At 36.1% G+C, this 72,089-nt stretch overlaps 1 protein-coding gene and 2 pseudogenes across 4 annotated transcripts; 2 read left to right on the forward strand and 1 right to left on the reverse strand.

Annotated features, from left to right (window-relative positions):
- The first annotated feature begins 16,412 nt into the window (after positions 1-16,412).
- LOC137713563 (DNA-directed RNA polymerase I subunit 1-like) lies at positions 16,413-30,390 on the forward strand (annotated as a pseudogene). Its single transcript, XR_015955785.1, has 16 exons — positions 16,413-16,978; positions 17,204-17,394; positions 17,471-17,734; positions 18,389-18,477; positions 18,594-18,741; positions 18,875-19,093; positions 19,318-19,693; positions 19,787-19,930; positions 20,960-21,171; positions 22,276-22,478; positions 23,334-23,533; positions 23,644-23,906; positions 24,366-24,506; positions 25,924-26,715; positions 26,991-27,548; positions 30,090-30,390. The product of XR_015955785.1 is annotated as a DNA-directed RNA polymerase I subunit 1-like (transcript).
- A 7,352-nt stretch (positions 30,391-37,742) lies between these two features.
- Positions 37,743-42,615, reverse strand: LOC137713080 (target of rapamycin complex subunit LST8). Of its 3 annotated transcripts, none has more exons than XM_088684720.1 (11): positions 42,499-42,615; positions 41,139-41,261; positions 40,706-40,807; positions 40,214-40,326; positions 40,039-40,108; positions 39,769-39,846; positions 39,183-39,299; positions 39,000-39,094; positions 38,704-38,783; positions 38,514-38,573; positions 37,743-38,174 (listed from the first exon to the last, which is right to left on the reverse strand). In XM_088684720.1, the coding sequence occupies exons 2-11, from the start codon at positions 41,247-41,249 to the stop codon at positions 38,047-38,049; spliced, it is 954 nt and encodes a 317-aa protein (XP_088540846.1). In that variant the 5' UTR covers positions 41,250-41,261; positions 42,499-42,615; the 3' UTR covers positions 37,743-38,046. The 3 variants fall into 3 exon arrangements, with proteins under 3 accessions (XP_088540846.1, XP_068308432.2, XP_068308433.2); XM_068452331.2 differs by lacking the exon at positions 42,499-42,615 and adding an exon at positions 41,541-41,684; XM_068452332.2 differs by lacking the exon at positions 42,499-42,615 and adding an exon at positions 41,395-41,622.
- Positions 42,616-65,613: 22,998 nt separating this feature from the next.
- LOC148691373 (secreted RxLR effector protein 161 pseudogene) lies at positions 65,614-66,288 on the forward strand (annotated as a pseudogene).
- Positions 66,289-72,089: the final 5,801 nt, after the last annotated feature.

The raw sequence follows: 72,089 nt of genomic DNA on the forward strand, positions 1-72,089 counted from the left end.
ATAGAGGTGAAGCTTTTAGACTACGTAGCATGTCGGCAGTGGATAAAGCTTCGTATATGCATGCTAACTTGTTTAATCTTTCACAAGAATATGCGATTGTATAAGTCTAGTGCAGTTTTAGTGCTCGAAAGGCAAGCCGTATGCAGTCTTCTGGAAACCGTAAGCTACCTTAGTGCACTCAGTAGCAGCTTTAGGGTTCCAGGGCAGCCTTCCATAGGGCGTACTGTGTAATGTGCCTTATCCGTCTCTAAGGCCCGATTCCCCACAAATTAGGCCAAGAGACCAAAAATCCTTTAGTTAGCCAAGCTTAAAAAAGACCATTGTGGCTACTTCTAGGAATCTCGCCGCAAGCCATCGTGCACCTAATTATACCAGGGCGGCCTAACTCATCCACATCTAGATATTTGGAGTCTAAGTTTATCCTCCCGTCTTCTAAAGCAGACTCATGTGGGTGTTGGGAAGTGGTTTAGCCTCTCGTACTAGAGAGCAATTAGTTTATCCTCTCGCACTGGAGAGCAGACCCTGATGGGTGTCGGGGAATTGGTTTACCCTCTCGTACTAGAGAGCATGGTTGGTTCCTTATGAGGCACAATTCCTGCGATGAGTCCCTAAGAAATACGATCTTCTTTTGAAGTGCAGGAGTGATCAGTTGTTATAAGTATGTAGCTGAGTCAAGTTGTAGATTACTTCTGAATTCCTTATTAAAAAATGAGTGAAACGAACAAGAACTTAGCTGTAAGGTAGAAATTGCATAATAACTAGATAGTTATCGGCTTGTGATGTGGTGCCCGTCGAGCTGCTTGAGTCTTCGGGCTTTGATGTGGCGGGAGCTCACACATGGTACTTCATCGGATTGTAGAAGTTCCACTGCTTTTCGATCACTTTATCATTCATGGTGGCGATGGTGTAACTACCATTGCCGCCTACTTTGCTAATCTTGTACGAGCCTTCCCAGATGGGATCCATCTTTTTGGAGCCTTCTCTGCAGGCAGTGATGAAGGTTTTTCTTAGGACTCGATCTCCAGGTTAGAACTACTGGATCTTGGCTCTTTTGTTGTAACTGGAGAGGAGCTGCTACAGGTAGGCTGCGATGCGAGTGATGGTCTACTCGCATTTCTCCTCTGCCAGATCTAAGCTTGTGGCTATCTTCTTACTATTCTACTCAATGCTTAGCAGTAGAGTCCTGATACTTGGCACGATGACATTTAGGAGGAATGATTGCTTCTGAACCAAATGCCAAAGAGAAAGGAGTTTCACCAGTGGCTCATCATTTGGTTGTGCGATATACCCATAAACATCTGGGGAGTTCGTCTAGCCACTTTCCTTTCTTGTCAGAGAGAGTTGTTGGATACTTTGGCTTGCCCATTACCTTAAGGATATCTCGGTGTGGACATGTGCTGCTTGAAACCATACTTTTGGAAGAACTTCGTCAAATCTTTGCCCACAAATTATGGGCCGTTGTTGGTGACAATGGATTGGGGATGCCAAATCGGTAAATAATGTTCCTCCATATGAAGCGATCTATGTCCGCCTGAGTTGTGGTTGTCATGGGCTTTACTTCTACCCATTTGGTGAAATAATCGGTTGCCACAATCATCATGCATCTGCCCCCAGTAGCGAGCGGCATTGGCCCTACCAAGTCGATTGCCCACTGTATGAACGGCCAATGACTCGTGTATGGGTGTAGCTCGTCGGCAGACAGTGCTGGTACTGATTGTAGCATTGGAAGTGTTCGTACTTTTGCACTAACTCTTTAACGTCTTGATGCATGGTAGGCCAGTAATAGCCTACGTTAAGAGCCATCTGCACGAAGGATTGGTCTCCGAAGTGATTTCCACAAACGCATTCATGGATTGAGCTTATAACCTTTAGGTCGTCGGGAGGCGTGAGGCAGCAGAGATATGGTCTGGTGTAGGACCTTTAGACGAGAATGTCATTCCACATGTAGTATCATGCTGCCTTTATTTGGAGCTTTCTAGACTCCAACCTTTCCATAGGGAGTGTGTAACGACCCATCCCCGATTATTATGATTTTTATAATTTTTAAAAGTGAATTTATAAAAATGCCCTTCGAGATAAAGTGTTGACTTTTGTTTACTGCTGTGTCGTGTCACGTAAGGTTCATTTTCTTGGCGTATCCTCGTAGTACTTATCGCTACGGACGAGTGGGTGCAAACGGATTGTGATTTATAATTATAACGAAAGGGTTATTAACGTTTAAAGTTGGGGGCATTTTAGTAAATTAATTGAGTTCAAGAAAACTACGAATGTTTGAAGGAAAATCTAGAAAGCCACGTGTGTGGCCCAGATTAAAAGGTAAGAGTGTTGGGCATTGGAGATGAAATATAAAAGAGAGAAATGAGGGGGAACTGGACCAATGAGAAAGAAGAGAATGAGAGAATGACCAATGGGAAGAGAGAAAAATGAGGGAAATAAGGGAAGGTGAGAAAGAGGGGAAATCGAGTTCTCCTTGACCCGCGCCATCCAACCCCCTTTTCTTCATATTTCTGATGGTTTTCCATCGGATTTCCAGCAAATTGGACGAAATTATCAAGCCCAATCATCATCCCGCTACTTCCCCTTCCACTTCTACCCACAATTAGGAAAAAATTGGTGGTATTTTTAGGGGGAAACGGACGGTGGTCCGTGTGAGTAAATGGCGGCGATATGTAAATCGTGAAGTTAACTCAGCAAATTACACCAGCAATAAGCTCCCTTTAACCCTAAGAACAAAGCCCAAGCAATGTTTGAGACGTTGGAGTGAGTTTAGTGGTCAAATCAAAACACCCAAACCTAGGGTTCCCGCGGGTTTTCATGAAATTAAGGCTTTTCCCGGCCAAATTGGCCTTAGTCACATGTATGAAACTTATTCTAATCGTTGAGATCTTCATTCTTGTAAAATTTGGTAATTTTAGAAATATTTGAATTTTCCGGCAAGTTACGGCGACCAACCACCATTTGCGGCAACACGTGGGCCGAGACGTCCCCTGACCTTCCTAGGTTAAATTTAAATACACTAATTCCATTAGTGAACTCCGATTGACGAATTTCCGTCATTTAAACGTAGTTCCATGAAAGTCCGTCGCTTAATTATTATAGCAATTGACGATTCGACCGTTGAATCGTCACCAAACTTTGATACGTTATAATACGTAATATTTGAGGATATGAGAAACTTATGGATCGGGAATCCGACATTTGAATCTTCCCAATTAGGACATGTAGGTTATATGTTCAATTGATAAGAATTCTAAGACAAGATTTGATAATTATTCTAGGTGCCGATCGTTCGTAACACCTATGTTGTGCTAGGGAGTTGTAGCGCTAACTCTACGTGAGTGGACTTTTGGTTTTTTTTTTTTAATATATATACGTATGTATACTTTACGTTTTTCCTAGAAATTGTTTTAAATGAAATGTGATTGAAATGCCATGTCATACTTGCGTTATATTTTAGTATATGCGTTAATGTAGTCATGTATAATGTTACATGATGTTGCGGAGCCCAGGTAAGCTACAGGTGAGTACATTATGATGTTAGTGGTTATGATGTATATGGTCATGCCTGGATGCATTTGGTACTCATTATCTTGCACGCCGGTGTTAGTGCTTCGCCTGAGGTCAGGGCCAGCCTTCACGTGATCGTTCACCTCCCGCACCACATACTCACCTTGGATCCAAGGTAGGTGTCAGCCTGTTGTACAGACCACATTAGGTGGTTCCGACTAGTAGGTGACTTGCGATACTTTGCATAGCCTTCACGTGATCGTAGCACTTGAGTGTATCTATTTACACCTAGTCTGTCGTACATACCATAATAGGTGGTTTCGACTCGTGTGCATGAGTTGGTTATGAGTTATAGGCTCAGTCGTACAGGTCACTTAGGTGACTCCGGCTGACATCTCATTTTACATTGATTTATTTCACCTTGCTTACTTATTTCATTGCTGAGATACTTGACATGCCATATACTTGGTTTTCACTACACTCGAGCATGATTTCTATGCACGTATGTATTATTATTTTCTGGGAAATTATACGGGTTTTACGGCTAGAGGTTATAATGTTTTCAAAGAGGTTTTTATTAAAAACTTTATTTTCAGGCCCACTCACCCTTGTTTTTGAGCCCCTGTAGGTTTTAGCTGTTGGATGTTTGTATTGACGATGATTTGTGGCGAATCTTAGTATAGGTGGCTACCTCTGAGGGTATGATCCTTACCCACACTACTATATTTTACTTATACTCTGACGTTGCATGTGAAACGGGCTCGTTCCCGCTCGCAGTGCACTCTGGTCCTTAGGCACTTTTACGTTTAAATTTATTCACATTGTCCACATCATTATACTTTATAGCTTCGTCACATTCCAGGTGTCGGCCATCACAGCTCGATTCAGAATCCTAGTGGACATTCCAGGTCGGGTATGTCAGAGTGTGCCATTGACTAGGTAGTCTATAATAGAACTTTGCAAATTGGGAGTTGTACTAACCTGTGACACCTCGGCTGTCAGCTTTACCTATATGCTTGGCTTATCTAGATACTCCATCGAAATAGAGCGTTTGAGTTGGTGGTCGAGGGCGGAGCCTAGGCCTGCTAGTGTGTCTGTGAGAGCGTTGCTTGAGTAAGGGTGCAAGTCTAAAACGCCTCAAGTAGTCTGGCTAGTGATTAGCTGGGAATCAAAATGAATTGTGAGCTTTTGCACTGTCAAGTTTTTTGCCATTTGAAGGCCTGCCAGTAGGGCTTCGTACTCTGCTTCGTTGTTGGATGTTTTGAAGCCTAGAGTGATCGCTTGCTTGGGTATCGAACCATCTGGGATGACAAGGACCACGCCTGCTCCCAAACCTTTGTAGTTGGATGCACCGTCAACATGCAAATGGTAGAAGTCTTCATGGGGTGGAGCAGGTGCGGTTAGGGCATGCTCAGCTACATTCGGGGTATCGTTGGGCCGCTCTGTTGCATCGTCTAGGCTAGGCATGAAGGCGCGGTAAGGAGCCGTGGAGCTGGGGCCATGTTACACGTGGTAGGAGATGCTCAACGGCCTGTATCGGGCCGCTCTAAAGCTAAATTATGGAGCCAGGGTCATCTGAGGTAGTGTGACGCGCAGTAGGAGGTGGTGCTCAACTTGCCGGTATATGTTACTCCTATGTAGAATCTTTTTGGACGACAAGGACAAAACTTGCTTCTGAGTGTCATTCTAGTGTTCGTTGGCCCTTAACGTGCTTTTTGAGTTGAGTTGTTGCATTCGTAAAAATAAAATAAAAAACTTTGCACCGTTAGTGTCTGCGTCTTTATCATTGCGTGTCTGGATTGGGCAAAATAGTGCTTGATGAAGATGACTGAGTGTGTCTGAAGGTATAACTTGAGCTTTCGGGTTGCAACAACTGTCGCCAAAGTTAGCTTTTGAATTTCTGATAGCTGGTTTCTGCATCGAGGAGAGCTTTTGAACTGTGGAATATCGGTAGTTAGGCTCTTAGCTCTTTTCGTATGAGGGTAGAGCTTATTGCTGCTTCAGATGCGGCAGCTTGTCTAGTCAAACCTTGAATCTCCTTTAGAGTAGTGGGGAACTTTATATTCAAGATTGCTTGGATTTTCCTTGAATGTGCATCGACGAACCTCGTCCCAAAGTGCATGTTTATCTGCCAGAGCGAAAAAGTCTGCCAGAGTTAGATCTTCTTTCATGATCAAATAACGGGTGGTTTGCTGAGAGTCTTTTTTGGAAAGCTGCTCTAGCTATCGAGTTGTTGCAGCCAACTATCTTTGCCTTCTCTACTTTGAACCTCTTCATATAGTTGTGAAACGACTCCTTTGGGTTCTTCTTTACGTTGAACAAATGGTATGACTTTTTCTTGATCAAGCGATGTCATGAATATTCTTTGGTGAAAACCAAAGAAATTTTGTCGAAATTCCGGATGAATTATGGCGGTAGGGTGTAGAACCAATCTTGCGTCTCGCCTTGTAGAGTGGTGGGGAATATCTTGCATATGAGATCGTCGTTGTTTTAAGTGTCTCTCCAGGTCTCTATCTCATTTGAATGATGTGAAATGTGGAATGCTAAACTCATGCAGAAGCTCTGCCTGCTCGATCTCGTCCGTGAAAGGTGACCTGCTCATGTTGGTCATGTTTCGTTGTAGCACTTCGTCGGCCACTTCGTTGCGTTGGAAATCATGCAATCGCTCATTTAATAATCTCTCTACCTCTTTCTGAATTTGCCTTTGTTGGGGGTAGCAGAGCTCTCGGCTGCCCCCGGTCTTGACGTGCTGGTCTAGGTTGTTCTTCTACGTGCTCGGCTCGTCTATACCACGGTAGTAGTGCATGTGGTCCATTCTTGGCAGGCGAGGGACTTCTTCATATGATGGTTGAACTTAAAGCCGGATTGAGTGACTGCTGCTCTCTATCCATTGTGCTGTTTACTCCAATGTGATGTGGAGGATGCTCCTTGCAGGCTTAGTCGCGAATAAATGATTCACCTGGAAGACTGCTTATGTTGACTATCGAAGTGTGGTCCTAACCGTGAATGTATGCTCGTCCATGGGCCTAGTCGAGAGTGCACGTTCCTCCGCACACTAAGACGTTAGTATATGCTATCTTGGAAGCCCAATCGGGAATGTACATTGTCCGAACTCTCGGTTCATGGCTGGTCCAGTGGCTGCTTGCCGGGATGCTACTGGAGAGGTTCTTCGTTTGTCCTTGTCCTACTTTAGGACACTTCGTCTGGGGTACATTTCATCTCAATGCATTGCAAGAGCTGATTCACCAAGGTTGTTTGTTGTGCAATGGCACTCGTCAACTCTATGACTTGTTGAGGCAAGTGTTATTAGCCATTTGGATTGAAAAAGCTTGGAATGAATGCATCTCCTTGAGCAGTGGAAGTGTGGTAGACTTCGAGCTCAAGATTTGAGTTGGGAAATGTCAAATCCGTGGAGAAATGCGGTGAAAATGCCCCTAGTTCAATCGTAGGCCCATAAATTTAAAGCTGGGATGGTTGAACTAATCTTGGACCGATTTGGGCTACTTGGAAGGTCAGAGGAGCAGGCTAGGCCACAGAAGTAGGTTGCTCTGCGTGTGGCGCAAGTGGGTGCGAAACTAGGGCTCAGCTTGCAACGTCTTGGGTTCGTATCAAGCTTGAGTGGCTCAGGCCATCTCACCTTTGGCTTGGGTTTGTGTGGGCTTGAATGTCATGGTTTGGGACATGGTTGTGGCGTCATGGGCCTTGCCGATGGTGGCTGTCATGGTGGTTGCCACGATGGTGCCCCATGGGGGTGGTGCCGCTCTACTCATCATTATGTTGAGCCTCGTAGATCGTCGAGGTCTAATCGTTGAACGTTGGAATTTTCGTTTGTCGAGGTTGCTGAATCTCTTGCCATTGTACTTATCTTTTACGTTTTATCGAAAAAATTTTAAAAATAAAAATTCCAAGAACAAGAATGTATGAAAAATCTACAAGTGAACAAGAAAACAAAAAACCTTGAATGCGAGAGTCTTCTACGAGCGTTTGATCAAGGCTCTCAATGAAAGCACCAATTTGTGGATGCAAATTTCCATCTGTTGCTTCTTAGACAAAATTGCACCTACAAAACAAATAACACCTTAGGTCAAGGCTAAAAGCCTCATGCGCCCATGATGAATTAGGGAGGGGGCTTTGGCCGAAGAACCTCCGATGCCGAAGTTAAAATTTTGAGAGAAAAGTGTTTGGAGAATTTAGAGAATTTTGCAAGAGAGTTGGAACTTAGGTTTTGGAGAAAATGAGGGTCTTTATATAAGGGTGTGGCCGGCCACTTTGGGAGAATAGGGACCGGCCACCTGGATGCTTTTTTGGGTGAGATTCATGATTTGTAGCTAATTAATAAATTAATTGAATAATAAATCAATTAATTAGCTAATTAATATAATTTGAAAGGAAAGATTTGGGGATTACCTTGTGGAGAATAGTTGATAAGGATGGATGAAATAGGTTTTGAATAAATACCTATTTTGGGCACTTTTGACTTGATTGAGAGATGGTTGTCCACTGCTCGCGCGAAGGAGTTCTGATGTTCCTTGAGGGTAATTTTGTCTTTTTTTTACCCTAGAATCTACGTGTCACCTCTATATTCTTCTTGATTATTTTTGGCTCCACAGGTATAATGCCAAAACCAAAAACAAAAACAAACCATTCACCTGGTGGGAATGTTGGAATATTGTCAAAGATTGTCCTAAATTCAAAGTTGTGTCTGTCGGTCCAGAAGTTGTCATGAACAACACCCCTCTACACTTTACGCCTGTTCATGAATCACATGTTCATGAAACTGACACAGAAGAAGTGTCAGAAATGCCCCCTGAACAAGCGTCGGGGTCGACCCATTATCTAATTAGGCCTCAAGGTAAGAAGGCTTCAAAGAGAAAAGGGAGTGCAGCTGTTGAGAGATTATTTCAAGTTAATGAGAGAGAAAGAGAGCTACTTAGGCAAGAAAGGGAAGAGCTTAAAGAAGAAAGAAGGGCTCAACAAGATCATGACATTATGAAGGAGCCTATAGAGGCGATGTCTCGGAATTCTAAATATTTTTGGAATTCGGAGAAAGTGGACGTGGTGCAAAAGAGGCACGCAAGAGAAGCGAGAGCAAGTGGAGATGGTCCTAGCACCACAAATTGGTTAGGTGATGATTTTCCATTCACGAAGGACTAGAGAATTTGTTTTTAATCGGAGCCCATAATTTTCCAATCACTTTGGGTTGTAATCTCTTATTTATTGGATAGAGTACTTTATGTTGTTTCCAATTTATTGAATTTAGTACTTTATTTAAACTAAGAGTATATTTATTTAATTTGGTAATTTATTTAAACTAAGAGAATCTTTATTCAAACGACATAAACACACCAAATAAAATTACATAAACATACCAAATAAAAACAAACACACCAAATGAACTTAAAAAACACACCAAATAAAATTAAATAGTAAGTTGCCCTATGGGGCCTTTGCAATGCTGGAGTTGCTCTAAATGACATGGGTATCGAGAATTGAATTTTATCGCTGATGATTTAACTTGTTTGGGTCTTACAATTTGAGTTCAGTATTTTTAGATCAAGTTCCTCCATTGTGTCGATGTCCTTCTATTTGTTGATGTAGCAGGGGTTGCTTGGCCTAATGACATTTTCTGCCCCTTTGTTAACAAGAAAAAAAAAAGTGTCAATTCGTTAACTGGAAATAGGTATGGAAAGCATTGGTGTATTAGTCTAATTCATGACTATTTTTTTTTGCGTTTACTTATACATAAGCAATGAAAAAATAAAGGTATCACACTCGTATTATGATACCTAAACAACTAGATCACTTTTCCATTCTCAGTAATAATGTAGAGTTTTTTAATACATTCGATATTATTTACAGTATTGATTGTGGGAGTGAACTAAACCTAATAATAGGGTGACCATAATAATTTGGTTTGAATTCTCTTTTGAAGATCAAATATAAAATATTTCACTTACAAGTAATATCAATAAACCGTTATGCTAAGTGGCAAGTAATAATGTAGAGTTACATCCCATGGAAAATGCAATTGAGTAAGCAAGTTCAGGGTTTTGGAGATTTTGAACTTCCTTGTCCACTAAGGATATTTTCTTGCACAAAAAAAAAAGTAAAAGTAAAATTATGATCAACACATACGTAGAATTTCATATTTCCATATTTAGTTTTTTCTTTTTTGGTTCTACAAAAAGAATTTTCTTTTCAAATGATGATATTCTACTATGAGGAATGGAGAATAGGTTAAGTCACATAATAGATAAGCTATAATATTTAAGTTTCGAACTCAACATTCAAGTGAGTCAAACTTGAAATTCTTACTTACAGATGGAAATAAATTAAGAACAAGGACGGATTTGCTACAAAAGATTTTAGGGGCAGACTGATTTTCCCTTCCGCTCGAGGTAGGCTAATTTTATCAAAGAAGCCCAAGATAGTTTCGAATTAGACAACTTAGGCTTACAACACTACATGTTTCTTTTCTTTTCTTTTTTTTTAAATCCAAAAATTGCCTTAGGCTATAGCCCACCAGTCATATTGTGAATCCATGCTTGATTAGGAATATCAATAGATTGGTATAACTAATTAATCAGTTGTACAAAAGGATTAAGCTAGTCCATGTCCAATTTGGACTAGGAACGTAGAGTGATGTAACTCTACATAATAGATCCCCTAACCCTAAACATCCAACGTTCCCACTCTCCATCTGGTTTTTCACATACAGATAATCGAATTCTTAGTCTGTAGCAAAACCATGAATTGTGTTCAAGGTCGAGGAAGTCCCAAAAAGTATTCTTCCGCCAAGAACGATAATCTCCAGTCTATAATTGAATACTTACCCCAAAATATAAGTCGAAAACCAAGGAGTAAAACCATATCGGTACGAAGAAATCGTCCTTCAGGTTTTCTAGTTGAAGGTTTGGCTGGATTCCCGGCCGACAAAAAAAAAAGAAGCAGCACTTCGCAGATTATGACTCAGGTACTTCTTCAAAATCTCGATTTATAATTTTTTTTAATTTTGTATATGAATTCTTTCGCAAGAGGATGGACACACTACTCTGGTTAATTGGTCAAACGTATAATATGCAATATAAATTTTTTTATATAACATATAAGTTCTTTTTACTCACTGGTATGGTCTTCCTAACCCTAGAAATCTTGCCACTAATATCGCCTTGAATGCAAAATTATTCATAAATTTTTTTTCTTGTATAAAAACATTGCTCACAAGTTTCAATTAATTTGTGTGTATCAGGTGATGGACATTAATGCACAAAGTGTGCACTTGAACAGCAAGTCAATGAACTACACAGACAACTCCATCACCAACTATAGCAAAGAACTGGAAATCGAAAAAGAGAACCACAAAACAAGAGAATCTGACATGATGGAATTTGAATCTGATTTCTTCCGAGATGTGCCGGAGGAAGATGAGTTGCCTTTAAATTTTGAAATTCCTGGGCCAATTCCTGACTTGGTGGACTTGTATGCTTTTGGAATCTAAAATTGTAGAGGTAGATGATTTGTATGAGTTCCGAGGGGTGGCTTGGTGTCCAGGATTCGATTAGATTGTACATAACTCATAAAAGAGACGTTATATTAAATGTAGAGATTAATGAATTTTCAATTTGAGAGAATTAGTAGTGGAATCGACATGAATGAAACTTATCTCTTCTAATCCTACCATTTTAACTAAAGTGATTTTTGGATAACTTTCTTTAATGAGTAACTCACCTTCTACCTTTTGCACTGCAAATTTTCATCAATACGTTAACCTAATCACTATAAGCATAAATTTGACTCTTAGATAAAATCATAATCAGCCAATCTAGTGGGTAAAAACATGCATGTACTCCCTACATTAACGTATTGAAGAAAAATCCTTAAGTCCGACGTGAATTTTCCATATCTTCCTTCAATATACCTTGAAATTGTAGTTATTGAGTTATTCAATCCTCAGTCATAGACAGCAAACTATCCTTGAAATAGCAGGGTCAATTCCTAACTTGGTGGACTTTTGTAAAGACCCTCTAGAGACTCATGGTTTGGATATTTTACCAAGGACAACAGGAGTATTAGCACATAAAGGAATTTAAGAAAATAAATTAGGGATGAAATTGTCAAAATTTTAAAGAGATGAACTAGCGCTCTACTACTAATTACCAAATATCAGCCATGCAAAACAGATTGTGGCCACACTTATTCTTCTACACATTTTCTTGTATTAGAATAGTAACTCTAATAGGGTTTGGAGATACTAGGCATGAGGAATTACAATGCTTATCAAAATGTGTTTGGACCTATCATTTCACATTGCCAAGATAACCCTATGATGTTACAAGTGTGAGAGAAAGCATAATGAGATGAATGAGATTGTGTGACATAATGCACACCTTATGGCGCAAACACCGTGTTAGTGATTGCAGCTTATGAGTGTGGTAACAAAGTATGTTAATAGGAGATTTTGATACAAATATTTACATGTAAGTTCATCAAGAATTACATGGACTGGTTTAAATAGTTCTAGACCACATAACACCCTTTCAACTGAAATGAGGTGTTCACGGATGTGGTATACCCATTTAAGTGATTGTTTGATCAATTAGGGATATGTGAATAAATTATGCTGTTTACGTGTTCATTAAGAAGTATTTTGAACTTGTTTAGAGTTGCAATCTATGTCGATGACATAATCTTACTAAGGCCTGGTTTGGTACTGAGGTGATTCTGAAAAAAGCTGGTATAAAAAAAAATTAGGAGCTGTTTTTGTGTTTGGTAAACATTCAGCTTCAGTTTTTTTTCACAGTTTTGGGTGAAAAAAAGCCAAAAACAAGAAGCTGCAAAACCCAACTTTGAAAAACCGGTTTTTTTTTCACATCTGTTTTACATAAAAGTTTACCAAACACTATAATACTGTTTTTTTTTTTTCAAAAGCACTTTTACAAAAAGGTTTACCAAATACTCTGCTGTTTTATTTCACAGCTGCTTATTCTCACAACACAGCAGAAGCAGCTTTTTTTTCAAAGCACAGCAATACCAAACCAGTCCTAAGACTCTCGAAGAGCATGAGAAAACTGCCTTGTACCTGAAGTCGGAATTTGAGAACAAGGATCTTGGAAAAACTCGTTCGTGCCTTGACTTGAAGTTTGAGCATTGTTCTGATTGTTTTCTGGTCCACCTATCAAACCACATCCAAAAGGTGTTGATTTTGAGTACACCCATGATCATCCATATGCACGATGCATATGAGACCCTTAAAGAGGCTTTGGAACCCAAAGTTTCACATCTAAATTCAACTTACACTTCTTTTATACTCAGCTCATTGCATAAGGTAGGACATCTCCTTCATTATTGATTTGTTGGTAAAGATGCAACATTACAATTACACACTGGTAATGGATTGGTATTAGTGATGTTTTTCCATTACTACAAATTTGGGCTTATCCTTATGCATCTCGAGCGGATCCAACCTCTCTGATCCTCGGATGATGTTTGCCTTTTTGTTATGCTGACATCGGCTTCTCATCAAACCCGCACAAGAGACGTTTCCAAATGTTTATGTCTTTACCGTTATAAAGTAAGGCAATATCTTGGAGGTTCACATAATTGACCTTATTTTCAATGTTTTCGAACCATGACTCATTCATTACCCTACACGACGCACACGTGTACATGGGAGTTGTTTGAAGCATTATGCCGCATGTATCCACCCATTGTTGAGTCCTAACAACAATCCATGAAGACCATGCTGCTTATCTCGACTAGACAATTCAATGAAGTCAACACCAAGCTTATTATGTATAACTTATCATCAAAGCATTAGAAGCCTAAGGTCAAGTAGATTCGAATCCAAAACTACCTCGTCGATCTCTTCATGAAGTTATAGCCAATGTCTACCTGTCAAAAGCTTACCAAGGAATTGGATTGCTTACCCTATCTCATTTGCAACGCTTGTAGTTCTCAAGGGAGCATCTTAAAGTATACTCACTTGACCTCAATGTATTTTTCTTTTCCTTAGATTAGGACCATTTTCCCATTGGGTTTTTGCTAACCTGATAAGGTTTTGATAAGGCACCCACATCGGGATGGTCATAACCTAGTGTACATTTTCTACTGCTTAATGTAACTTGAAGATGTCAAGTGTCAACATTGCATTAACTCACCTTTTTATTCTTTAGACTGTTTGTCCCACTGGGTTTACCGTAGCAGGGTTTGGTGAGACTATCTCCTTATATGCACCCTTAATTTGAGACTCACGTATGCATTGTATGTGCCAAATGAGACTGACAACAACATCTCCTAATCATGATGCTTCTTAAGTTGTATAAGTCAAAGGGGACTATTGTGAATCGTAATTTATAACTTACGTGGTTGTGTAAACTAATGGCGCGTTTATGTAATTGTAATCAAAATAGAGGAATTGGTTTGAGGAAGAATTGAATTGAGGAGGAATTGGATTGATGATGAGTTAGAATCGAATTACTGTTGAAGCTGTTTACCTAAATGTTCTAGAATCAGAGTATGAATGAACTTTAATTCATATAAGTTGTTTATTAATTCAGATGAATCAGAATATAAATCAATAAGATTACTGAAATGCCCTTATTGTTTTTTGTTTTATTTTATCCTATATTTATTTTTAATAACATTTTAGTTAGGAGTTAAGATCAAAGAGCAAACATTTAACAAATATTTTTACATTTTAGTACCCTGTAGAAGCACATCTATCTCTATTTGATTTTAAGAATAAAAAATATATTTCATAAAATAATTTATTAAAGAGAAAAATAAATTGCAATAAGTAGTAAGAAGAAAAGAGGTCAGAGCCCTCTTTGGTTCTCAAAACAGGACGGTCTCCATCTTCAAGGAAAAAAAAAAATTTCTCCGTCCTCTTTGGTTCTCAAAATAGAGGTGCGAAGGAACCCATATCTCTCTATTATTCTGGGTTTTGTTAGAAACTTGATTCTCATGATTGTTTTGATTTGTATCATTGTATGTGGTTTTGTATTTGTTTGCACCGCCATCGCCGTTGGAGCTCACCGTGAGTTAATAAAGATGAAATTGCAGGACTCTGTGATGGGTTGGAAAGGTGAAGTTGTTGGGGTACTTTCAGATTAGCCAAAAATCATGAGGGTCGTTTCGGTATAAAAGTTAGAATCCGGATGAAGAGTTTCTAGGAATCCAAATACCGGGTCTCTCCTAAGAATCCAAATCCGAGAATTTCCGTAGTGTGAGTCCGGGTTTTAGATGGGCTCCGTGTGTTTTTGATTTCCTAAAATTTTAGTAAACTATGGAATCCTTTCAATTGGAAATGATTCCTTTTCATTTCATTCCAACCTCGGTTGGTAAACACGCTATTAGAGTAGTAATCCTAATAGGATTTGGAAATTAAATTCTTATAGATTTTGTATTACATGTAAGGCAAGAAAGCCGATCATGATTAATATAAAATTATAAATAAAGATATTAGGCATGAGAAATTATACACACAATTTTTCAAGCCCTTCTCACATTCTCTATTATCTAGTCCACGTATGCTCTATTTTCTCTCTCAATAATTAGTTTCACAACAATATTATCATTAAAAAAGAAGCATGCTTGTTTGATATCTAGCATGTTAGAGAAACTAATATAGCATGTTAGAGATTTACAAATTAGAAAAGACCGTGATTTTATATAGTAAAATGAAATGCAAAAAAATAGAAATTGGTACATGGCCAAACCGGCCAAACCAAACTGCACAATAATATTTTGGTTTGGTTTGATTCACTTAAGGTTTTAGTTATCGAACCGATGCATTTATAAAATAGTTATTGGTTCGCTCACTGTTTAAGCTCGAAGTCCATCTACAGCTCACCCAAACAGCGGTCGGATCTGGCAAAAGAACAGAAGAAAAAAGGAAAATGTCTTCTCTCGATGCCTTTTCATCTAATTTGTAATTTAAATAGACATCTTGTTTGTAATCGTTTGATCAAATTTTAACACTTCAAATTTCGAGTTAGGTGGATTAGGTAGAAGGAAATCCGGAGAGGATTCATTTCCAAAAAAAAATCACAAAGAGCATCTTCCCCATAGATGTTAAATCTTAGGTGGAGATGTCGCTGTGCATATTTTAGATAAAAAAATCTTTCCAACCAAAAAATTATTTATCCTTTACTTATGAGGAAGAGGTTTTATGTTTGATTCTCGTCAAAAGTAAATTTAAACCCCATTATTGCTAACTAAAGCTAAGTCCACTGATTCTCTTAATATACATAATATTGTTTAGGCAAAAAAAAAAAAAAGAACGGGATTTGGCTGTTGAAAAATTAGCAGCAGCCCTTATTGATGACCAATCACAGTTGAACATGTGTCTAAATTGTTAATTTTTTACTTACAATTTAAATATGTATCCAGCTGATTGGTCATCAGCATGTTTTTCAGCTGCGAAGTTCTTTAAAAAAAAAATCAAAAATCAAATGTCAAATTTAATTTTATTTAATTTTAATGGTAGATCTTTAAACCCACTCTCTCTCTCAAATCAAACGTTCCTCTCTTCTCTTCTTCCTTTGCCGCCGGCCTTCTTATTCCTTCACAGTTCGCCGCAGTTGCCATGGCTTACTCAGAGGTACTGTCTCTCTCTCTCTCTCTCAAATACGTGTGTAAACGTATTACATTCGAATTTTGATTCAGTGGGTCGTGGTGTTTCTGCGTTGAGTATAATGGGAAAGCTTAATTCTTGAAGTGTGAAAAGTTCAATGACAAATGATTCAATTCCCCATTCATGAGGAACAAATAGAAATAGTGTGAGGAAAGAGTAAAAGGAAGGCAAAAGAAAAACGAGAAGGAGAAGAAGAGAGAGAGAGAGAGAGAGAGAAAGAAAGAACTGGGAAAGAACTAGAGAAATTCATGGCATTTTAATGCTACTGGAATGATAATTTCAATCATACCAAGATGATATCATATATGGATGCTAAGGGTCAAGTGTGCGATTCACATGGCTCAACAAGGCTATGCGTGACCCCTGATTTTCACACCTTTGATACCCTTTGTTCTTGATTTTTGAGAATGCAGGTCAAGAATTCAATAATCTGTGGGGAAATTAGTGGTCAAGCTGGGTTATGGTGGTAGTTATGAGGTTGTTGTTGAGGTTGATAGTGAGTAGGATTGTTGTTTTAAGTAGGTTAACCTTGTTCATGGAACCCCTGGAGTACTTGTCCATTGTGCTGTTCTATTTCATTTTCTTTAATAGTTGTTCCCTATTAAAAATGAGCAAAGACTTAAGAGCTCATGTATCAGTCAATATATCTTTTATGAATGGCTTGACATGGTGTGTCTTACTGTTGATATCCTATCTAATGAGTCCAGTCCTTATTAGATTACTTCTGAAACATAAGACAACCACCAACCCAAATAGTTAACCGATTAGTCAAGGCTGAGAAATGATCCATGCAAATCTCTCCAATGCAGCCGGAAATTATCAAAAGCCAAAAGACTGGTGAGGGCTGCAAATCCCATGTATTCTCTCACTAACTTTGCCTTTTGGCATTAGTACCAACGGAATTGGGACCCACCATTAAGTTATGCTGGACAATTGAAAATGACAACTTGGTTTTACAAGATGATAGAAAATGCTTTTGTTACACTGGATTAATTAGTGCATAATGTTTCAAATTATTCCGTCTGTAGCAGTTAAGTAGTGACCTTTTCAACTTAAATTTAGGTAAAGGTCAAAGAGATGCAGATCCTGGAATATGTCAGTTGCTTGAGAAGAAGGAAGGCCTGTTCCGGCAGAAAATGATGGGCAAAAGGGTTAATTATGCTTGTCGGTCTGTCATATCCCCAGATCCCTATTTAGCTGTTGATGAGATTGGAATTCCTCTGTATTTTGCAACGAGATTAACATATCGTGAGGTAAGGTTGACTTTGGCTTTGTGGCTTCAGCTGAGCATCAATGCTTTTTCTTAAATTAATGTCGAAATTACTGCAGAGAGTTACACCATGGAATGTTGGCAAGTTGAGGAATGCTATTGTCAGTGGTCCGGACATCCATCCTGGAGCTACACAGTATGTTGATAAGTCCTCTGCGAAGATGTTGAGACAAAACCGTAGAGAATGCATTTCAATGGCAAGAAAATTACCTTCTTCAAAAGGAGTTGCTACACAACATGGAAAAGGCTCTGATAGTAGCTATGAAAACAAAGTTGTTTTTCGTCACTTGCAGGATGGGGACGTTGTGCTTGTCAATCGACAGGTATTGCTTCATTGAATTTCGTATGTATAATGTCCTATGCATATATCGTGACGAGGAGTTTTATATCCAGGCTGATTATGACCATGATGGTATGAAGTAGTTGGTATGGTGCTACCATATTAGTGAATAAATTGCGTACTTTGTTTGTCTTCCTTTTACATATAAAGGAAAGAAGTTTTGTATTGGTCCAAAAGAGCATTATCAAATAGTTGAATGTTTGTTCATTTTCAATAAGTGGTCACATATGGGGCCGTATGTATAAATGTTTGTCTTCCTCCACTAAAGCTAAACGTATATGGTGGACCAGTGGTAGGCTTTATATTGCAATAATGAGATTCTAGTTGGCATTAAATAAAAAATTATGGTATTATATTAGATAATAATATTATTGTACATGTTTGAAAGATGAATTCTGCAATTGCACAACGCAAGCAAGGAGAATAGTTATATAGATTCAAATATTTGTTTGTATTCATAGATTAAACATAATAAATGATGTGGTATAGTTGTTAACTTTTACATCAAAAGTTTATTAGGTTAACTTTTCTTTTCTTCTAAAAAATATTGTTTTTCTAATGTAAATTCTGGATTATAATTTGATTAATCATTGGTTTTGTGGTTGAGTGCTTAGTTGAGTTATGTTTCATATTGCAGCCTACACTTCACAAACCCAGTATAATGGCGCATGTAGTTCGTGTATTGAAGGGGGATAAAACAATTCGCATGCACTATGCAAATTGCAGGTTGATATTTCAAACACATGAATCCATATAAATCTTAATAGTTGTTTACATATTCGCTCCCTGAAGTTTGATTTTGGCTTTCATATGGCAAATTTGATTTAATGTTGTGGTTTCAGTATGTACAATGCTGATTTTGATGGTGACGAAATGAATGTTCATTTTCCACAAGATGAAATTTCTCGAGCGGAAGCTTACAATATTGTAAATGCAAATAACCAATATGTAAAGCCTACCAGCGGTGATCCAATCAGAGCCTTGATTCAGGTATTGAAAAATTATTGTGGTAATTGATATGAAACTTCAATAATTTTTATGTTCTTTACTTGTTATATCTTGATCAATAACACCAATGCTTCTTTAAATATTTACTTATGGTTTATTCTTTTGAAAATTTCAGGACCATGTCATAAGTGCTGTCCTCCTTACAAAGACAGATACCTTTTTGCGCTGGGAGGAATTTAATCAGCTTCTTTATAGTTTGTGTGTTTCAACCCGTCAGTCAGATGCTATGTCTGGCAAACCAGATCAAAAAGATTTGATGTGTAACATTGAAGGCACAATGCAGCCCCTTCTTCCTGCTATTTGGAAACCAGAGCATCTTTGGACGGGAAAACACGTTATTTTAAATTTACTCAGCAAATTTGTAGTAGAAGAGTCAAAATGTGATTTCCACTGAAATCTGGTTGAATTTCTGTTTTTTTAACGCATAACTTTTTGTTATGTCCTTGGATTATTAAATGTATACCTGTCTTCTCCTTTTCTTTCATTTATTGAATGTTAATAGTACTATTGTGATGTTCCTGGACTTTGAATTTTAAACTCAATCTCTCTTCTTTCCAGGTCATCACTGCCTTGCTAAATCATATTACTAGGGGTTCTCCGCCAGTTACTGTAGAAAGGGGTGCAAAAATCCCTCGTGGTTTTTTTAACTGTAATCTTGAAGAAGAAACCAAGCGAAGAAAAACAAGCTGGTGAATGTGGATCACAGAAGGAGAAGAAACCAGGCAAAATAGTAGATACCGATAAATCAAAGGACACTGGGGTTGCAGATGAGAACAGTTTATTAATTTATAAAAACAATTTGGTGTGCGGCGTGATTGACAAGGCGCAGTTTGGTGCTCATGGTTTGGTCCATACAGTGCAGGAGCTCTATGGTTCAAATGCTGCAGGAATATTGCTTTCTGTATTGAGTCATTTATTTACTGTTTATTTGCAGGTTAGTTGGGTTCAATATTTGTTTTGCTGTTATGTTGTTAATTATATTTCCTGTTTAGCCTTAATTTAGATTTCTATTGGTTGGTTGGTTCAGATGCATGGGTTCACATGCAGGGTTGATGATCTTCTGGTAATGCTGAGCAAAGACACCAAAATGAAGGAACAACTGGAAAGTTGTGAAGAGATTGGTGAAAAGTTTTCCGTGATTTCATCGAGGTCGAAGATGATAATGAAAAAGGTATGCCATTGTTCTGAAAAGCTACATAGCGAACATTTTTATGTCCAAAACATATATAGGTTGATGATTGTGAGGTCATTGTACAAAATGAGAGATCTAGGCTTACTTGACAAATGCTTCCATTCTGTGACTTCACAGAATTTTCTGATATTTTTCATTCCTCCAAGTTCATCACTTTTCTAATCCAATTTACCTTTAACGGTCAAAATAGTAGAAGGTTTCTTGTTAATCTCAAGCACGCATAGAATTTGTCTCTCCTAAAAATAACAACCATTTCTGGAGTTCTTAAGATGTCCTAATGTTTTGAGGTAGGATGGTAGAATTTTTCTTGGCCACTAGTGGCAACAAAGTTCTTGTTAATTAAGGGTTAGATTAGAGGGAGGGGACTGCGAACGTCCATCCCACGAAGCACCAGGGAACCATACATTTCTCCCGGAGATCATGAGCGAAGACGTGTCGAAGTGAAAGCCCCTGGGATTATTGAACGTAAATCTGTCCACGAGCCTAAGCAGGTAGCTTTTATTTGGGAATAGGCTGGAAGTAAAGCTGTATGAGTTGAATTCTTTTACACCCAAGTCCAAGCCATCTCATTGTTTGGCAACAGAATCAGCCAAACTGCGCCAGCTTACCCATCTCTATAGCCCCATAGTCAAGACTAAACCCATACCCAAACTGCAGATGCATATGTTATTGTTGTACCTAATGTATATAGTATCTTCACTTTCAGCTTCAGTTAAAACTTAAAACATGGGAGATCAGAGTATTTAATCTGAATTTTCTTATGAAAAATGGTACTAATAGTTACTAGGGTAGCTTCAATTCAAATAATTTAAAATGCCATTCAATATCAATCTATAGTCTGTTCAGACAGAGCATTTCAATCTGAAGAAAAACTTTGTTGAAATGAAGATCTATAATTTCTGATCAGTCTTTCTTTCTTAAGTTGTCACACCTTGTGTTTTCCCCCACTTTTCTCAGTTCATTTGTTTTAAAGAATGCTTGATGTCTTGATGAAATTGAAATTTGCAGATCTTGTGGCACTGCAAATGAACATTGAAAAATTTATACGGAGTAATGGAGAATCTGCCTTGGCAGCCTTGGATATGAGAATGATTAGTCAGCTTAATAACAAGACCTCCAACTCTGACGTCTTCAAACAATTATTTTTGAAAGGGTTATCAAAACCATCAGTTAAGAATTGTATCTATCTTATGACTACATCTGGGGCTAAAGGTAGTGTGGTAAGTTTCTAGTGCTAGCTTTGTACTTTATTCATGTTATGAGTTATGTGCAGCATGATAGTGCAGTATCAGAATACTAAGAGTAAGTTATGTTTTTGGCATTATTATAATCAGATATGTATAGGTGACATAACAGAAATGTATTCCGACATTTATTGGATAAACGTACCTTAATGATTTTTCAAGTTACTAGTATGAAAATGCAAGGGATGTATTCAATGTCATAGGTAATCAATATCTTAATATATCTTTGAAGGATGACATATTGAACTTTAAATTGCTTTTCCCACAAAAAATTTAAATGTTTTCTCCCTCCTTACAAGATATGCTTCCTGTTAAGAAATAGTTATTACATGATAAAGTGGATAATCATTTGTAGCTTATGTGTATTATTTACATATATGCATTAGTTATGAGTAATTATTTTCCTCGTTTCCTTTTTATCGTGTGTATATCCTGATCATGAGTTAGGTTATTATTATCAATTTCATCAATTATTTAATATTTTATTTTCATCATCATGTGCAAAGTAATGTTAGTATATGCTAGATATATATATGATATCTATGAAGCATGAATAAAGAAAGGTCTGATGTACTCAATATTGATAAGCCGATAATTCTCATGGGTATGCATTGGACACTACAAATGCGCATCTCATTGACTTTTTGGAATGTTTGACCTCTGGATGCAACGTCGATTCTTAAGATTTTTATGAAAAAGGGTTCAGCTCAGGGTGCTTTCAAAGAATTTTTTTTAACTTTTTTTCTTTGTTAAGAGAAAAGGAAAAAAGAAAAAATATATTCTCTGTGTTATATATTTTATATTCTATATGTAACATAAATATATATTTATATATTATTCTATTGTTTTGAGCCCTGCGATACTCATATCTTAGTTTGTGGATAATTGTAGTTCCCTGTCACATCATATCATGTAAAGCATATCAGAGCAACACAGTAGAGTAGTTATGTTCAAACGGAGCTACCTCACGTGTACTTATCTGTAAGCTACTTGTTGTTATCTGTTTGGTAGAATTATTCAAGAAACTTTACAAAGAAATTTTGCACGTATGTATTTAATGTTTTTTACCTTTTTGATTAGGCCAATCTCCAACAAATAACTTCGTATTTGGGTCAGCAAGAGTTAGAGGGCAAACGGGTGCCTCAAATGGTTTCTGGAAAGACCTTACCGTGCTTTCACCCATGGGATTGGTCATCTCGATTTGGTGGCTTTATTATTGATCGTTTTCTTATTGGTCTTCACACTTAGGAGTATTATTTCCATTGCATGGCTGGTCGTGAAGGGTAATTTAGATCTCTTTTCTCAACCCTTATCTAGGTTATCTTTTGGAGAAATAATCATCCTTTCTGTTCATTTCCCTTTTACCTTTGTCACACAAAAATATAAGATGCTATTTCTTTGTTAATGGAAGTTAAAAGCTTTATGACACTACAATTGTACCTGACACGCAGTTGTCTTGCCTGAAATATCATAGTGCTGCTGAATGAAAAGGTTTAAACTCTGGTTTTTGGTCATAGTTGAGATCAAGCAAACAGATTGTAATTTATTGGGTTATGACTGATAACTCGGTCTCTTTTTCCATTGGGGAAGTGGGAGAAAAGAAGGAAGCAAGTATTGATTCTCCGTTTTCAAACTTTTCCTTCAGCCACTTCGTGCATGTATAATTGGATTTTTTTTTTTATTTTTTATTTTCAAAAGAAAGGTCAATAATTATTTTGAGAATCTTAGTATCAAATTGTTTGTAGTCCAGACTGTCCAGTCCGGAGAAATTCAAACCCATTATTGCAATTTTTTGTTTATAACTTTCTCTTACAAACCAGACCTCGTTCACGTGTATTGTTGAATTAGGTCATCCTCCATAATAGGATCACTTTGACTTATGCTTGCATGGGGTGTTTCTGCGCACTTATGTGCAGTACATCAGGTAGGATGAGATAGCATCTCTAGAAACATAGGTAGGTCTTAACCTCCTCCTGCTTGAGGTTTAGGAGTACATTAAGTTGTTCGATGGAGAGCAATTTTTTTCCCTTTGTTTACCTGGCCAATCAAATAGAACTCAGGTGTACTGTATGCTTAGTTCACATTTAAATGATTGTTTTTCTTTCCCCTTTTTTTAACTACGATCTTTATACTGCTAGGTTGGTCAATACAGCTGTCAAAACATCTCGCAGTGGGTACCTGCAAAGGTGCCAAATAACAAATCTTGAGTGCCTAAAAAGTTTGTTATGACCATACTGTCTGTGATGCTGATGGTTCCATTGTTCAATTTCATTATGGAGAAGATGGTGTTGATGTCCATTTGACAAATTTCCTTAAAAAATTTGACTCCCTGGCAGCTGCAAGAATTTGTTTTCGTTTTTATAAATCCATAAATTCAATTATGCATTTGCTTCTGTACAAACCGTTTTTTAATTATTTATTTGCTATCTATTGACTTTTTTTTCTCAGAATAAAGAAATGTTCCAGAACAAATTCCATCGTCAAATCAATAAATTTGATCCTTACATTGCAGAGCTGCCTTCAGCTCTCAAAGATAAAGCAGAGAAGTTCGTGCATGATTTGTCATTGAAGGAGGAAAGTCATAACTTATTCAGCCAAGCGGATTTCTTGAAGTTAATGGAGCACAAATAGCTCTGTAGTCTTGCTCAACCTGGAGAACCAGTTGGTGTTCTTGCTGCTCAGTCAGTAGGAGAACCTTCAACTCAGATGACGTAAGTTTCATGTCATTTTGAATTCTGCTCATTGGTTAAGGGTTAATTACTCCAATGCCTACATAGTACTTGTTTCGGTTCTGTATCTAGAGTGAATGTTACATAGGCTTAATAACTATTTCACCCTGAAAGTTGTGGTGACACCCCTAAAAGTCACTTTGGGTCACTTTACCCCTGAGTTCACATTTTGCTTAAAACAATGCTGTTTGGAATCTAATGGTAGGAGCCGCTTTTAGCATTAGCTAGATTTTCCTTTCTACTTTGTTTTTTGTCTCATTGATGTGGCAATCACCTCCTCTTTAATCCTATTTTCTGAGCAATAATCCATTTTTCAAAACAAAAAAAAAAAGAAAAAGAAAAAAAAGTCTGTGTCTATGTTTCTTTTATTGTACAATGAAATGAGTCTAGTTATGTTTCTTTTATTAATGTTGATAATTATCTTTTGCTTATTGTTTTCAGACTGAATACTTTCCATCTTGCCGGAAGAGGTGAAATGAATGTGACCCTTGGAATCCCTCATCTTCAACAGATTTTGATGACTGCTGCAAATGAGATTAAGACTCAGGTTATGACGTGTCCATTGCAAAAAGGGAGATCAAAGTGAGTCCTTAATTCGTTCTGATGAACGACTTTTGTTTTTTATTTAATTTTTAAATTAATTTTTTTATAGTGTCATTGATCTTGAAGTAAACTTTTCCAACATTACAGATTGATTCTTATAAATTTCAAAGGGATTGCCACAAACTATGTAAAAACTTGTTTTTACTAAAAGCTCTTATTCATAGTTAAAGTGAGGGTAGGTTATGGGAAGGCTTCATTCTATCTCAACCAAGGTTCTAAAAGGCACTTGGTGCTAGTCAAACGGCGGGTAGGGGCTTAGCGCCTCGGGTACTAGGCGGGTCTAGGCGGATGATGGCTAGGCAGTTGTTATTGTTATTAGCACTCCAAAAATATCTTTCTACAGTCCTCACAAGTGTATTTTTCTTTCTAATTGTAGAAAGTTTAGAGCGCAAAATGAGATTTTTGGAGTGCCAATAACAATTCTCATAAATTTATTATGTATCATATAGATAAGTGTCTACCTAAGAAAATACATCATTGTATTACAAAACATAAATTGCGAAATAGAATGATATGTAAATTATAAACTACTAGAACATATTGAGATATGGGAACAAACATATAATGAGTGTTCACCCAAGTATCTAACATGTCTCTTACAATTTATCGAAATCATGAAATGCAAATTGGAAGTTATCTATTTTTTGTCTAAGTGAGAATTGTGACCCTAAGCCATTTTCTTAAATAAAAAAAATTAGCAAAAAAGTCAACCACCCAACCCGCCTAGACCCACCTAGGCCCTCCTATCCTGCGGCCTAGGCGGACGCCTAAGCGGGTTTAGGTGGGATCCTAGGCGAGTCTAGGTGCCCTTTTCTTATATTTTAAATGTCTAAGGATTAATTGCGGTTGTGGCTAGGCACCTAGAGCCTAGGAGGCCCTAGGAAGGGACTTTTAGAACTCTGCTCTCAACTCCAATGCAACTTTTATCACAAAGCTATTGTTGGTGATACGTAGTTATACTCATATATGAACCTACTTTATTTTTCTTCAGTTGAATATTAAAATGTGCATCTCATCCTTTGTTCTATAAAAGTTGCTTGCACTTGACAAAGTCAAAATTAACCCTCATTTTATAGACAAAGGATTATTGGAAGAGGGTTTCTGGGAGAAAAATAAAAGAAGGTAGTTGTCCTTGCGGGGAAAAGGATTGCCTATGATTAAGGAGGTGCCAGAAAATGGTGTTTATTGATGGGATTTGTTCTCATTAGAAGAGCTTATGTATTTGAATTTCTCAGTGTTTATTGTTGCTGAACCCCGCTGTGATTGTGTTATCCAATTGTTGAACTTTAATGATTTACATGTCCTCTTGTTTTTTGTCACTTGGAAACGTTTATAGACAGTACGGCGACCATGTGTTGTATTTATGGACTTTGAACCACTGTATTGTTATATGCAGGGAGGAAGCTCAGCATCTAGCTGATAAGCTGAAGAAGATCACTGTGGCAGATTTAATGGAGTATGGAAGTTACTTTGTTGCCATATGTCCTTCAGGGTCTTGAAACTTGCCGTATTTATAAACTTAAAATGAAACTCCATATACCTGAACATCTTCAAAACATCGTTCAAGATATATCAGAAGATTGGGAGGAAATCCTGGAGGTTGTGTTTGTTAGGGTGATGGAAGATGCTATACAAAGTCATGTGCTCTTGCTTTCTAAAATTAGTGGTATAAAAAAATGTCACTGATACACCACAAAAAGGATCAAATGAGACGGATGAAAATATTTCTAAAAGCAGACATCAACATCAGGAAGAAGACGACAACAATGATGGTGCAGATGATGGTGAAGGGGCTGAGGATTTTGGTCTGGATGCACAGAAGCGAAAGCTGCAAGCTTTTGATGAGATGGACTACGAAGATGGATGTGAAGATGAGGTGAGAGATGGGGATCTGACAGATAGGGATGAAGTTGAAAATGATGAGGAGAATGATGTTGAAAATGGTAAGGATGATGCACTTGGGGTTGTAGATGCTATCGATGAAAAGTCTGAAAGTCCTTTAGAAGAAGCTGGGGACCTGCCTAAGCCCAAGTCAAAGGAGATGAACAAATCAGGAGCCACAATTAAAAAGGTCAGAGCACGGTTAGTAAGAAAACAGACTGACATGTCAATATTTGTGTCAGCAAACGGGTTCCACTTTGAGGTCCATTTTAAATTTACGGATGAACCTCGTATTTTGCTGGCTCAGGTATGTTCAGTTTTACTCTTCCTCTTAATTTCATTAGAAAACTTGCCTACATAACACACGCAGCCGTCACCACTTATTGCCATTACCTAACGTTGGATTCTTCCATCAACTTAAACATTGTCATAAGTCATAGAAAGTTTAAAACAGCACCCCCAAAATTGCGTCAACTTATGAGTAAAATTACGATTTGATGTGGTGTTTGGAGTCCCTATTTATTTTATTGTTATACATTCTCTTTCAGCCGTGTTGAAAGCCGTTTGAATTATGTTATGTAGATTGCTCAGCAGGCAGCCCAGAAGGTTTGTATGCAAAGATCTGGCAATGTTGCTGACTGCAAACAAATTACTTGTGACAAAAATCAAGTCCTCTTATATGGAAAGGATCCTGAGAATAAACAAAGCTATTCATCCAAGGAAAAAAAAGGAGATGGCAGCTCTGCAGACCACTGGAGTGGATTTCCGTACATTTTGGAAATTGCAAGATGTTCTTGATGTCAGGTATTTATATTCCAATAACATACATGCTATGCTGAACACTTACGGAGTAGAAGCCGCCAGGGAAACTATCATCAGAGAAATTGTGAATGTTTTCAAGTCTTACGGGATATCCGTCAACATTAGGCACCTTACGCTCATAGCTGAGTCTACATGACTCATACGGGTGGTTATCGTCCAATGAATAGTTTGGAGGCATCGCAGAGTCGATATCTCCGTTTAATAAAATGTCTTTTGGGACGGCTTCTAAGTTCATTGTGGAAGCAGCATACCATGGACAGACGGATGACTTGGAAACCCCGTCCGCTAGGATCTGTCTTGGATTGCCAGTCAAGGTGGGTACTGTTGAATATATCATTGCCAACTCATCTCTGCCAGCTCATCAAAACAGTTGTAAAGGATTGGATGATGTAATAGTTAGTTGAAAGAGTTAGTTAGTCCTCTAGTCAGCTATATATAGCTATTGTAAACAGATAGTAAAGTTAGTTCATTGAGTTTAATACAAAAGCTTCATTCATTTCGTTCTCACATTTCTCTTCTCTCTGTGAACCTTCATTTCTTGATTTGGTAATTGTTCATCTCTGCTTCTTCTCCAATGCAATTAGCATGGTATCAGAGCCATCAGGCTCATGCCATTAATTCTGGTGGTTCCACTTCCGATTATTTTTCGTCTGTTTCTAGCTTCGTTCTTTCCAAATTTTCATTAGATGTTTGGATAAATTTCTAGGTGCTTCCGCGATCGTTGTTTTATTTCCGGGTTGATTTTTCTGGACTGTGATAAGAGATTTCTCTATTGAACGTGATTGATTTTCATCAATCTTTACTTCTCATCGATTTTGGGGATCTATTTTCTTGTTCTGATACAGAGTCGGTAGGTAAGTACCCTGAGTCATGTTCACAAGGTGTTCGAAGGAAAGCCTGAGAGAAGAAGTGTGGTACCTGAATCTGTTTCTTGACGGACCGATTTCAATTAACGGTGTTCTTGGCCCATCATCCACTTTGGATTCGAGCGATGTTAATCAGGGTTGGGATATTATCCTATCGCTAGCCTGTGATTCCAATTCCAACATGGTTTCTGATGTTTCTAATGCCAAGAACATGGTCAAATGGTCCCGGATCATCCTATTGCTAGGCTCGAAAGGGTTTGTTTCTTTCGTTGTCGAGCTGAACTTTGTTCTTGATCGTTGTTCAGGCATTTCTTGTGATGCGATGGCTTCTTGGGCTTACAGGGCACCGTATAAGGCTACAGGTTCTTGAAAGCTTGTGAATTGTGTTCTTATTTTGTTTGTGTAGGACGATTTGTTGTTCTTGGTGAAGGTTCTTGGTGCTCGAATTTGGGTATTTCAACAGGGAAAAGATCTGTGCACTCCATATGTTTGTTTGATTGTCTCAATGAAGAAGGCACGAAATCTTCTCATTTTTGATAATTTTGTCTGGGTTTGAATAATTGTTTCGATCTTCGGGGCTGTTCTTCCGCTGTGATCATTGAGGGTTTCTTTCTGTTCATCGAGGTTTTCTGGTAGCTGGTGGTTTGGTTAAGGTTCTCCGATTGGGTTTTCCGATCACGAGCTCGAGTCTCAGGTTTTGCTACTATATTCTGCACTCTATCTGTTTGCTTAAATGCCGCAGTGAAAATTTGTTTTCTTCGATAAGGTTTCTTGTATGCAAGTTTATCTGTTAAGGCCGATGGCCATTATCTACGAGATTGTTGAAGGAATACAAAGGCCGATAGCCATTCCTTTTTGTTGTGTGATTAGTTCTTGGTTGTTTGTGATTTGTGCACTCCATAAGGCCGATTGCCAAGAGTGTGTTGAATGCAATTTGTTTCCTCCATAAGGCCGATAGCCGGAGCGAAAAGTTCTGTCTCAGAAATTGTGTGTTACTCCTTAAAGGCCGATAGCCGGAGTAACGTTCTTGACAAGTTTTGTTTGTTGTTATTATGTGCAACTCCATTAAGGCCGATTGCCGGAGTGCAGTTCTTGTTCCCTTTCTTCATTGAAGGCCGATTGCCAAAGAAGGTTGTGTTTCTTGATTTCTGTTATTGTAATGCTTGTTGTTGGAATTTGTGAAAATTGAAGGTCTTCTCAGAATGTTGATTGTGAAATATTGGAAACCTTATCGCAAAGAAAACAGTAGCTACAAAGTATGGATTTAAGTTTTGAATACCTGTCAGTTTGAGGAAGGTGCAGATCATGCAGTTGAATGTGATTTGACTGTTACAGAAACCCATTAGAGAGTTGAGAAGAATTGGGTTTTTTGGTGCACTTATGGTGAAGAAATATGAAATTCGGAATTTGATATTGTTGTTGAGAATTTGAGAGGTGCAATGGTGCCACATAAAGACTGTTGAAATTATACCACTCTCCACTCACTTTCTGGATACAAAACCAATGGTCCTGCAAGTGACAGTTAAATGCATTTTCAAGCTCAGGATCAATCTGCAGTGCGTCCATTTGTCCATATTTTAGTGTTTGCTATTTGAGACACCTTTAAACACCAAGAACAGATGGGAGCAGGGCTAGGCGTACATGGACTAGAAGCACTTCATAGTTTTGCATTTGTCAAAGCACTCATTCAATCTCAAACTATGAAACCCAGTTGAGATTGAGGGGGGATGTTGAATATATCATTGCCAACTCATCTCTGCCAGCTCATCAAAACAGTTGTAAAGGATTGGATGATGTAATAGTTAGTTGAAAGAGTTAGTTAGTCCTCTAGTCAGCTATATATAGCTATTGTAAACAGATAGTAAAGTTAGTTCATTGAGTTTAATACAAAAGCTTCATTCATTTCGTTCTCACATTTCTCTTCTCTCTGTGAACCTTCATTTCTTGATTTGGTAATTGTTCATCTCTGTTACTTCTCCAATGTAATTAGCAGGTACTGGATGTTTTGATTTGGTGCAGAAGATAGAGGTTTAGCGTAGCTCTTTTGTTATTTGACGTCTTTCTCCCGAACGTACTTTCCCATTTTTGGTGTAGTGGAAACAACAATCTTGGTTTTGTAGGTTTACTTTGGTTTTGATTTCATCCGTATGGTTTCAATTGTTGAAATAATTGAAATCAAATTGACAACATATCGGTCATAACAATGACACAATGATGATATAACGAGGATGTGCTGAAAATGAATCCGTTCAGCTACCAAATGTTAATAATGGATTAAAGCTTTCATCATTTCTTAACACATTTCTTCAGAGCTTTTGAAAATAATTTTCTTTAAGACTCAAAAACTTGTTTGGTATGAGATTTAAAATTGTTTTAAAACTGAGAACTTAAATTGAACAAAAAGATCCAAAGAGGGGGTTAGAGGAGAGGGAGAAAGAGGAGGAAAGAAAGAAAGAAAGGATCGGAGGTGAGAGAAAGAAGAGAGAGAATCGGAGGAGATAGAGAAAAGGAGGAGAGAGAAACGAGAAAAAAGAGAGGAGGAGAGATAAGAACAGAAAAATTCGAAGTGAGAGGGGAGGAGAGAAAAAAGAAATGAGTGAGCTTTAAGTTTAAAAACTTTAAAATGTTGTAATCCACAGGCCATTCATTGTGGATGGCCACCTATCCCACTACCAATCCACTGTTCATCCCACCACAATTTTTTCTAAAGCCTTGTCTATAAAATGGATGAGAAGAAGGAGAGCAAATATACACAGATAGACATACGGCTTGTAGAGGAAGAAGAGAGGAGATAATAGAAAGAGTTATCTTTGTAATCTTAGTATTCCAGATTATAAAGCACCATTGCTGCCTCGAGGATGTACTCGAGTCACACTGACTGTAGAGGAACTTCGTAAATTTTGTGTCTTATTTATTTATTTCACTGCACACATCGTTAGTTTTACAACACATTATCTGCACGAGAAGCTCTCATGTCAGTGGAAAGCACAAAGCCACAAATCCTGTTCACCTATGTTGCCTGGAATCTCACAAATAAGAAAATCTTTTCATTTCATCATAAAATCTGTGTACTACTGATTTCCCTGAAGCAAATATATATATGTTGTATGATTGTATATCATCCTTTGCAGAAGCAAAAGAGTATAGACTAAAAATTCTTAGAGAATCTGACAACCATGTAAATGGCCTCTCCAACTTGCAGACCTCAGATTGAAATACTTTCCACTTCAAAGTTGTTCGTACGCCCAGTACCTACAACATATCAAATTTCCAGAAAATTTCAACGGTGCGATCATTGCAAATGCCTAAAATGCTAAACCAGTTTTCAATTTCCGTAGAAAGTTGGGCATGCACCTTATGAGTACCAAAACTCCATTTTAGTAGCTCAGATCGAAATTATTTCTTCACAAAAATTGTACGGTATCCTCTTATCCATATCATACTAAAATTTGAGCTAAATCTAACGGTTTGATCTTCTCATATGTTGCAGACACTCTTTACTCCAAAACTTATGGGAACCGTTTTGACTTTTTCAAAATTTACTGGAGGAGGAACAACAATTGGAACTTATTGTTACTATTACTCTAAGTAACTAAAAGGACTTAGAGTTGTGAAATGAAAAATAAAATAAAAAGAATGAAACAAAAGAAGTGGCAGGCCAAGAAAAAGAAAAAGCAAAAGATGAGGACTTAATCATTGCATTTTCTGTTTTGGTATATTTATGTGCATGGTGTTGGTTTAAAGCCCTATCACAAGTTCGATTTATTTATAGTGGGTAGAATTATTACCCTTTGCTTTAAAGCTTTGATATTTATGTGAATGGTGCTGAATCAAAGCCCTTGTCATAAGCTTTATTGACTTAAAAGCAATTTATTTACCATGGCTGGAATTACATCCTATTGCTTTAATTTATTTATTGTACTTCTTTTTTTTGTTACGATGAGTACATACTGGACCAGAAGTTCCTTGATCAGATAAGAACCTGAATTTTCTTGATCCTCATCACATAAAATGATTAGACCCGAAGTTCCATCATGCAAAAAGATCAGGAATGAAGTCCCTAGATCCTCAAGATCGGACATAATGTTTCTTGATAAGTACCTTAAGTTTGAAGAGCCGAAGTGCCATAACTTAATTGTAATAAATGACATAAGAGTCTTAGTCCACAAACTATTTAATAAGGACCAGAAGGTCCTTGATGGATGTAAATGATGATATAATGCATATTTGCTGAAGAGTTTACATCTTAAAGTCTTGATGAGTATTGCATATCACTGGGCATTGATGTTGAACGTCATGTTCCTCATGTCCATACCCAAAAATGGTTTAGCAGAAACATTTATTAAGCAGATGAAATTGATTACCCACACTCTGCTCATGAAAAAGAAATTGCAAGATGGGTACATACCATTTTACATAATTCATTATTAAGTTTGGTTGAGACTAGTTGTCAACCATCAATATTTCTCTGTACAACTCGTGTTTGGGTATCAGCCAAACATTACACATTTATGAGTTTTTGGTTGTGTAATTCATGTGCCTGTTGTATTGCCACAACGTACTAAAATAAGGCATCAATACAAATTGGAAATTTATGTTGAATTTGATTCACCATCTATCATTCAACATTTAGAACCCTTGACTGGGGATATGTTTACCACGCGGCTTGCAGACTAGGATTTTGATAAGATAGTTTTTCCTGCCGTTAGGGGGGAGAAAATAACATCGTTCCAGAATAATGATGGGACAATATCATTCCAGAAGAATAATGAGAAAAGACCGTTCCAGAAGAATGAAGAGAATTTGTCTTATTTTGATTCATGAAGCAATCAATATAAAAACGAAGTGAGAATAATTGAATGATGCAACAATATGCAAATCAAATGCCAAATGCATTTAATGATGCAACGAAAGTAATAAAATCATATATACTTGTTGTAAATGTGCCTACATGAATTGATGTTCCTGTTGGACAAAATAATGTGGTAACAAATCTGTTACATGCATGAAGCGTGGCAGACCCTTAGATTTAAAAAGTTCAGTACTTCAAAAGAAGAAGAATATAACACTACTGAACTATTGCATTCCCAAAGCATAACTGTTGCATGTTGGAAGCATGGCAGTTGCCATATGGATACATGTCCCAAAAAAGACAATCCGCGGACATGGGAATGTTGATGTCTCATGCATGAAGTATGATAGACATATAGGTTCCAATGACTCAACTCCCCGAAGTGGAGATTAAAATCCCAGCTCTATAATGCTCTAGAGGAGGTTATGATCCGCATTCTTTAAATTATGACTATCCTAGAAGAAATAGTGTAATACCCTTGAAGAGACGATGGATATCCAAAAAAATGAAAAGCTTTTATGCATATGCATGCACATGAGAATATGTGATCAATGATTGATGACAACCAATGGTAATTTTTGTTTTTACAAGTAGCTACTAAATTCATCAATGAGCTGTATTGATATTGAGTCACGTTCTTTTGTTCGTCGATGAAAGGAAATATTATTTGCCAAAAATAGAGAAAGGCAATTCCATTCAATCTTGTAAAAACGTGGAAAAATGAACCTATATATATGTGTATATAATACAAATAGCCAAAAGATGTTGAACCAAATGAGGTTACATATGGACATTTGTAATATAGTGAATTACACTCACATGATATGACACAAGGTTACTAATTGAAACCTAAAATTATGCTCTTATAAACAAGTTCATATGAATGAAGAATTATATACGAAGGGTTATGAGTCATGAAAGCAAGTTGCTCTATATAAATTCCAAAGGAAAATGTGTCATGAAGTGTAGAAAATCCCTAAAGGATTCAAATTGCTTGAAGTAAGGCCTGGAAGGGTAAAGCATAAATTATGTACTCAATATCAATGGATGATATAAATTGCCTGAGTACTATCATTATGATATTGTTGTAACATGCTAAAATATCTTGTAAGAGTCGATAATATTAGATTTAGACTCATGAAGAGTCTAGAAAGTTTATAAAGTGTTGAGAGAGATATTGTCTCGAACTACAAAATCGAACAATATGCCAATACGAATCTTATCCATGATGTTTATAAAGAATCATATGGATTGAAGATTATGAGTTGAATACTCAAATTATTTAGACACTAAGAATGATCATTTATCTTCGTGAAGGTCAAGATAAATTGATATTTGTTCTAGAAGTACCACATCTTAGTGAAGTATATGCTTTATTGTATTTGGCACAATACATTGAATGAAATAATGCTTATCTATTAATATCTCCGAAAAATTACATACACATGAGTTTAAACAAACAAACAGGAGGGAGCCTTTCACAAAGGTTGCTCATGTGAAGCCTTAGTACTCGGAAGTACCCCAGAAGGGGAAGGCACCAGAGGTTGATTATTTGGAGCCTCAGTACTTGGTGAAACTCCAGACGGCTGAGACAATGGGTGTCTTTGGAATAAAGATTTGAACCCCTGATTGTCATTTTGAGTTCGACCTTCATATTCCAATAGCTGGTCGAGCTTTCTTTTCATGCTCATCGAGTAATTATTTGCAAGCATGTGTAACACTATTCTCGTGCTTGAGCCCTCTAATTTCTTGTTTAAGACTTGCTATCTCAGCCATCAATGATTCAACTTGGTAAGTTCGAGCAAGTAGGCGTTGGCCCATATTAGAAACAGAGCCTGCACACTGAATACTGAGAGCCAAGGAGTCTTGAACGGCCGACTCATCAGACCGGTTTGAAAGGATTATATTATCCTTGAGAGTGAGAAGATTCCTAGCTACCACTGTAGCGGTTAGGTCATTCTTCATCACATAGTCCCCAACCGTAAGAGGACCATTAGAAGATAAGAAGGATGGGGCGCCATATATTATCCTGATGCGGCTCATCTGTACCACTCTTAAGGTTCAAATCTAAGAAAATGTTAGATGGGCAAGCCATTTTTCAAAAATGAAAGGAAAAAGGAGGTCAGAAAAAATCTCAAAAGTGCAAGAAAGGGAAAATTCTACATGCAGTAGTTTTTCGAGCATAAATTTTGAGCACAATTGATGCCTCTATAAAAGAAGAAGCAACAGGGCCATTTGTTCAAAAATCGAAGAGACACTGCTCTCTGAATTTCAAAAGCCAGATTTTCAGGATAAAGTTTGTCAACATTTCTCAGATGCAATCTTAGCTTTTGGATATCACGTGCAACTTTGTCAAAGATCTTTGATAAAGTTGAAAATGCGTGAATCTTACTGTTCTAATTACTCCACAGTTGCTGACAAGAGTAAAGGCACAACACCACTACCTGTTATTGGGAAATCCCTATATAGGTTGACCTCTATCTTCCATAACAAGGCAGACCTACAAAAATATAACTCTTCTTCTTCTCCGAGAATGCATCTTCAACAAAGTATCTTGAAATACTCAGTTTTCTTCCTCTCTGAGAATACCTTTTCAAATAAGTCACACTAGAGCAAGAATATCTCATACCATCAAGGACGAGAGCAAAATTAGCTCATATCATGCAATCTCCCTGTCCTTTTCTTTGTCCTTATTCTCACCTGGAGGACTAAGGAGAAAGAAAGCAATCAGTCAGAACATGAAATCAAATTTCCAGTCAGGAATCGACTACCTGAAAACTTTCCTGATTGCTTACCTAGCATTGCTCTCGAGTACTCATTTTCAAACTATTTATATGATGATTGGAGCTGCCAAGCATGATGAATCGCTGAGAAGTGATGTTCTGAAGGACCTTTCAAATGCAAGCGTTGCATTCCACTCCTGCATTAGAAGACAAATACTGCAAGAGAAGATGTCAAACCTGCATAGGGAAAATACCATTTCTGCAAGGGGAACAGATAAGGCAAGCGAAAATGATATATTGAAGCATGTGGAGACAAGCATAACAAAACACGAACTGATTCATCCCCGATGGAGCTGAAGATCACTTATCATGTGGAGCTGCCCGTGGTTCCATTTCATTCGAGGACAAGTCCCAAGGATCTTGAAGAAATCACAAGTCCGATTCAAGATCAAGTGTCCACCACCTTTGAATCAAATTCCGCTCCAAATAAATGGAGTAAATTCAGACCTTCGGTGCAAGTCTAGCAGAAAGTCCTACAGTCCAGTTCAAGAAAAAGCTTGTGGAAAGTTAACAACAAGTAAAGCACCTCATTCGGCAACTTTCCCTGCTAAGAGACTAAAGCAGAAGGATCAATGATCAACCTAAAGAATTTGAAATCAAGGGGAGATACTCATCAAGAGGAGCATCCAAAACAGATCAAGATTTTAACAAGCCATTTGAAGACTTGTGGCCATGCAAGGGGGAGTGTTGTAATTCACAGGCCATTCATTGTGGATGGCCACCTATCCCACTACCAATCCGCTGTTCATCCCATCATAACTTTGTCTAAAGCCTTGTCTATAAAATGGATGAGAAGAAGGGGAGCAAATATACACGGATAGACATACGGCTGGTAGAGGAAGAACGAAGAGAGGAGATAATAGAAAGAGTTATCTTTGTAATCTTATTATTCCAAATTATAAAGAAAACACCACTGTTGCCCCGAGGACGTACTCGAGTCACACTGACTGTAAAGGAACCTTGTAAATTTTGTGTCTTATTTATTTATTCCACTGCACACACCATCATTTTTACAACGTAAAATCCATTTTTGGTGTTTTTAGAGAATATGCTATTTCTTTAAGTTAGTTTTGAGTTCAATTTTCAAAAATAATCCTACCAGACAAATTTTTAAAGGCCTAAAACTTGAAAATGTTCTTAAGTTTAAAAAGTTGAATTTAAGTTGAGTACCAAATATGCCTTAAATTTTTTTAACATCACAGCTTTTGAAAATTAAATGTTATTTTTGAATTCGTTGGACATCAAAGTTTTCACCTTTGTGATTGGGAACAATTAGGTTCTTATTTTTCATTCATCCAACTATCAAGTTAACTTTTCGCTTACATGAACGTTAAAATAGAGTGAAATTTAGTTTGTGTGAAATTACATTACTGCTCATATTTTTTATTTATGTTCAGTTTTAATTAGAGGATTAAATGAGAATTTTATAAGATTTTAGTTGACAATCAGAGTTCTATTAATATGTAATTTAAATTATCATGTTGTCAATGTAGCATCCACTAATCCACATGGTATTAATATATAGTCCACTTAAGCAAATAAACAGGAAGAGCAGCAAACAAGAGGTTGCTCATGTTTAGTACGGTCATAATCGATGACACATGACAAGTTTGGATTTAACAAACAAAGTGTCTAAGAGCATCTCCAAACAAAATGTTAAAAAATCCATATCAGCAATTAACGGTAGAAAAAGACGGCACTAATTTTTTCAAAACTAAATGCCAATTCTTGTGGCATGACATGGAATTGAAACAGAAGGAGTTGGTGTCAAATTTGAGCAATTTCAAATCTATTTTTAATGGATAATAAATGTTTTTATTATGATTTTTGTTATTATATTTTGTTTTAAAAATACTAATTACAATTATAAAAGAGAAATGTTATTAGCACTTCAAAAATCTCATTCTACACTCCCTTACAAGTGTATTTTTCTTTCTAATTATAGAAAGTTTGGAGTGCCAAATGAGATTTTTTGAGTACTTACAACAATTCCCTTATAAAATGTAAATAATGCGATCAATAATAGTTTAAATTTGACATGTAGAACAAAATTTACAAAAAAATCAATGTGCCACATGAGTCCTCAAATTTAAATTTGTGTCTAAAATTTGACGTCTCCTTCTAAAGAAAGTTGTATACATTCTTATTTCGGTCACAATAGTAATACACATAATGCACATTAGGTGGGAAATAACTGTATGAAAGAAGATAATGTAGCACCACATTGCTTCTATGAAATTCCAAATTCCATTAGCAGTCACCGCTTGCACACTCCGCGCATAGATGCATGCAGACGAGCCAAGGACGATCCTGGTTCAGGATGCAGAAGGTTCGGCTCCATCATGGAGTGCACAACAAATTGTTGCTTTGTGATGCCCCTGATACACCCTGATATCTTCACCGGTGGACATGGACCAAAGTCTCGCTGTTGTATCAGAGGAAGCTGCATGGATGGTTGGTTTTTGTCGTCGTTATAATAGTTTCAATAATTTTCTTAATATAATTGTCACCTTTTTGTTTTTCAGAAAGGAGAAGAACGAAAACAAAGAATATATATGTCAATTTATCACGCAAATTAGATGGTGAAAAAACAACTTTGATAAAAGTGTTTGTTGACAGCAAAAGGATGGATACTGCTAAATCCGAGTTTGACAAATGACATTTATAAATAAGCTTTAGAACTATGGTCGAAATCTTTAATTATGACGAAAATCCTTATCTACATGCCTGCTTAAGAACACATGGGCTCACTCAAAATTCTCAGGTGTTGAAAAATTAATACCTGTTATAAGATAGGCACCGTCCGCTGAGAAAACACAGTCCCACACCCACCGTTGATGTCCTATAATGTGAAGAAACAGTGAAGATCAATTAATAATATGGCTAAGTTTTCAATAACCATCGCATTTATCGAGTAATTTGCAGATTGGGATCAGCACCTGTGAATGTTGTTACAGAATACAGATACGTACCTACTAAAGTTTTCTCTAATGTGAAACCATCTACATTCCATATCTTGACAGTGTGGTCCGAAGAGGTGGTTGCCAAGTATCTAGAAGTACAAAGCATATAAAGGTCATGCCAACAACTCAGAACAGCATGTATAGCTGCTAGGAACGGAAGGCAAAATAACCGAAACAGAAATGTACCGTAAAATAAAAAAGCTATTCGTCTCAAAATCAGTTAGGAACAAAAGAGAACGAAAGGGCAGATAATATTTGAACCCAAAAATATAAGAAAAAAGGTCATAGTCCTTCGCGAATCAAACCTGTGGGGTTCACAGAATTCAGGTGAAAGAAGACATTTAAGAATGTATCCCTTGTGTGCTTGCAGCTTATGAAGTGGCTCAAAATTTGACATCGTCTGGAAGAAAAAGTACTTGACGTCAAAATGAATCAAGCATGGTAAGAAGATAACATTAGATAATGAATCACGCAGATGAGAGTATTACCTGGTTTCCACGCAACAAGCGCCAAACGTAGCATGTCCCATGATTATTTGCTGCAACAACCAAGCTCCCATCCCACATAACTGTTAATGACCTTACAGCCGTATCCACCTCTGGAACCTATGTTAACTCCCAAAATCAATGTTAAATTTATCATGTACAACTGTAAGATGCTTCAGATAAAACGAGTAAGCTCCATATGAAAAAATATCAAGAGTAATAAACACTCCTAGCACCACAACTTCACATTCTAATCCTTAGTAAGTACTATCCAAAAATCAATTTCCACCAACCATCTACTCCTGCACAGGACACCACTATATTTTTATTTATTTATTTACTTTTATCCCTTTAATGTTTTTTTCAAATAAACAACTTGCAATGCATGTGCACGAGTCTACTAATGGTTTCGCCCATTTAGATATTCCTTTCACCTAATAACATACCACATACCAAAGGTTTGGAATATTGGTTTTCGGACAACACACTCGCTAACAGACCTCTTGAAAGTTAGTATAGATTAGCAATTTGAATAGTAGAAGAAATAAAAGATGTATAGAAATACAAAAGTGCAAGAAAATTAAGATACCAATTCACAGCTGCACGAATTTGCTGTCAAATCCCAAACACGAATATTGCCATTTTGGTCCCCAGATATTAGTTCAGTCTATAAAAACGAATATAAAAAATGTTAACATCTTTGACAAACAATCCAAACCATTACAGCATGCAAGGTCTCATCTTCTTTATTTTCATTTAGTTTCTTTAATAATTTCACAAGTTATGAAACAGTAAAACTGGATAGTGATTTTGGCAACATTTATATTTTATGGTAGGAAAGGAAGAGACGGTGCTTCACCTGGTTCGGGTGAAGCACAACAGTGTTAACAGCTGCACGACTTTCATATTCCCTTTGACAACCTGGAGCTCTGTAAATAAGTCAACATATAACTCTAAATTATACTAAAACATATGAACAAAACTTAATGAACTACGAAAAAAAACAAGCATATATATCTGTTGGCAGTGAATACCTCAGATCCCAAATTTTTACTGTACCATCCTCAGAACCTGAATACATCCAGTTCCCATCGCATTGAAACCCTACAGCCATTACATTATTACTATGTGACTCATAGCTCATCACCTACAGTCATACGAAAAAAATGCTCATAAGTTGATAGAAGAACTAATATAAAGCGGAGGTGGATTGTCTGCCCTCCCATTTCCGTACTCTCCCCATTCCTCATGTGATGTGTGGTCACGGTTAAGCCACGTCAACATTTTATATTAATTTTTTATAGAAATAATAAAACAAAAAGTAATAGAAATATAAAATGTTGACGTGGTTTAACCGTGACCACACAAACAGGAGGAGGGCATGAGGAGAGTATGGAAATGGAAGGCAGACAATCCACCTCCATATAAAGCATACAAGATTTTCCACTCCCCCCCCCCCCCCCTCTTCCCTTCCTTCCTTTAATTCGATGCAAACAAAGCAAGACTAACGCCTGAGAAATACGAACCGGTTGAGGGCTATTTGTATTAACATCAAATAATCGAATGTGAGGATTTCCGGCTGCAGCCAGGAAGCGTTTATCTGGAGTTATCTCGAGCTTATTAACTTGCTATGCTCATGAAAAATGGAAAGTCAGATCCAGCATAAATAAATCAAATAAGAACAAGAGTAAATCCATAAAAAATTTCACAATCATTTAGGAAAACACAACCAAAGGACTATAAACCAAAGGAAACTCAACGACCTACAACATAAGAAAACCATTCCATTCGACGAAACCCAATCCAACTATTTCTCCTTAATTCAGTCGGATTCAATCATTTAAAAGCGAAATCGACATTTTATCAAAAAACCCAGAATCCAAAATTCAAAGCACAAATACATACACACACATAGATCATTTCTTTCTAAAACCAAAACAATAAAAGTGAGGAACAAACTGAATCAGGGTACTGGATGGTACGGTAGCAGCGGCCACTTTTGGCCTCCCAAAACCGAACAGTGTGATCATAGCTAGCCGTTGCAAGGATCACCGATGGTTGTTGGATCATCTTAATCTCCTCCTAATCATTGTTCAAACAACTCAATAAGCAAACATAATCACATCAAAAACAACAACAAAATTGAAAATTTTATATGCCAATTTTAAGACTGATAAAAAGAACTTTAGAAAAACTGGGTTTGAAATTGTAATACCTAATCATCAAATTAAACAGAAAAAGACATTAAATTGAGGTTGGTAATGATGGGAAATTGATGGGCATAGTGTAATTGGAGATCAGGGTTTTGAGGGGGTTTTGGAAGGGGGAGAGAGAGCTCCATAGAAAGCAGAAAGCACAGACCTGGGTTGACATGCTCTGGGCCTGAGTCCGGGAAATGAATTCTTCATGGGCTTTTTCTGTGTCTTTAATTTGCTTTTGGCACTCTTTGGCGTTAAGAGTCTCCTTTACCTTTTCTTTCCCTACTTTATCGGGAATTTGGCTAAAATCATCGGCTTTCACTCACCTTTTTAGTTTCTTATACATTCCAAGGCCACAAATCAAGACTTTTAAAATTTGATCAAACAGTTAAAGTTATTATAACTTTTAAATTAAGCTCCTGTTTGTAACCGTTGGATCAAATTTAAAAAACCCGGATTTGTGACCTTGGTGGAAGGGATCCATAAAGGATCCCCTTCCACATTCCAGGTCTTTAATTCTGCCTGTTTTATTCAATTCAATGAGCATAAATAAAAAAAGTGTAGCCACTTAATACTACGGTATAGTGATATTCCTCTTTACTTGTAAGTGAGAGGTCTTAGATTCGATTCTCATTAAAGGCAAATTTGAACCACATTATTGCTAGCTCTTTGTAAAGCTAAGCTCACCCACTCCCTTTAATGTAGCTACTATCATTTGTCCAAAAAAAAAAAAAGGTGTAAGAATCTAAAATAGTTGTGTTAAATCATTTCCCTTTTGTAAACCCACATTTGATATAGGCACAAGTATAAATGGTTCATTTGGATGTGCTTTTAAAATGATTGAAAGTGTTTTGGGTGAAAATATTTTTGACACCAATTTTTATTACAAATTCAAGTGGATCCTGGAAAAACTCTTTAAATGCTTCTTGCAAGAAACACATATCTCGTGTTTCTTCAAAAAGCACTTTAAATGCTTTTAATAATTTTAAAAACACTTCTAAACGAGCGCCCCTAAGTAACTGCAAAAAAACCCTTCATACCACCACGTATTTATCTACAATTTACCAAAACTCTTAGGCTTCATACACTAGTACAAAAAACAGTTTGCGCGATGCAAGTACCTTCGTCGCGCAAAGTCAAAAACCGTTGCTTGAAAATTAGCCAAATGAAATCTTCATCACGCGCCAACCGTCGCACAAAGGCAGTGAAAACAGGGTTTGTGTGACGAAGAGACAACCTGCATTGCGTAAAAGGACTTTGCACAACAGAAGAACATACGTCGCACAAAAGATCTTTGTATGATGACAACAACTATGTTGCACAGTGTTCTAATAATCAGCCTAGGCAGCCGCCTAGGCGTTGGGCAGAGAAGCTTCGACCCGATTTAGACCAAAACATTCAATTAGGCAGGGAGGACTTAGGCGGCGGCCTAGGCGCTCGCTAGGAACTTGAGGCGGGCTAGGCGGGCTAGGCGGCAGCCTAGGCGGTTTGAATCTCGCTACAAATCCCAAACTTGCTGCAATTTTCGCAACGGATCTACAACTTTCGATTTCGTATGTAGCAGTAGAGCCCTTGCGAATTTCTGCAGCTCGTCTCTGTGAAGATGAGGGAAGAGAGAGTGCGGAGAGAGAGAGAGATTATCGGTGAATTTCTGCAACTCGTCTCTATGAAGATGAGGGAAGAGAGAGTGCAAAAAGAAGCAAAGAGAAAGACAGTTAAACATTTCAAACAATGGTCTGTTTTGCAGCTCGTCTGTGAAGATGAGGGAAGAGAGAGTGTGAAGAGAGAGAGAGAGAGAGAGAGAGAGAGAGACTGAAAGTCTAAAACATTTCAATATGCGAAGGCGAGGACTGGGATCTCAAATCCAAGGAAAAGCTGATGGTTTTAATTATCAAAACCATGGACGCTAATGGTTTTGATGGACTAGGATCTCAAATATATATTTTATATTGAAACCATGGACCCAAGGTGGTGGACGGGTGATGTGAAAGAGGTGAGGTGCTAATGGTTTTAATAATGAAGACCACCCACTTTGTGGGTTTTTTTATATTTTTAAAAGTTTGGGATATATATATATATATATATATATATATATGTTATATAAATTATAAATTATTTAGATAATGTTTTGTTTTTTTTTTCTTCTAGGCAAGCATATTGTATATGTACATAAAACGTTCACATATGTATGTTCTTCTATAAGAAATAGCATATTAGTCAATAATTATTTACATTTGATATAGTAAATTTAATTAATTCATAAAATATATAATAAATTTACCTAAATCCACCTAGGTCGCCTAGGTGCTAGGCACCAGCCCGCCGCTCAAATAACGCCTATCATTTTTTAGAACCTTGACGTTGCACAAACCCTTTTTTTTCTTTTTTCTTTTTTGACAAAATATTTTTTATTTAATTTTTTATAATTATTGTAATTAAATTATAAACAATAATTAATACACCAATGGAAATTGAGGCAAAAAATAGATGTTTTTTGGTAAAATTTCCACTGAGCATTGTTTAAAGAATATTTTGTATTATCATTAATAAAATAAACGTATATAAGATCAATGTGGTAAAGCCAATACATTCATTAAAAACCTAAGATATAAGTTTGAACATATTAACACAAGTCCTCAAACTCCGAAAATACAAACTTGAATTCTTTCAAAGACATGCAGATAAAAGCATCTTCCCTTTTGTACATACAATGTATGTAGCTCCTTCATCACTCCATATAGCTTTTTCATCACTCCTTCATATAGTTCCTTCATGTATCTCACTACTTCACGCAGCTCGCTACAGTTTATGTAGCTCCTTCATCACTCCTCATATCTCACTACACCAAAACCACACAACCATAAGTTTAATTATGATACAAATATCAGAACAATTCAAAGAATATACATGTGTGTATCTGTGAAAACAAATGTCAAATTAAAGATGATAGGTTGCATGCCAGGCATGTCCTTGTCTATGGAATGCATCAATTTTAGATCACAATTTCATGGCAGCCATTTTTCCTCCCAGTGAAAGCAGTACAGAAAAACTCACCAACAGAGCTAAGCCAATCAGGTCTGCTGAAATAAATCCTTCAAGGCAAATGCACAAGTTATAAAGTGTGACGTGATCTTTGGATGTTTCAACACGGCTAAGGCAACATGACGGAATATTGTTTCTATTTTCCAATGATTAGAACCGTTCGAAACAAACCACCTTATTCATGACCTAAAGTCAGCAGTCATCATCTAATTTTGAAAGCTAGATGACACTTTTCTGTGGAAATTTTGGTGATGTATGATGATTGTCGATTAACGTGATAAGTTAATTTGTTTTCTGTTGGTTCTGAAGGACGACATTTTCTTTTTGGTATTGGAAGGTCTCCTAGTTAAACTTGGGTACGTGGCCACCGTACTGCACTTTGTATTGCCTTAAAGCGAAAGCACTGTCTAGAAGAACCATTGACGTTGAAAGTGCAATTATGACCATTAACTACTCCATCACCCAGGAAATGCTCAGTTGAACGAATCTTATCATGGTGATCGAATATCTTGGAAGCTACTGTTGTAGTTTGATGTTATGCATCCAATCTAGTTATCTCGTACTTCAGATGTAATGGACTTGCTTTGACCCTTAAATTTTCGAATATTCTTTTAGCCTTCTCGACGTAATCCCTTTCTCACTATGTTTGAGAGAACGCCAATAGGAATTTGTTTGCTAAAGCGTTACAGACTATGGTAGCTCGACTACATGACAAGTATGTCACTATTGTATCTTATCGGGATGCATGTTTTATTTCTAAGTGTTTAGGAAGCCTTCTTGAAGGCCACGTGTAGTAAGTTGTTGTTGACTATGTATCTCCCTCAGACTAACAACCAGTCTGAATAGAAAATCCGAACTTTCTCGGTGTATTACGTTTATTTGTTTTATAATTGTGCATGATCATAGTTGGTACTTATCTTCACTAGAAATGCTTGTAACTACGGTTACAAAAATTGTTGGTCCTTGTTGTGACACTATGGAGATTTGGAATGGAGATTCATTGCTTAACGCTTACTTGACTGAAGAGTGTTACGAACAAGTGTTCAATTGTGAGAGTTCACATTATAGAAATGTTATCCTATTGTTGTTGTTACCCAAGGATATTATATACTTACTTTTGGAGTTCGCACTTTCGATTGCATAATTGAAAATACTATTTTCAGTTTAAGTATCAATACAACTGCTCTAAACATTATGTTGTTACATATATTTCTTCAGCGGAATATTTGTACATATATTTATTGCTTCCTTAACCTTGAGTTTTGTGTCACAAATCATTTTAAATTTCGGGGATGAAATTTTCTTAAGGGGGGTAGATTTTGACAACCCCTCCCTAATTTTACAATTTTATAAATTTTAAAAGCGTGATTTTACGAAAATGCCCTTAGAGGTGAGAGTGTTGACCTTAGTTGACCATCAATTAGAGACATGTGGGACTTATTCTTTTAGTATTTCCTTGTAGTACTTGTCTTTACGAAAGCATAGGCGAAAGCGGTTTGCGAGTTCGAATTATAACAGTATAGTTACGGACGTTTGAAACTAGTTAATTATATTTTAGATTATAAGTGTTAAGTCCCACTTTGTGGGAAGGGGAACCAATCAGAAAATTTGGAGATTAGAAGCAACCAATTAGGAGGAAAGAGGGAAGCTCTCAGCCTCCCTCCCATTTTTCTTCCCGTGGCCTTCGAACACCCAAAAACCCAGTTTTGACCCGGGGTGGTTTCTAGTGATTCTCACCCGTTTTTCAGGTGATTTTCACCCATTCACCACCATCAAACCTTATCACCATATCCCAACATTCAATTCTAACCAAATTTTGCATGAAATGGTAGAAATTTCACGAAGAACACCAATGGGTGCCGAGGGAAACTTACTCGAAATCCACCCATTTGTGAAACATTTTCCTTCAATTACCACTACCAAAACACTCCCCTAGAAACCCAGGAACAAAGCCCAAGCAATGGTGGAGGCATCGAAGCAAGTTTGGAGGTCGAATCGAATCACACCCAATTCTAGGGTTTAGTACGGTTTTAGCAAAATTGGAGCCTTTCTAGGCCAAATTGGACTTGGCCACATGTATAAAGTTTACTCTACTCTTTGAGATCTTCAATTATCAATTTTTTGAGAATTTTTAAAAATAGTTGAATTTTCCGACGAGTCAGGGCGGCCGACCGCCACCCGCGACGGCGCGTGACCTGTGGGCCAATGATGTTTTTTTTAAGTACTATTAGATGCTCTGGGTTCATATTTGATATCCATATGACGTAATTTCATTATTTGGACTTATTTTCATTTCGACACGAGAATAGGTCAAAATATGTATCGACGATCCAACCGTTGGATTGTCACCAAACTTTAATATGTTATAGTATGTAATATTTGAGGTCACAGGAATGTACGGATCGGGAATCCGACGTACAGATCTTTCCAAATTGCAATTGTAAGTTTATAAAATAAAAAGTTAATCGCCACTTGAAATCGAATTTGGCAGAGATCCAACCGTTGGATCGTAATGAAATTTCAGTATATTGTTCTAGAATCATAATGTGGATCCTTGGAAATTTTGGATTGGAAATATGGGAGGCAGATCTTCCGGATCAAATCATAAGGGTGTGTTCTATATAAATTATGTATTCTATTGATAAGGATTATGAGTCATGGTTTGATAATTGTTTTAGGCGCCGATTGTTCGTGATGCCTCAACCTTCATGCTAGGGATTTACGAATTTTAGTGAGGACTCCAGGTGAGTGGGTTTTTGGTTTTCTATACAAGTATATATGCTTTATGTTTCAAAATATGCATCTAGTGATTGCTTATGTTATTGTTGATATTGTGAACTACGAATGGCTTGATCCCTATTTAGGGTATGTAGGCAGTCTAACGAGACGTTAGATGCAGCCATACAACAAATAAGACTAAATAATTGAGACAATAGCCTTGTTTGGGGAATTGAGCAATGTGAAGAAGATTGATGGAAAATGTGAGATTTAACCTTATTTATTGGTGGTTAAATGTTGGTTATAAATTAATGTGTGAAGAATCGTAATATTGAAGTGAAAAATAGTTAGGAATGATAGTTAATTTAACTAGTGTTTAGTTGGGCTTATCCACTGATAATTATTTTCCGAAGGTAAATAGTTTGGAAGTGGGGTGTTACAACTTACGCATATTATGCCATTGGTATATATGTTTATATATTTGGAAATATTATGATATGGTTGAATTTCAAATTTACATTCTGGTATATCCATATGTATGTTACTTGGACATAATTAAAGGTGAACGTTCTGAAGTGCAAAGGTGAACGCATGATGCACAGGTAAGTTCAATTGAGTTTATAGTATTAGTTGAAACGATGGAGTTATGACATGACTACATGTAAGTTTTAGGCAACTCCGACACTGTCGTACTGGTTGCCCATGAGTTGTACATGTTATATTGAGATGCATTGAGAGCTCATAAACTTGCAACTCGGTGTTAGTGCTCCCACCCGTGGTCAGGGCACAGTCTTTCATGTGATGTTCACTGCCCGCACCTTACGCTCACCTTGGACTCAAGGTAGGTGCACAAGCCTATCATACAGACCATTATAGGTGGTTCCGACTTGTAGGTGACCCGCGATTATTCGCACAGTCTTCACGTGATCGTAGCACTTCAGCATACTTATTTACACCCAGTCCTGTCGTACAAACCACTAGAGGTGGTTTCGACTCGTGTGCAGGGATGTTTGATGAGTTATAGATAAGTCGTACAAGTCACTATAGTTGACTCCCAACTTATATGCTAGTATTGATTGATGAGATATGGATAAGTCGTACAGGTCACTATAGGTGACTCCTGACTTATATGCTAACATTGATTGATGAGATATGGATAAGTCGTACAGGTCACTATAGGTGGCCCCTACTTATATGCTAGCATTGATTGATGAGATGTGGGTGCAGTCGTACAGGGCACCATAAATGTTTCCGACTTGCGTGCTAGTATGGGTTATTAAGCACTTGATTATTTATATTGCTAATGAGATGATAAGTAGTGGTATGTTTATGGATTTATTGTTTGTATACATTTGATTTCATACTTCTACGTGGTGATTTTCTGGAAGTTATACAGGTATTACAGCGAAGGGTTACTGCATTTGGTAATTGAAATTTGGTTTGAAAAGTTTTGTTTCACTCACTCACATTTTCTATTTTTGCACCCTTCCAAGTTCTAGCAGCAGAGTGTCTGTATCGACGAGGATTCTTGGCACTTTTTAGTTCAGGTGTCTTCTTATGATGGTATAATCATTACCTTACCTTACTGTACTTTACTTATGTTCTGTATCGCGTGTGTAATGGGTTTATTTCCGCTCACAGCGCATTATGGTATTTAGACACTCTTAGGTTCAAATTAATTCTTTTTTTTTTTATCAACATCACACTTTTTGGCTTCGTCACCTTCCGGGTGTCGGCTAGCACAACTCGATTTGGAGTCCTAGTGGATATTTTGGGTCGGGGTGTGTCATTCTTTGATCCTATATGAATACAATGAACTAATTCAATTGTCAATTAAAAATATTTACACAAGTGTACCACAAAAACCCTTTGCACGACACAGTTTGTTCGTCTCACACACACCCTTTGCGTGGTTGGTGCGTCATGCAAACTGTCTTTGCGTAATGCATTGGTTGCTATGTCGCGCAAAGTATATTTGCGCAACGACCTCATTGTGACGTAGCGCAAGTTATGTATATATTTTTTAAAAATAATATAAAATTTACTAAAAATGTTACTTTACACCTTTCAAATTCTTTTTTTTACATAAAACACAATAATATATTGTTCTAACAAAAATCCAATCCGAACTACAATAATAAATTTAAAGCTACTTAATAAATATATATATATATATATATATATATCATTCAATTTCTTAGGTGTTATAACAAAATAAATTAATTTAAAGCTACTTAATAAATATATATACCATTGAACTTGATAGGATACGCATTCTATGAAACTAGTTTCAACAATTGAACCGTTAAACTTGTTTATATATACTTCGAGATCGCATGTGCCAAAAATCGCAAAAAAGAAAAAAAAATTCAAAGATCAAGTAATGGGATAAAACTTTTCAACGGTTATAAACGAAAAATCATGATTTAACGGTTATTTTAACTGCAATTTTGATGATTTTTTTACAATTCCACTCCTTGACCCTATATGAATACAATGAACGAGCTCAATCTTCAATATAAAATATTTACATTACATTGAATGAAAGATAAATAATCTATTTAAGTGTTAGTGAATCTATAGTTTTGATGGGATACGCATTATACGAAACTAGTTTCAACGATTCAACCGTCAAATAAGTTTGTATATACTTCGAGATCACATAAGCCAAAAATTGCAAAAGTCAAACATTCAGAGATCAAGTAACAGGACAAAACTTTTCGACGATTATAAACGAAAAATCATGATTTAACGGTTATTGTAACTCTGATTTTGATGATTTTTTACAGCTACACTCCTTAATCCTATATGAATACAATGAACTAATTCGATTGTCAGTTTAAAATATTTACACAAGTGGACCACAAAAACCCTTTGCATGACGCAGTTTGTTCGTTGCGTAAACACCTTTGCATGACGCATTGGTTGGTGCGTCGCGCAAACTGTCGTTGGGTAACATATTGGTTGCTGTGTCGCACAAAGTACGTTTGCGCAACGACCCCATTGTGACGTCGCGCAAGTTATATTTAAAAAAAAAAAATTATTATAAAAATTACTGAAAATATGACTTTACTCCTTTCAAATTCTTTTTTTTTCTTTTTTTTTTTGTTTTTTTACATAAAACACTACGATATATTTTTCTAACAAAAACCTGATCTGAACTACAATAATAAATTTAAAGCTACTTAATAAATATATATACCATTCAATTTCTTAAGTGTTCTAACAAAATAAATAAATTTAAAGCTACTTAATAAATATTATATACCATTGAACTTGATGGGATACGCATTCTACGAAATTAGTTTTATTGATCGAACCATCAAACTTGTTTGTATATACTTGGAGATCACATACACCAAAAATCGCAAAAAAAAAGAGATCAAGTAACGGGACAAAACTTTTCGACAATTATAAATGAAAAATCACGATTTAACGGTTATTTTAACTCCGATTTTGATGATTTTTTACAACTACACTCCTTGACCCTATATGAATACAATGAATTAGCTTGATCTTCAATTTAAAATATTTACACTAGTTGATACCAAAAAATCTTATATTATACTTAATAAAAGTATAAATAAACTCTTTAGTGCTAGTGAATCTATTGTTTCGAGGGGTTACGCATTCTACGAAACTAGTTTCAACGATCAAACCGTCAAACATGTTTGCATATACTTCGAGATCGCATACGCCAAAAATCGCAAAAAACAAACATTCAAAGATCAAGTAACAGGACATAATTTTTCGACGGTTATAAACGAAAAATCACGATTTAACGGTTATTTTAACTCCGATTTTGATGATTTTTTCATAGCTACACTCCTTGATCCTATATGAATACAATGAACTAATTCGATCGTCAATTTAAAATATTTACACGATTGGACCACAAAAACCCTTCGCTCGACGCAATTTGCTCATCGCGCAAACACCCTTTGCGTGACGCACTGGTTGCAGTGTTGCACAAAGTATGTTTGTACAATGACGCCATTGTGATTTTGCACAAGTTATATATTTTTTAAAAACAATTATTATAAAATTTACTGAAAATGTGACTATACTCATTTCAAATTCCTTTTTTTTTTTTTTTTTTTACGTAAAACACAATAATATATATTTCTAACAAAAACCCAATCCGAACTACAATAATAAATTTAAAGCTACTTAATAAATATATATACCATTCAATTTCTTAAGTGTTATAACAAAATAAATAAATTTAAAGCTACTTAATAAACACATATACCACTGAATTTGATGGGATACGCATTCTACAAAAGTAGTTTCAACGATCCAACTATCAAACTTGTTTGTATATACTTGGAGATCTCATATGCCAAAAATTGAAAGAAAAAAAAAACATTCAAAGATCAAGTAACGGGACAAAACTTTTCGACGGTTATAAACGACAAATTATGATTTAACGGTTATTTTAACTCCGATTTTGATGATTTTTTACAGCTACACTCCTTGACCCTATATGAATACAATGAATTAGCTCGATCTTCAATTTCAAATATTTACACTAGTGGATACTACAAAATTTTATGCTATACTTAATGAAAGTACAAATAAAATCTTGAGCGCCAGTGAATCTATTGTTTTGATGGGATACACATTCTACGAAACTACTTTAAACGATCCAACCGTCAAACATGCATGTATATACTTTGAGATCACATACGCCAAAAATTGCAAAAAAACAAAAATTTAGAGATCCAATAATAGGACAAAACTTTTCGACGGTTATAAACAAAAAATCACGATTTAACGGCTATTTTAACTCCGATTTTGATGATTTTTTAAAGCTACAATCCCTGATCCTATTTGAATACAATGAACGAATTTAATTGTCAATTTAAAATATTTATAAAAGTGGACCACAAAAACCCTTTGCACAACGCACTTTGTTCGTCAGACAAATAACCTTTGCGTGATGCATTGGTTGGTGCGTCACGCAAACACCCTTTGTGTAATGCATTGGTTGCTGTGTTGCGGAAAGTATATTTGTGCAACGACCCCATTGTGACCTCTTGCAAGTTATATATATTTTTTTAAATTATTATAAAATTTACTGAAAATGTGACTTTACTCATTTTAACTTCATTTTTTTTACGTAAAACACAACAATATATTTTTCTAACAAAAACCCAATCCGAACTACAATAATAAATTTAAAGCAACTTAATAAATATATATACCATTGAACTTGATGGGATACGCATTCTATGAAACTAGTTTCAACGATCGAACCATCAAACTTGTTTGTATATACTTCAAGAATGCATACGCCAAAAATTGCAAAAAAAAAAAAAAAAAAAAAAAAATTCAGAGATCAAGTAACGGGACAAAACTTTTCGACGGTTATAAACGAAAAATCACTATTTAACTATTATGTTAAGTCCGATTTTGATGATTTTTTACAACTACACTCCTTGACCCTATATGAATACAATGAATGAGCTCAATCTTCAATTTCAAATATTTACACTGGTATACTTAATGAAAAGATAAATAAACGCTTAAGTGTTAGTGAATCTATTGTTTTGATGGGATACGCATTCTACGGAACTAGTTTCAACGATCCAATTGTCAAACATGTTTGTATATCATTCGAGATTGCGTACGCCAAAAATCACAAAAAACAAACATTCAGAGATCAAGTAACGGGGACAAAATTTTTCGATGGTTATAAACGAAAAATCACGATTTAACGGTTATTTTAACTCCGATTTTGATGATTTTTTTCACAGCTACACTCCTTGATCCTATATGAATACAATGAACCAATTCGATCGTCAATTTAAAATATTTGCACAAGTGGACCACAAAAACACTTTGTGCGACGCAATTTGTTCATCACGCAAACACCCTTTGCGTGATGCTTTTGTTTGTGTGTTGCGCAAACACGCTTTGCTTGACGCACTGGTTGTTGCGTCACGCAAAGTATGTTTGTGCAACAACCCCATTGTGACATCGCGCAAATTATATTTAAAAAAAAATTATTATAAAATTTACTGAAAATGTGAGTTTACTCCTTTCAAATTCATTTTTTTTTTACGTAAAACACAATAATATATGTTTCTAACAAAATCCCGGTCCGAACTACAATAATAAATTTAAAGCTACTTAATAAATATATATACCATTCAATTTCTTAAGTGTTATAACAAAATACATAAATTTAAAGCTACTTAATAAACACATATACCACTGAACTTGATGGGATACGTATTCTACGAAAGTAGTTTCAACTATCCAACTGTCAAACTTATTTGTATATACTTGGAGATCTCATACGCCAAAAATCGAGAAAAAAAAAAACATTCAAAGATCAAGTAACGGGACAAAACTTTTCGACTGTTTGAAACGACAAATCATGATTTTACGGTTATTTTAACTCCGATTTTGATGATTTTTTACAGCTGCACTCCTTGACCCTATATGAATACAATGAATTAGCTCGATCTTCAATTTCAAATATTTACACTAGTAGATACTACAAAATCTTATGTTATACTTAATGAAAGTACAAATAAAATCTTGAGTGTCAGTGAATCTATTGTTTTGATGGGATACGCATTCTGCAAAACTAGTTTTAATGATCCAACCGTCAAACATGTTTGTATATATTTTGAGATCGCATACGCCAAAAATTTAGAGATCCAATAATAGGACAAAACTTTTCGACGGTTATAAACAAAAAATCACGATTTAACGGTTATTTTAACTCCGATTTTGATAATTTTTTAAAGCTACAATCCCTGATCCTATTTAAATACAATGAACTAACTCAATCGTCAATTTAAAATATTTATACAAGTGGACCACAAAAACCCTTTGCACAACGCACTTTGTTCGTCCGGCAAATAACCTTTGCGAGACGCATTGGTTGGTGTGTCACGCAAACACCCTTTGTGTGATGCATTGGTTGCTGTGTTGCGCAAAGTATGTTTGTGCAATGACCCCATTGTGACCTCGTGTAAGTTATATTTTTTTTAAAAAAAAAATTATTATAAAATTTACTGAAAATGTGACTTTACTCATTTTAACTTCATTTTTTTTTACGTAAAACACAACAATATATTTTTCTAACAAAAACCCAATCCGAACTACAATAATAAATTTAAAGCTACTTAATAAATATATACACCATTCAATTTCTTAAGTGTTATAACAAAATAAATAAATTTAAAGCAACTTAATAAACATATATACCATTGAACTTGATGGGATACGCATTCTACAAAACTAGTTTCAACGATTGAACCATCAAACTTGTTTGTATATACTTTAAGAACGCATACGCCAAAAATTGCAAAAAAAAAAAAGAAAAAGAAAATTCAGTGATCAAGTAATGGGACAAAACTTTTTGACGGTTATAAACGAAAAATCACTATTTAACTATTATTTTAAGTCCGATTTTGATGATTTTTTACAGCTACACTCCTTGACCCTATATGAATACAATGAATGAGCTCAATCTTCAATTTCAAATATTTACACTGGTATACTTAATGAAAAGATAAATAAACTCTTAAGTGTTAGTGAATCTATTGTTTTAATGGGATACACATTCTGCGGAAACTACTTTCAATGATCCAATCGTCAAACATGTTTGTCTATCATTCGAGATTGCGTACGCCAAAAATCACAAAAAACAAACATTCAGAGATCAAGTAACGGGGACAAAATTTTTCGATGGTTATAAACGAAAAATCACGATTTAACGGTTATTTTAACTCCGATTTTGATGATTTTTTTCACAGCGACACTCCTTGATCCTATATGATTACAATGAAACAATTCGATAGTAATTTTAAAATATTTACACAAGTGGACCACAAAAACACTTTGTACGACGCAATTTGTTCATCACGCAAACACCCTTTGTGTGACGCATTAGTTTGTGTGACGCATTTGTTTGTGCATCGCGCAAACACGCTTTGCTTGACGCACTAGTTGTTACGTTGTGCAAAGTATGTTTGTGCAACAACCCCATTGTGACGTCGCACAAATTATATTTAAAAAAAATATTATAAAATTTACTGAAAATGTGACTTTACTCCTAGCTACTTAATAAACACATATACCACTGAACTTGATGGGATACGTATTCTACGAAAGTAGTTTCAACTATCCAATCGTCAAACTTATTTGTATATACTTGGAGATCTCATAAGCCAAAAATCGCAAAAAAAAAAAAAAAATTAAAAAAAAAATAACATTCAAAGATCAAGTAATGGGACAAAACTTTTCGACGGTTATAAACGACAAATTATGATTTAACGGTTATTTTAACTCCGATTTTGATGATTTTTTACAGCTACACTCCTTGACCCTATATGAATACAATGAATTAGCTCGATCTTCAATTTCAAATATTTACACTAGTGGATACTACAAAATTTTATGCTATACTTAATGAAAGTACAAATAAAATCTTGAGCGCCAGTGAATCTATTGTTTTGATGGGATACACATTCTACGAAACTAGTTTAAATGATCCAACCGTCAAACATGCTTGTATATACTTTGAGATCACATACGCCAAAAATTGCAAAAAAACAAAAATTTAGAGATCCAATAATAGGACAAAACTTTTCGACGGTTATAAACAAAAAATCACGATTTAACGGCTATTTTAACTCCGATTTTGATGATTTTTTAAAGCTACAATCCCTTATCCTATTTGAATACAATGAACTAATTCAATCGTCAATTTAAAATATTTATACAAGTGGACCACCAAAACCCTTTGCACAACGCACTTTGTTCATCCGACAAATAACCTTTGCATGATTCATTGGTTGGTGTGTCATGCAAACACCCTTTGTGTGACGCATTGGTTGCTGTGTCGTGCAAAGTATGTTTGTGCAACGACCCCATTGTGACCTCGTGCAAGTTATATATTTTTTTTAAAAAAAATTATTATAAAATTTACTGAAAATGCGACTTTACTCCTTTTAACTTCATATTTTTACGTAAAACACAACAATATATTTTTCTAACAAAAACCCGATCTGAACTACAATAATAAATTTAAAGCTACTTAATAAATATATATACCATTCAATTTCTTAAGTGTTATAACAAAATAAATAAATTTAAAGCTACTGAATAAATATATATACCATTGAACTTGATGGGATACGCATTCTACGAAACTAGTTTCAACGATCGAACCATCAAACTTGTTTGTATATACTTCAAGAACGCATATGCCAAAAATTACAAAAAAAAAAAAAAAAAAAAAAAAAAAATTCAGAGATCAGGTAATGGGACAAAACTTTTTGACGGTTATAAACGAAAAATCACAATTTAATTGTTATTTTAACTCCGATTTTGATGATTTTTTACAGCTACACTCCTTGACCAAATATGAATACAATGAATGAGCTCGATCTTCAATTTCAAATATTTACACTAGTATACTTAATGACAAGATAAATAAACTCTTAAGTGTTAGTGAATGTATTGTTTTGATGAGATACGCATTATACGAAACTAGTTTCAACGACCCAATCATCAAACATGTTTGTATATAATTCGAGATTGCGTACGCCAAAAATCGCAAAAAACAAACATTCAGAGATCAAGTAACGGGGACAAAATTTTTCGATGGTTATAAACGAAAAATCACGATTTAACGGTTATTTTAACTCCAATTTTGATGATTTTTTACAGCTACACTCCTTGATCCTATATGAATACAATGAACCGATTCGATCGTCAATTTAAAATATTTACACAAGTTGACCACAAAAACACTTTGTGTGACGCAATTTGTTCATCACGCAAACACCCTTTGCGTGACGCATTTGTTTGTGCGTCGCGCAAACACGCTTTGCTTGACGCACTGGTTGCTGCGTCGCGCAAAGTATGTTTGTGCAACGACCCCATTGTGACGTCGCACAAATTATATTTAAAAAAAATTATTATAAAATTTACTGAAAATGTGACTCCTTTCAAATTAATTAATTTTTTTTTTACGTAAAACACAATAATATATTTTTCTAACGAAATCCCGATCCGAACTACTATAATAAATTTAAAGCTACTTAATAAATATATACACCATTCAATTTCTTAAGTGTTATAACAAAATAAATAAATTTAAGGCTACTTAATAAATATATATACCATTGTAGTTGATGGGATACACATTCTACGAAACTAGTTTCAACGATCAAACCGTCGAACTTGTTTGTATATACTTTGAGGTCGCATATGCCAAAAATCGGAAAAAAAACATTCAGAGATCAAGTAACGGGACAACTTTTCGATGGTTATAAACGAAAGATCACAATTTAACGGTTATTTTAACTCCGATTTTGATGATTTTTTTATAGCTACACTTCTTGACCATATATGAATACAATGAATGAGCTCGATTTTCAATTTAAAATATTTACACTCTTATGTTATACTTAATGAAAGTATAAAAAAATTCTTAAGTGTTAGTGAATCTATTGTTTTGGTATGATACCCATTCTACGAAACTAGTTTCAACGATTCAACCATCAAACATGTTTGTATATACTTCGAGATCGCATACGACCAAAATCGCAAAAAAAAAAAAAAAGGAAAAAAAAAAAAAACATTCAGTGCTCAAGTAGCATGATAAAACATTTCGACGGTTATAAACGAAAAATCACGATTTAACGGTTATTTTAACTCCGATTTTGATGATTTTTTATAGCTACACTCCTTGATCCTATATGAATACAATGAATTAATCCCATCATCAATTTAAAATATTTACATAAGTAGACCACAAAAACCCTTTGTGCGACGCAATTTGTTCGTCGTGCAAACTACATTTGCGTAACGACCCCATTGTGACTTCGCGCAAGTTATATTTTTTTTGAAAAAATTATTATAAAATTTACTGAAAATGTGACTTCACTCCTTTCAAATTCTTTTTTTTTTTTTGACATAAAACACAATAACATATTTTTCTAACAAAAACCGATCCGAACTACAATAATAAATTTAAAGCTACTTAATAAATATATATACCCTTCAATTTCTTAAGTGTTATACCAAAATAAATAAATTTAAAGCCACTTAATAAATATATATATACGATTGAACTTGATGGGATACGCATTCTACAAAACTAGTTTCAACGATCGAACTGTCAAACTTGTTTGTATATACTTCGAGATCGCATACGCCAAAAATCACAAAAAAAAAAAAAAAAATTTAGAGATCAAGTAACGGGACAAAAATTTTCGACGGTTATATATGAAAAATCATGATTTAACAGTTAATTTAACTCCGAGTTTGATGATTTTTTACAGCTACTCCTTGATCCTATATGAATACAATTAACTAATTTGATCGTCAATTTAAAATATTTACAGAAGTGAGCCACAAAAACCCTTTGCGCGACGTAGTTTGTTCATCGCGCAAATACCCTTTGCATGACACATTGGTTGGTACGCCGTGCAAGCTGTCTTAGCATAACGCATTGGTTACTGTGTTGTGCAAAGTATGTTTGTGCAACAACCCCATTTTGGCATTGCGCAAGTTATATTTAAAAAAAAATGTTATAAAATTTACTGAAAATGTGACTTTACTCCTGTCAAATTCTTTTTTTTTTTTTTTACATAAAACACAATAATATATTTTTCTAGCAAAAACCCGATCTGAACTACAATAATAAATTCAAAGCTACTTAATAAATATATATATTGTTCAATTTCTTAAGTGTTATAACAAAATTAATAAATTTAAAGCTACTTAATAAATATATATACCATTGAACTTGTTGGGATACGCATTCTACGAAACTAGTTTTAACAATCGAACTGTCGAACTTGTTTGTATATACTTCGAGATCGCATACGCCAATAATTGCAAAAAAAAAAAAAAAAAAAAATCAGAGATCCAGTAACGGGACAAAACTTTTCAACGGTTATAAAAGAAAAATCACGATTTAATGGTTATTTTGAACTCTGAGTTTGATGATTTTTTACAGCTACACTCCTTTACGCTATATGAATACAATGAACGAACTCGATATTCAATTTAAAATATTTACACTAGTGGATTCCACAAAATCTTAAGGAAGAAATAACTTAGTTTTGGAACCATTCATTAAGGTCTACAAAAGGTGATTAAAGTTGTCTGCCTGCAGAAATTTTATTAAACTAAATTTTTAAAAGGTCACATTATATTCGCCCAGAAGAAGGAGACATGCCCAGAACTTGTTGCAACTGGGTTTGCATTTTCTGCCTCCCAAACTACTTCAGTGATGCGGAAAAAGTCGTTCACTTTGCGCGACGGCAGTTTTCGTTGCGCAAAGTCTCGTTGCGCAAAATGTCCTTGCGTGACGCTTAGTTGGTGCCTTCCTTAGGGCCATCCTAGTGAATGTTTCTCCGATCAACTACTCAAACTCTACCCCGTGTTATAGTCAAACGCCTACGTCCACTTGCATCTACATTTCTGTCAAATAATGGTACGTGACCAACACGAAGGCCGTTCCTTGCGACTAGGGTAGCTGAAACCATTTACTCCATAAACCTACATCCTGTTGGCATCGTACAGGTGTTTATGGGGTTCTTTACCCCTAGTAGAAAGTTCAACTATTTCCTCAAGTAATATGAACAAGCTTGCTGGAGTTTGTAGGAAATAGAAAGGCAGTGATGCAGTATTGAGATGGATACGTCCAACTTTTACTATAAAAAACTCATTGGAAGGAGGACATTTTCAGAACCAATTAAGGAGATTTGACTTGTGTTCCAAGTGTGGGATAGGTGTTCCTAGTTGGAATTGATTGTTTTTCAAAATGCAATTTTGATTTATTATGACGAAAATTCCATTGAAGAAAAGTTTTTGGGCTTCTAAGTGTGCAATGTGTCATAATTTGACGAAAAATTGAAGTGCAGTGCAGTAGTGGCACATTGCACGCTTAGAAGTTAACAAATAATATTTCAGCTATGTAGTAGAATAAACTCCATATTACATTAAGTTATAATTTTTGATGGTCTCATGTTAAGGAAACAGACCTCTACATTGTTATAATTGTCAATGAGTATAAAAATATGCAATAAATAAAATACTTGGCACCCAAGGAATCCTATTTAGAAAATACAACATCCATTAAAAGATAAATAAGTCAATAAATAATATTTTTAACTACACCTCTATAGAGTAATAATCTCCTAAATTAAGTTATAAATTTGGTTTGGTCCCAATTTACTATATAACTTAAAAGAGGTTTTACTGTATATTGGACTTTACAAAAAAGGGAATTTTTTTTTTTAATTTTTTTGTAATTGAGTATATGTTTCAACCAATTTCCCTTTGTATGGAATCATCTTTTTATTTGGTCAAAATTTCTTATGGAATATGGTGTCAACTTAGCATATGGAATATGTTTCCATTTATCGGACTTGAAGGAAAGAATGAAAACAAAACGAAAATTGAAGGAAATTAAAATAGAATAAAAGAAAACCGTACCAAAGAATAAAATTCTTGTAGGTTGCGTAATACTGCGGTTGTGACTAGCAATCTTTTGTACTGATAAAGCATCATACTCTAGCTATGTGGCCCAAAAGTTAGCACGAGCTGCTATGAATATCAGCAGATGTTCCAAGTCCACTCTCTAAAAAAAAAAAAAAAAAAAAAAAAACAAAAAAAGCCCCAAGATAAAAGCAATATATTAACAATCCTCGCAATTGAGACTAGTCCTAAAGTGAGGGAACATTTGATATAATCCTAATCCTATCCTAATCACTGATGACTAATTTTGTTTAGAAAGAAGTATTCATTAGAACAAGCTAATAGGTTACAGTAAGGGAATTGCTAAGTTGACACCATCATCAAGAAGGAAAAGCTCCAAACAATATGGAGCTTCCTCAACCCGAACTTTACAAATATTCCTAATTTAAGAATGTACAAACTTTATGTTCAAATAAAATAACTAATGTATACAAAAATGGATGTGTATGAGTGAACAAGATTACCCTATACACGCAGCGTACGAGTTGGCGTGAGTCAACAATAATACAATAGGAATGTAATTGTGTTTCCTAGTTTGGATATAACTTCCTATTATGTCTTTAATATTCCTTGTAGTACAAGGATTGAGTATGTGTGTGTGTGTGTGTGTGTTGTCTCCTATGAGAGAAAAATATAGAGAAATATATTGAAACCCTAAAATTAATTTTATTTTAGTATCAAAGCAGGTTTCGGCCTGTTTCTTCCTCTAAACCCTTTGATTCATTCACTGCCGACTTGGGATTTAATTGTTGGCTGCCTAATAGCCATCTGCAACCAACAACCACATTCAAGCCCAAGGTTTTGAAGCAAGTAACCTTCCCTCAATCCTAATCCAGAAATCAATAACCAAATTCAAAGGTTTCGAAGCAAGAAACCTTCACGTGTAGTCTCAACCCAGAAGAAAAAAAAAACAACAACAAAGTCGCTGCTGCTATGGCTCATGACAGAGCGGTGGTTCACGTCGTGGCACCAACATCAGGTGCAATCGAATCAGACAATGGGCCTGCCAAACCTGCCAAGACTGGAGCACACGGTGCAAGCCTAGTGTTCATGGGCTTACTCAGCAGCCCATCAGCATGAAAAAACCAAAGTGCTTGGGCCCGCAACTTTCATAACTCAAACTTGATTGCCTCCAATAAGCAATCTGAGGTCCCAGGTAAGACATGCACTGTTTTAATGGCATCTGTTGATTTTGATATAGGTTGGATTATTGACTCCGGAGCCACTGATCATATGACTTATGATCGTACTTTATTTAGCTCTACAACATCACCATCATGGGATGGTATTGTCACTGCTAATGGAGGTGTTGCCCAGGTTACAAGGGTGGGTTCGATAGCACTCATTCCTACTCTCTCCTTACACAACTGCTTACTTGTTCCCCCACTTTCTAGCCACTTATTATCTGTGGGACAAGTTATTGAGCAATTAATTGTGTTGTGCAAATGTTTACTTCAAGATATTCAGACTCAAGAAATCATGGGCGTGGTACTAAGAGGAGAGAGTTGTATTATGTTGATGATGTTGCACAGGGGCGTGTTCATCAAGTTCAAGGTCGTGAAAATGGAAAATTGAAGACTGTTCAACTGTGGCATCATCGGCTAGGTCATGCCTCCTTTGGTTATTTGAGAAAATTACTTCCATCATTATTTAATAATATTCCAGCGTCCTCGTTAAAATGTGATGTTTGCACATTAACTAAAAGTCATTGAGCTTCTTATTCTCCAAGTTTGCATAAAAGAACAATTCCGTTTGAGTTAATTCATTCTAATGTGCATCTCTTGTTACTACTCTGCATGATGTGCGTTGGTTTGTAACAGTTGTTGATGATTGCACTAGGATGACTTGGTTGTACCTCATGAAAAATAAAAGTGATGTTGTGACATCTTCAAAGCATTTTATCACATGGTCTATTCTCAGTATTCACTCCCCGTTAAAGTGATTCGGTCAGACAATGGTGGTGAGTATCTTAATCAGGATCTTTCTCAGTTTTTTACGGAAAAGGGCATTCTTCATGAAACTATGTCTCTTTGGACCCCACAACAAAATGGAGTTGCCAAACAAAAAAACCGGCACATCCTTGAAATTACCCGTGCCCTTCTTATTGGTAGTTGTGCACCCAAGACATATTGGGCTGATGCTGTCACTTATGCTATTTATATCATGAACCGAATGCCATCACGTGTTCTCTCTTTTAGAACCCCTTTAGCCGTGCATGCTGATCATGTTTTGCTCATTTCCACTCTTCATCTTGAACCTCGAGTTTGTGGTTGTGTGGCATATGTTCATCTTCACAAAAATCAAAGAAGCAAGCTTGATCCATGTGCGGTGTGGTGTGTGTTCCTTGGCTTTAATCCTCAACAAAAAGGTTATAGATGTTATCATCCATCCACTCAACATACGTACGTCACCATGAATGTTACCTTCTTTGAAGACGAATTATTTTTTCCTCCCCAGCTATACTCCATAGGGGGAGACAACCTTAGGTAAAGATTATGGCTGGTTCGATATTATGGCTACTGTTTCTGTAAATAGCCCAAACGGGCATTTAGACCAAATTGGCCAAGATACTACTAACCAAACTGGCCCAGATGAAGCTAACCGTGCTTACCCTGATTGGCGTGATGACCATGACAGAGGGAATGGGCTAGGACTGTGTGATGCTTGTGCAAGTGGGCCGCATGTTGTACCCAGTGAGAATAATGATAGGTTGCATTCTAACGCTGCTGTTTGCAGCCCAAATTATGATGTTGTTGCTGTTGTCTACCCATCTGCAGCTGCCAACCTAAGTGGGCCAAATAGAAATTGTGATGTTGGTCCGAGTGGGCCTTCAAGGATGATAACTGCCCCAAATTCGAGCAATAGTTCCAGTGAGTTAGAAGACAGTAACAAACTCCATCATACTTTAACGGATATTCCCAAGGTAAGTACTTACTTGGAAATTATTGAACCATCTTATATGTTGTCTCATCAACAAAATTGAGGAAAGCCACCAGACAAGTACTCTCCAGAAGGAAAGGCGCGATAATCCATTTCAAACTATGTCTCTACTCATCGACTTTCACCAAAATATTGTGCATTTGTTCAACAAATGGAAACCATCAAAATACCCACTAGAGTGGAGGAAGCTTTGAAAGATTCAAAATGGACAAAAGCAATGCAAGTTGAAATGGAAGCACTACAAAAGAATAATACATGGAGTGTGGTCCCATTTCCCAAAGGAAACAAATCAGTGGGGTGCAAGTGGGTGTTCACTATTAAACATAAGGCAGATAGAACAATTGATAGGTACAAGGCGAGGCTAGTGGTCAAATGTTTTACCCAAACCTTTGGGGTTGATTATCAGGAGACCTTTGCTCCTGTTGCAAAGATGAATACCATTAGAGTTTTATTATTTCTTGTTGCAAAGCATGACTGGCCTTTAAGATAGTTTGATGTTAAAAATGCTTTTCTACATGGTGATTTGGAGGAAGAGGTGTACATGAATATTCCACCTAAGGATAACAATTTAATCTGTCAAATCTGATACCTGTAGTTAACTGACCCAAACAATTCGGTTTTGGGTAGAAAATTTTGGGTTTTTTACCGGTTCGGGCAACCGATGGGTAAATTGTTCGGTTTCGGGTTCGATTATGGTTATAGGGGTATCCGATCCGAACTCGTACCCGAACCCACCCTGTATTTATTCTTTAATAAAAAATATAAATATTTATTATATATATATATATATATATATATGTTTTTATAAAAGAACACACCTCACTCTCTCTCCACGTTCCTCCCATTTTTGTGCTCTGTGCCTATCCCTTTCCCGAGCGCCACACATGCGTACACATATTTCCCAAAAAAAAAACAAGGACCACACTACCATCTTCTCTCCTTCATCCAGTCATCCCTCACCTTTCTCTTTCATGTGCTCTTTCGCTCACCTCACTTCTCTGCAACTCTTTATTTCCTTCTCCTCATTACACTCTCCTCAGTCTTCACCTCTCCCGAGCTACGCACACACGGCACAACAACCCACACCACCCCACCATCTCTGGCGAGCCCTCAAACAGTCAAACCATACCCTCTAGACCCCACACCATCTCGGCAACCTCTCACTCTCTCTCCTTGTCCCTCTCACACCGTCACCCCAACTAAACTGATTTGGGGTTCTTACTTGTTGCCTCTATTGCTTCACTTTTTATTTTTGAAAGTTTTTTACTTGGTTTTCTATTTGATTCCTCATATTAAAGTTGAATTGTAGTTGCAAAATTTTCATGGTGTTGCATTGCTGTGGGAGATTCAGAAATAAAAAGTGAGGGAGGAACTGGAACATCATGGGAAAACAAACGGGGAAAACCGTTACCCGACGGGTTCGGTTACAGGGAATACCTATTCGGGTTTTTTACGGTTTTGGGTACTGGGAAAATAAACGGGTTCGGGTATGGGGATGGCACATTCGAACCCAATCTGACCCATTGTTATCCCTAATTCCACCAGGTTATGGCGCTGCGAACTTCAGTGGGAAAATGTGTAGACTTCGGAAGGCACTGTATGGCCTTAAACAGTCACCCAGAGTGTGGTTTAGGCGGTTCACCCAGGAAATAAAGAAGTATGGGTATCGACAGGGAAACGCAGACTATACGTTGTTCATCAAATGTAGGGATGGCAAGGTAACTCTGCTTATCATATATGTAGATGATATGATTGTCACATATGATGATACAATGGAAATCGAACATCTGCAAGGGCATTTATCTTCTGAGTTTGAGATGAAAGATCTTAGAGGACTTAAATACTTCTTGGGAATTGAAGTGGCTAGGTCTCAGGAAGCAATATACTTATCTTAGAGAAAGTATGTATTGGATCTTTTGTTTGAAACTGGTATGTTAGGGTGTAAACCAGTGGATACACCTATTATGCAGAATCATCATGTAGCAATTTATCAGGATTAAGTCCCAGTGAATAGGGAAATGTATCAAAGATTGGTAAGATGGTTGATTTATTTGTCACTTAAAAAGCCAGATATTGCTTACGCAGTAAGTGTGGTGAGTCAATTTATGCATGCTCCTAGTGAAGATCATATGGCAGCAGTAATGCGGATTCTGAGTTACTTAAAAGGAGCTCTAGGAAAAGGGTTGATGTATAGAAAGCATGGGCATATGGAGGTGAAAGGGTATACTGATGTAGATTGGGCTGGAAATATCACTGATCGGCGGTCTACATCGGGATACTTCGCATTTGTAGCTGGTAATCTTGTGACATTGAGAAGTAAAAAGAAAAATGTGGTGGCAAGGTCTTCGGCCGAGGCTGAGTATAGAGGAATGGCACATGGTATTTGTGAGCTTCTATGGCTTTGGATTCTACTCACTGAGATAGGGTTTAAACCAAAAGGTTCTATGCTGTTGTACTGTGATAATCAAGTAGCACATGAGATAGCTAACAATCCGGTGCAACATGATATGACCAACCATGTTGAGGTGGATAGACATTTTATCAAAGAAAAGTTGGATGTTAAGTTAGTTGACATTCCTTTTGTGAAGATAGAAGAACAGTTGGCAGATATTCTAACTCATGCAGTTTCTGCAAGAAGGTTTCAAGACTCACTTGACAAATTAGGTCTAGGTGATATCTATGCACCAACTTGAGGGGGAGTGTTGGCGTGAGTTAACAATAATACAATAGGAATGTAATTGTGTTTCCTAGTTTGGATATAACTCTCCTTTTATGTCTTTAATATTCCTTGTAGTACAAAGATTGAGTATGTATGTGTGTGTGTGTTGCCTTCAATGAGAGAAGAATATAGAGAAATATATTTAAACCCTAGTGGACAAGATTACCCTATAAACATAGCGTACGTAGCCGGTGCTCTTATGAGCTGGTAGGTCTTCAACAGATTGAGATACATGCATGATCTATCGATACTAACATCACATCAATACTAATCGACTACACATTCAATTCAAGTTATGCATTTGGCCTACTGAAATTTGCTCAACATAAATAATTCAGCTTATAAAGTCCTTAACCCCTTCAATAAATGAGATATTTCATCTAGATAAAAATATTCAAAATGCAATATGCTACAAACCGCATATAACTTTTTCTTCTTCTGAAAGCTGCAAGCTTTGCCATGCAGGTATATTGAAGCTTTACCTGTCAAGGTGAATCAATGAAGTTCTTGGGAGGGCCTCGGGAAGGAAAAACACAGCAAAATCATGAAGTCCTTGACAGGGATAATAAATTGGAGTACTCATGTGGAATGGTGGTGGTCTTTGCCCTCTCAGTCCACAAAATAATTAACCACATTATTCAATCACAACCCCACTTTTTTATTGTTGTTGGCTGGGGATGGGTCAAATTGTGCCCTAATGCTTCAAGTGCCTCCTCATCTTTGATCATCATATCTGTACAAACTACAAACCTCTGGAACATGCAGGCCATAATGAGCGGGGTCCGATCATGTTGGCTGGGCCCTTCAAGTTGTTAAAAAAATGAGATGGGAACCCTAATGAGAGTTAGAAAGTAAAATAGCGTAGAAATTTCAGCTCTTGTGATGGCTACATAAGCCTACGGAAGTAGGAATACGACTAATGAGTTTAGGCCTAAGAGAAAGTGATGGAATTATACTGAAAGAGAAGAAGGTATTTAGATGATGAATATGTCACATCTTTATGTGAACAGTTTAGGGTTCAATCATTAACTTCTTAAATGCTTTCTCTGTCACTTTGTGAATCAGATAAATGAATGCAAGTACTTGTATACTACTACTGGATGCACCGAGTTATTCCCAGTGAAAGAGTTAAGGATTTACTTTCTACATTTTGCTTGAAAATGTTGGATCAGCTTTGCTTCTTTCTCATGTTAAGCAACTTTCATCATCGAGCAGGAGGTTCCTGCTGCATGCAATGGGGATTTTTTTTTTTTTTTTTTTTTTTGAGGGTCCTTGACGGACTAAAGGTTGGGTTTTAGATTGGAACAAAATATGTCAGTGTAGGGGCTAAATGCTACAAAATCCGTATGAGTTAGTTACTAGTTTGTAATTGGATTTAGATAAAAACCGGCTAAGTTATATTGACCGGTGTGCGTTTGGTTAGAAGCACAAACGGGCCAGAAATTATTTTTGAAATGGCACATTGTGACAAATGTGAATTAAGTCTGTGGCTATGGCAATTTGTGTGCCCCTTCACCTAAGTTTAAACAGACCAACCATTCAAATAAGCGACATTGAACAGAGATATGAGAGGGGTTAGGCTTTTACACTAAAAAGTCTAATAGTTGAGCAAAACAGTTAAACTAGATCACTGAATAGTAGTGGTATTGGTAAGTTTCCATTTTTTCACTTGTCTTAGTTCTCAAATATAGAAAAACAATTAAGACAAAAGAATTAAGGATCCAAGTCAAGAAGAGATCAAGGGTCAAGCTAGTAACACTCATCAATAATGAGATAGGTAATATATACGAGTTGTTATAAGAGTATTGTCCTAGCTCTCAAATCTAGCAAAACAATGAAGACAAAAGAATCAAGGATTCAAGTCAAGAAGAGATCAAGGGTCAAGCTAGTGACACTTGTCAATAATGAGATAGGTAGTTTATACGAGTTGTTATAAGAGTAGTTATAAAGGTTGTTATAAGGCAGTTAGAATTTTATCCATTTGTTAAGCTTTCATTACAAGCTTTGCAAGAAAGATATACATATAAACCACCGTTGTAAACATTACTTGACAATTAAGACAAGCAATCATGTCATTAAAATTTCTCGAGCTCTCTCTTCCTATCTTTCTGTATTTTCTGAAATAGTTTTTTTTTTTTTTTTTTTTTTTTTTAAAAAGGGAGACAACTGGTGGCAAGTCATGGTTATCCTCCTTTTCGGGGACTGAGAAGACTCACAGAGGCATTTTAGCCTCTCCCTGGCCATAAGTCTGGTTTCCACAACCCAAGACCTCTAGTTCATCAAATCTTCTTCAATCTTAACACCGCCCCGCTTAGTAGTAATTAGAGTATGTTTATTTACATTTTTAACATGTTTAATTTTAAAAAAAAAAATTTAGGCATGTGAATGATAATAGGGAGCTTTATATATAAACAAAAACTTTTACTATATTTCAAAGAACTCCACTAGTTTTTAAACATGTCAAGGAGAGACAAAAACATAAAAACAACTAAAGCCTAGCCCAAAAACATGGAAACAATGTTTTAAAATACTAGCCATACCCCTAAAGGCTTTAGGGTTGTTAATAGAAAGTCCTCACAACTCCAACAAAATTAATGTGCCATAAACTCAACCCATCATCGACTATTTCTGCATAATCAGCTTTGAAACTAGATGCAGAATCAGTTTGTATACTTTATTACTAGAATCAGTTTGGCCCATCCTCGACCATTTTTGTAGACTCAGTTCAATCCTTCATCGACCATTTTTACAGAATCAATTCAACTTGTCATCGACCATTTTTGCAGAATCAATTCAACCCGTCATCGACCATTTTTGCAGAATTAGTTCAACCCTTTTTTCGACCTTTTTTGCATAATTGGGTCAACTTGTCATTGACCATTTTTGCAAAATCAGTTCAACCCGCCTTCCTGCAGTTTAACCCATCCTTGATTATTTTTGCAGAATTAGTTTAACCTGTCCTCGACCGTTTTTGTAGAATTAGTTCAACCCGTCCGCAGTTCAACCCATCCTAGACCGTTTTTGCAGAATCAGTTCAACGCAGTTCAACCCATCCTTGACCATTTTTCCTGAATTAGTTCAATCCGTCCTTGACCACTTTTGCCGAATCAGTTCAACGTAACTCAACCCATCCTTAACCATTTTTGTTGAATTAGTTCAACCCGTCTTCAATAATTTTTGCAGAATCAGTTCAACGTTTTTGCAGAATTAGTTCATCCCATCATCGACAGTTTTTGCAAAATCAGTTCAACCTCTCCTTGATTGTTTTTGTAGAATCAGTACCCATCTTCGACCATTTTTACAGAATCATTTCAACTTGTCTTCGATAAATGATAATGTTTACAAAATTTCACTAATTCATCTTTTGGTTTATTAAGTCGTAGGTGTGTACGATAAATTTACATTTGCAAAATCCAATTTCTTGTATTATTTTTTTCATTTTATAAATTTGAATTTTTGATAGAATTTTTTTCGTTAACAGAGGTTGAAATAAACAATATAATTTTGGGGGAAAGAAGCAAGGCAAAGGCCATGTCTTCTAATTCAGAATTTGTTTGATTTGAAACTCATCTTAAATTGGTCAATGGAAGGTTATCTGTGATAAATCGTGTTTGATTAGTTTATCATATACTATAAAGCTGCAAGAACATCATTCAATCCAATTTCAAGGCACATTGAACTTGAAAAGGGAATAAAAAGGGGAATTATACCTGTCTAACAAATAATTAAACCTAGATGAGAACTTTAATTGTCCAACTAAGAATGAGAATGAGATGATAAACTGGGTAGAGGTTGTAGATCCACAAGTTCATTCATTCATTTGAATAATTAAATGGGACCAATATTTCTTGAAGATAAAAAGAGAGAGAAAGAAGCAACGATTGAAGAGATATAAGTGTGAAAGACTTTTCCACTATAAAGGGTAATTATGTAACTTACACTCTAAAGAAAAAAATGGCAATGATGTTATTTTTCACATGTATTAACTTTTGTCTCTCCTTGAAATGTTTAAAAAGTGTTTTCTCAATATATAACTTAATATTAAAAGTACACTCTAAGTGTAATTTTTCCATGATAATATACGTTATAGGAATGATAGTTGTTTAGGTACACGAGACAAATAACTTCTTGAAGATCAACTGATTGAAACCCGACCATGGTCAAACAATACTTCACTACTCAAGGATAAGTAGGAATTCCTACTAAAAAAATTTCATGTTCAATTCACAAAACTTCGTGCTTATAATTGGAACCATTCATAAATCAATCACATGTAAAAATCATCTGTGAAAAAAATAAATTAAAACAAAGATCATTTAGTAAATCAACTGTAACAAATAGATAGATATTTTTTTATAATTGCACCAATTTCATCCATCTGGTTTTATACAATTCGATGACTAAAAACCTCAGATTTACTCTATTTTTAATGAAGATGATATTTATAATATGATCTATAATATGAACGATTTTAATCATGAATACAAAATTCTATAAATCTACAATATAAAAGAACTTCTACCCTTTTTTGAGTAATAAACTATTATTCACGGTAGCCACACTGGGTGGGCAACATAATCGTAATGCGTTTTGGGGTGCATAAGAATTAGATTGGGCTGGTCTTCATTGTGAATATTAATTTGGGGGTATCTGGACTAAACTCCAGCTTACAGTTTAATTAGTTTATTCACACTTCCACATGTACTATTTGATGAGTAATGCTAAGAAGATTAAATTTGGAGGCTAAATTTATAAACTAAATAATGTGTCACCAATAGGAATAAGTACGTTTATCAACGTTTAAGTAATAAATCAATCATCAACTTCGATATCCTTTAGTTTTCAAAATTTAGTCTCCAAATTTAATCTTCCAAGTATTTTCCTTATTCGATGGTCACAACGCATGTTTCAAACTTTAAAATAATACTTTTTTTACATTAAGCCCCTTAAATTGAATTGAATCGAATTAAATTACATGAATATCTGTAGTAGTAAGTGGACGTCCATCCTGATGTTTATAGGGATTTGCAATAGCAGGACAGAAATGTTTGGAAGTCTCAAAACAAGACATGGACATGGAAACTCGAAGTAGACCGATGCATGTCTTACGATTACAATGCAACACACACACACTCGTGCTGTCTTGGAAACATAAAGGGTTAAAGGGGAGAGCATGGGATCTCTGGTCAAATACTCTGCAGACAGACTCTTTTTGCTAAATCTTAGATTTTGTTCAATCTTTCTTTATTTTTTAATAAATTGTAATAATTAATATATAATATATTTTTCTCGAAACCCTATCAATCTGTTCACATCTCATTTTACTGGTTGTATGGGTCTGAAATTCCCTACCATGGATTGCAATCCCACATGCACATTGTGTTCCCCCACCCCAACTTCATGTTCTCCATGCATGTGCTGAAATTGTGCTGAAGTGTTGGATTGCCTCAAGGAACTGCCACTCCTTTCTGAATTCATAAGAATTTAAAAGGTACCAATAATATCAATCTAGGGGTTTTTAGACTTTTCACTTCGGTCATGAGGTTGTTGTAAATAAGATAATGCAAACTTTTATTTCATTTTTTTTTATTTTTATTAATGGTCTTGTATATGATCCACAAACTACAACTGAAGCCTTAAGCTATATGATACTATAGAAAATCAACTGTTTCAACATTAATTGGTTATAGCTAATATGGAGGCTTAAGATAGTACTTTCATTATTAAAGAAATAACAAGCATAATACTTGTGTTTCTCTATGGGGAACTTTTAGT

This window comes from Pyrus communis, chromosome 14, assembly GCF_041283825.1.
Source record: "Pyrus communis isolate YQ-2024b chromosome 14, ASM4128382v1, whole genome shotgun sequence".
In the NCBI taxonomy this organism is placed as follows: domain Eukaryota; kingdom Viridiplantae; phylum Streptophyta; class Magnoliopsida; order Rosales; family Rosaceae; genus Pyrus; species Pyrus communis.

Bases quoted from the DNA above. Each gene is read 5' to 3' on its own strand.
- LOC137713080 (XM_068452331.2), bottom strand. The intron at 39,300-39,768 runs GTATCTTAATTT...GAGTTAACATAG, and splicing joins ATTCGTGCAGCTGTGAATTG to GTTCCAGAGGTGGATACGGC. The intron at 38,175-38,513 runs GTATTAATTTTT...CCATCCATGCAG, and splicing joins CGGTGCCTATCTTATAACAG to CTTCCTCTGATACAACAGCG.